This window comes from Pseudorca crassidens, chromosome 1, assembly GCF_039906515.1.
Source record: "Pseudorca crassidens isolate mPseCra1 chromosome 1, mPseCra1.hap1, whole genome shotgun sequence".
In the NCBI taxonomy this organism is placed as follows: Eukaryota; Metazoa; Chordata; class Mammalia; order Artiodactyla; family Delphinidae; genus Pseudorca; species Pseudorca crassidens.
Window position 1 is genome coordinate 123,571,001 of NC_090296.1, and position 56,805 is coordinate 123,627,805.

At 39.9% G+C, this 56,805-nt stretch overlaps 1 protein-coding gene and 1 long non-coding RNA gene across 4 annotated transcripts; both read right to left on the bottom strand.

The window, feature by feature from the left end:
• Positions 1-285: 285 nt before the first annotated feature.
• On the bottom strand, positions 286-3,832 carry LOC137232878 (uncharacterized). Of its 2 annotated transcripts, XR_010947239.1 has the most exons (4): positions 3,604-3,832; positions 2,766-3,005; positions 849-1,124; positions 286-500 (listed from the first exon to the last, which is right to left on the bottom strand). It is a non-coding gene; the product is annotated as an uncharacterized lncRNA (long non-coding RNA). The 2 variants fall into 2 exon arrangements; XR_010947238.1 differs by having other exon boundaries at positions 286-1,124.
• A 14,762-nt stretch (positions 3,833-18,594) lies between these two features.
• Positions 18,595-35,098, bottom strand: RCN2 (reticulocalbin 2). Of its 2 annotated transcripts, none has more exons than XM_067754816.1 (7): positions 34,757-35,098; positions 34,271-34,376; positions 31,515-31,711; positions 24,364-24,477; positions 20,956-21,052; positions 19,948-20,087; positions 18,595-19,427 (listed from the first exon to the last, which is right to left on the bottom strand). In XM_067754816.1, exons 1-7 carry the CDS (start codon positions 34,922-34,924, stop codon positions 19,275-19,277), a joined length of 975 nt encoding a protein of 324 aa, XP_067610917.1. In that variant the 5' UTR covers positions 34,925-35,098; the 3' UTR covers positions 18,595-19,274. The 2 variants fall into 2 exon arrangements, with proteins under 2 accessions (XP_067610917.1, XP_067610908.1); XM_067754807.1 differs by having other exon boundaries at positions 19,948-20,090; positions 34,757-35,097.
• Between the last annotated feature and the right edge of the window lie 21,707 nt (positions 35,099-56,805).

Consider the following 56,805-nt stretch of genomic DNA (forward strand, 5'->3'; position numbering starts at 1 on the left):
ATCTTTCTAAAGTACAGATGTGGTCAGGACTCTCCTCTGCTTAGAATCCATCAATGGTTCCTCCTCACTCTTAAGATAAAGTCCAAATTCCCTAGCTCAGCAGACAGTGCCCTACCAGATCCTACCTTGCCCAGCTCACCAAGCCACCTGCTGCTGCTCTCTCCCTAGCACCTCTCATGCCCCTCTCCACCGAGGAGGACAGGTCCATACTTCTGTAACCAAGCAAGAAGGGCTTGTGCATCCACAGCGCAGAAAGTCAAACTCCTGACAGTGTGTGTTAGCGGCAAAGTGAGGGTTTGTTGCAGGGCGCCAAGCAAGGGAGTGGGAGACACGCCTTAGATTCACTCCCACTCGGTCTTTGAGTTAGAGGGTTTTTTAAGGGGAAGAACAAAGAAGCTGGGGTTAATAACGTAATTGTAGTTTCAGGAGTCAGGATGTCTCTGGTTTACTATCTCTGGCCAGGTGGTCCATGGCTTGGGGGTCTGTTAGCTCATCTTGTCCTGGAGAAAAAACCTGAGTTTGTAGGTTAACGATGTTATCGACAACAGCAGTTTTAGTCATCTGACTCTGGTTGATTAGTGTTCAGTTAGCCCAGGATTGAGGTCAGAAGGAGCAAGAAAGGGAATAATTTTAGACAGAGAGGTTAATCAAACTCAGCAGGGGAACTCGGTTTTAGGGGTCTTGGTTTCACTACCCCTGACTTCATGCTGCTTACACATTCTCTATTGTCTGCTTAGAAGGCTTTTTGTTCTTCTTTTATTCACCTTCTTTTATTCAGCCTGTGTAAACCAGTTGGTATCAGTACATGGATGCCTGAACTGTGATTTTTCCCATGTTTATCCCCTCACCTCATGGTTCCTTCAGAGCTGGAGCTGACAATATGCCCAACGCCAAGCAGAAGCCCAGCAGCTCTATGTGTTTAGTAAATGTTTGTTGAGTGAATGAACAATTGTCTTTCCTTTCAAATAAACAAAATCAGCTTCAGGTCACAGTCATGCCTCTCATCAACCAGAGAAGAAGCTGCACTATAATGAAAGCTCCTTGGTGTTTTCTTTTTGTTATTCTTCTGAAGGAGAAAATTTCTGCCCATTAGGTGTTTATAAGAGAGGCCAAAGCTATCATCACTGTGGAAAAAAAAAAAAAAAAAAGGACATTATAATCCAGAAGCTCAAGTAGTCCAAGAATTTTATGACAAAAAATCTGGTTCTGTTGGAAAAAAACAGACTCAGAGCCAACAATGTTGGGCAGAGAAGGGAAGGCCCTGGCTGACAGCCCTCCCTACCACGGGTCCAGGGTCCGTCTCACATTTGGTCCCTTCAGAGTTCAGGAAGGCCCCCTCTTCACTTCTGAGACCCCCACCAGGGCAGGCCCAGACAGCATCTGGGCCACTTTCAAGGTGGGTCTCTCACAGCTTGGAAAACCCATTCCATTTAGGTCTACCTGTTGGCTCAGGCTTTAGTCTGCCTGCCTTTTTCCCTGTCTGCACTGAAGGTGGCTAAAGACAGGCGTGTCCTGCTCGGGGCCTCTGCCCTCGCATGCCACTAGGAATCAAGCCTCAGCATGCAAAGTCCTCACTGAGCACCATCCCTGGGGAGGGGCGTGTGAGGCGTGTGGCTGCATGCACTCTTAGGTTTTTCTCATCTTCTGTAACCATTGCTCTTTTGGTGACACACATCCAAGGAAGCTCGTGGGCAGCTCAAGAGAAGCCTGGGGAGAAGAGAGAGAAGTTCTGGTTTGAAAAGAGGTCAAAGAACCACAGAATCAGAGGAGCTCATATTGCAAGGGATTTTGGTACTCACCTAGGACGTTCCAAAGAGGATGTGTCCCAGGGATCACAAAAGAGGCCCCTGTTTAATCTGTTTTATAAATTTAAGTACCAAGGGGTACTATCTCACTTGAAGAAAGAGTTCTGATTTTTTTTAAATCTGCAAAATATTGACCCTTGTGCAGCTTCTTGCCTGATACAAGAATTTCCTTTATTATGGCGTCTCTGTTACAGGGTCACCTAGACTTACGTGCTCCCGGAGCCAGGGGGCTCCCTATCGCCCCTAAGATGCCATCCCATTGTCGGGCAGCTCTAATGATCAAAAGGATCCCCGCACACCTCTCCGTGGTTCTCTGCATTGGTCCTGTTCCTGGTCGACTTCCCCAGGTCCAAGCTGTGGCCTGTTGAAGGCGGAGCTCACCTCCTCCCCCCTCTCCCCACCTCACTTCTCCCTATTAAATGTCCTAGGGTCCTTGGTCTGCTCCTTTGATATTTAACAGATCATTACCTGCCCTAAAGGGATTCTCTCGTCAGAAGTAAAAATGTTTTATGGCTATCACTTCAATTTGCTGTGCTACTGATTCCAAATAGCAGCTGTGTGTCCCTTTAATGGGTTTTATTTTTTTTCCCAGTTGTTGAGTTCTCTCCCTTTTCAAAGGTGTGAAGATTCAAAGCAGACTCTGGCAGGTCTGAGATTTCCTCGCCAGGCGTTTGTTTCACAGCACTCGCCTCCCTCTCCCCCTCCTGTCATGGAGGCTGTGGCTGTCAGAGAGTAACCACAGCCCTTACAACGAGGCGAATTCAGATGCACAGAAACACAAAGCCGACTTTCTAAACTATTATTAGCAAAGCAATTTGAGGACCACACCAATAGAACAGCAGGCCAGATACATGGTTCTCACACTTGACCCCTAGAATTACCTGGAGGGCTTGTTAAAACACACTCCTGAGTTTCTGATTCAGAAGCCCTGGGTGGGGCCTGAGAGTGTGCATTTCTTACCTGTTCCCAGGTGATACTGATGCTGCTGGTCTCAGAACTACACTTTGAGAACCACTGGATTAAATGGAGAAATACCCCAAAGAAAGCAAGATTTCAAAAAATGGAAGTGTTTCTAAGTGCCCCGTAGGAAAGCGTGCAGCAGGATCCGCGTGCTCCACAGGTGCCTGAGTTCATCGAGGTTCCTTCCTCAGGTGCCTCACCTCCCCCAGCAGCATCAACTCCATGTGCAGTCTCGCAGGGCTGGAAGTGGAGCAACGGACACGTTAGCCTTGTTTGCTGACCATTTCATCTCAGAGCCCAAGGGAAACTGCTCTTGGGGACCCAGTTTTGGCCCTTAGGGAAAAATGGGCAAGAAAACAGCCATTTCCTCTTGGAGGCGGCAATAATCAAGAGAACGGCCCTCAAGCATTTCATCAACACTCCCGTGTATGCCTGAGGGCCCTGCAGATGTGTCCTAGGGACCTGAACAAGGAAATTTTCAAAATTCTGAGAAATCTGGTTCCCAGGAGATGTGGTTCCTAAGAGATGAGAAACACTTTAAAATAACAGTAACAGCGACCTGACTTTGCGATCCTAGAGGATGCTAGGAAGGAAGAGAAGCTGAGCAGGGAAACAAAGTAGGAGGCTGGGCCGTCATCAGGGCAAAGAGGTGTTAGAGTCTGGGGAATTTGTTTTGTTGGTTTTTAAAATATTTAACACCACCTGAGCATCAAAGACTGACAACAGACTGTGAAATCTCCTAGTCCCAAAGAGAGCGGGCAATTAAGTTTAAAGGGCAGAAGCTGTCAATTGGTGGCCAATATATATATAAAAGGAACCTTCCTCTCTGGCATCTCACCTTGCAGCCTTATCAAAGGTTTGCCCTTCTGTTGCTTCGAAAGTCACTTTATTGAGATTTTGAAATGCCAGGGTTTTCAAACCTGCAGCAGCAGCTATCCGAACTTAAAGGAGTTTAATCAGGTGTGTATTTCCTGTTTTAACTTCTGAGAGAAACTGCTACAGTACTCACTGAGGTCTGACAAGAACTGTTTCACAACAGCGGGTTCCAGAGCTTTCCTTCATGTCGTATTTTGGCCACGCTTGCTATATCTCTCTATTATTACCTAGCAAGGAAAGAATTTCCCTTTTTTTTTTTCTAGTCTAATCATTCCCCATGAGAAAAACAGTCTGCTTCTCTGTTGAATAATAGGCCCCAAAGCCTGTTAATAAAAATCAAAGTCTGTTTAGAAATTAACAGTAGGTAAGAATCACATCATTCATGTTAATCGTATTTTTGCTACCTGATAGAGCATAAAAAGTAGATTGTCTTTCTGAGTGTGCTTTGAAGGAGTTGGTTCTGTCTCCAAAATGTCTCTACCATCTGTTGCAACCACAGTTGTCTTCCCTAGGGCTCGTTATTGCTTCCTAGATGAGCCAACCCCCTCTTACATGATCTCCCCACTTCCACTGCCCTTCCCTTCTCATCTTGCTAATGATCATTCTCCACACACTCCCCCAAACACAGATCCTCTCCTAGGGCCCACAGATCAGCTCCACACACCTCTTGGGGGAGTGGAGGAAGTGCACCAGGGCAGCACCCTGAGCTACCTTCAAGGTGCGTTTCCTGTACCTGACCTGCCTTTCCAGCTCCACCTTGCCCATTCTCATAGTTCAGCTCTTGCCTCAGACTCATTGCTTATTAAGTCATGCAACCAGGAGCGCATTCACTCGTCAGCACACACTACACCCCGATTTTGATCTTGGGCAACAGGTTAATAATAACAATAAGAACAGCCAATATTTACTGAGGACTCTCTGTATGCCAGGCACTGTGCTAAGTCCTTTCAGGTAATAACTCATTTGATTCACACATGACTCTACTAGGTAAATACAGCAACTCATCAACTCCATTTAACAGTCATGAGACAGAGACTCAGAGAAGTTAAGCAACTTGCCCAAGTTCAGGTTTCACAGTTCATGGTTCATTCATTCATTCATTCATTCATTCAAATAGTTTTTGGAGCACCTATTATGTTCCAGGCATTGTCCTAGTTGCTTGGAAAACATGAGAGAAGAAAACAAAGAACTCTGCCCTCATGGAGCTTACATTCTGGTGGAGGGAAATGGACACGAGAACAGACGTTATAAGTAAATTATATAGTGTGTTTGAAGGTGATGAGTACTATGGGAACAAAAGAGGAGCAGAACTTAGGGAATGACGAGTCAGTATGTGGGCGGCAGGTTACGGTATTAAATAGGGTGGTCAGGGTGGCTGCATTAAGCAGGTGACTTCTTACCAAGACCTGAAGGAAATAAAAGGAGTTACCCTATGCTATCTGGGGCAGAGCATCCTTGCGAGAGGGAAGAGCAAGTGCAAAAGTCCTGAGACTGGAACGTGCCAAGTGCCTGCTGTGTTTAGGAATTGTAATGGTGTCCAATGTGGAGGGAGAGGAGTGAATAAAGGAAAAGAGCAGGGGATGAGGTCAGAAAGATATGTGAGAAGCCAGATCGTGTAGAATCCTCTAGCTATTTCGTTTTTACTCTGAGTAAAATGGTAAAGTGGTGGGGTGGGCAGGACCAAGTCTATTCTCTGGTCGCCTAGTAGGAAAGAGATTATGGAGAAGGGGAGTCAAAGATGGAAGCAAGGAATAAGAGGCAATTACATGAATCCAGGCAGTAGCAGTGGAAGGGTGAGAAGCGTCTGGATTGGACTCTAAAAGTTTTGGGCTTCGGAGAGTGATTTAGAGACCTAAGTGCCTAACCCCGCCTTCCTCCAATTCTACTCTGCCTCCTTGCAGGTAGTTACACAGGAGTCTCTTTAAATTATCACAGATTCATTTGAAATCACACACCCCAAAGAGGAAATAGTTCATTTAACTTCATTTAATACTAGCATTACAGTTTCTAAAAATAACTTTCACCTTTTAAATTTCCTACAGACACTTTTTGAAAGTTAAATCCATCATCTCCACTTTTAAATTCCTCTCATAAAAAGGCTGTGTTTCTTCCTGTCTGTTTAAATCATATTCCACACTGAAATTGGTTATGTAACTTAGGAATGAAAACAATGTCATGCCTTACTTTTCGTATGTCTCCTGGGAGATTGCTACAGGAGGTGGAGTGGGGAATCAGTAAAGTCATAACCATAAAGCAATTTAATCTACTTTTTCTTAATTAAATGGGAAATATAAAATTCTTTTCAGTAAATGTATTAAATATAAAACACACTCCATTTCCAACTGGTTGCTAGGTAAAGCAGCAAAGACAAAGCGTCAGAGCTGGAAGGAAATATAAAGATCGACTCCTCTGATCTCTTCCATAGCCCTCTGATGAGAAACCAGACCTGGGAATGAAGAGAGCTGCCTGGATTGCACTGAGGTTAAGTGGCTGAAGCTCAGGTCCACCTTCAGACACCAGCCTAGTGCTTTACCCAGACACAGTGATGCAGCTTCCTGTCAGAAAAGACACAGAAAACAAAATTATGGGCTTTCAAACCTAGACTCTTAAAGCAATATGCAGAGCAACTAGACCAATGTTTCTAAGTGGGGCGATTTTGCTCTTGGGGGACTTCTGGCAACGTCTGGAGACCTTTTTTTTATCTGTTACAACTGAAGTGAGGGTGCTACTGGCATCTCACAAGTAGAGGCCAAGGATGCTGCTAAACATCCTACTGTGTACAGCCCTTCCTTGTCCCCAACAAAGAATAATTCAGTCCCCAAAGTCAATAGTGCCAAGATGGAGAAACCCTGAACTAGAACCAGTTTGTCAACACTCAGCTGCATTTTAGAATCACCTGGGTGTCTGCAGACCAATGAATCAGAATCTCTAGGAGAGCGGGTCAAGCATCAGTGTTTTTGGAAAGCTCTCCAGGTGATCATAATGTACCCAAAGTTTGAAAATCACTGGTTCAACCCCTACAAATTGGAAAATGAATCACACCACCAACCGAAGAAGATATTTAGCCCTTACTATGTGTCCACCAGAAACTGGAGGAGATATAAAGCACTTCACAGCGCAGTCCTTGCCTTAGGGAGCTCACAGTCTGGATGAAGAACAGACCAGGAATCACTATCATTTGTTGTGGGTTATTTAGGTGACGAATGAAGATCCACTCCTTCGGGATCTTCATTCCCAAAGAATGAAGAAGAGGAAGGGCTTTAGCAGAGAGAAGGCAGCAAAGAGCCGTGAGAAATCAGAGGGCTCCTGAGTTGTCACCAAAGGTGGGTTTATTGGTGGGACTACTTCACTCATTTTGCATCTTTGTATAGGTTTACTTCTATGATCAGAAAAAGCCTTATTTTTTTCAGTCTGCTAGAATTGGGTTAACCTCTTAAGGTACGTTACTTTACCCTCCAAATTATAATTATACATGATTTAATAATATTAAATATAATGTATGTGCGTTACTAAGCCCAGAGAGACTGCTTTGTTGCTTTTTAAAAAAAATTATACATGCAATTCGGTGTAACTGATACATTAAGAATATAATTGTCCCCTTACAGTTATTGGGTTAATTAAACCCATCTTTCCCATTGGGAATTGTGTCCCTTAAGGATATCTTGTTCAGATTCTTTAACTTGCCTGTCATTTTTGTGGTTACAACTCCTTCACTTCACAGTATAGGACACAGTATTTAAGACATAGTCTTTTTCATTTTTAAACTAGTGTCTATTCAAAACCTGTTTCCCCTCCTCCCTAGAGGCACTGGTGGCTATAGGCAGTGGTTTTCAACTCTAAACAGACCCAATGCTCCTTGTAATAACAATTATGTGGTTAATAGCTGGTTTACTATGTTGAAATAGAATTCATATGTAGTATAACTTATCTACATATAAAATTTTTTTAAATCAATATATATTGATTGTCCCTTCTCCCCCATGTATTCTCCATGCTCCTATGGCCTGCTCTGGGCCCAGAGAGGTAACCTCCACAGACTGTATCCACCAGGGGTTCCTGTTGCATTAGGCCAATAGGAGGCACTGATACAAAGGCCACAGCAAAAGGAGAGAGGTGAGGGTATTTATTCCCTGCCCCACTGAGGTACCAACAGTTTTGACATATCTCTGTAGACATATAGTCACAGCTCATGTGTGTGTGGGGTAAACTAGCCTGCTAAGGCTGCCATAACCACAGGCTGTGTGGCTTCAACAACAGACATTTATTTTCTCACAGTTCTGGAGGCTGGAAGTCCAAGGTCAAGGTGCCTACAGGGTTGATCTTTGGTAAGGCCTTTCTCCTTGGCTTGAAGACAGCTACCTTCTCTGTGTCCTCACATGGCCTTTCCTCTGTCCCTGGTGTCTCCCTCTCTTCTTATATGGACACCAATCCTATTGGATTAGCGTCCCACCCTTTCATCTTTAAAGGTCCTGTCTCCAAATGCTGTCACATCCTGAGGTACTGGGGGTTTAGGACTTCAGAGTATGAATTTGGGAAGGGTATTATCTCAACATGTAAATACTTGGGAATGACTGTCCCCAGAAGACATCTTGAAGTACTGCTGTCAGCTCTTTGCACCATGAATGGGCTTGGGTACAAACGCAGATGGATACCGGGGTTTTTATCAGAGACTCAAATACCGCTAGTGGCCATGTCATTTGGGACCTGGTTTTCTGCAATGGTGAACAACTCCTGGAAAGTTCTAAATAAAAGGAAGCCCAACCTTCCTTTGATTTACATAGTAGTTGAATTTCTGGAAATGCAGTGTACATTAAAACCATGTAAAAACTACTTTGTTTAAAATGGAGTTTGCTTCTAGGCTCAGATGATCATATCCAGGTCTTTTATCTACATGAATGTCCACTGGGACATTCTAAAACCATGTGGGACAAAGGACACTTATTTCTTGTGCAGGACTGTCCCAAAAATGGCAGGGCACCTAGGACCCCTGACCCTGCCCTTCAAATGCTCCCAAAGTGCCCCCAGGGTGTGCCCCCCAAGCACAAAATTCCAGGGGATTGCAAGTGGGGTGGGGTAGTTGTGGCCTCTGCTGCCCTCTGCTCCTTTCTGGCGTTGGAGTCTGGGAGGAGAGGTGGGATGGCAGGGGGTGGGGAGAGATCACCGTCTGTAGTGAGGATTCTCTCCTCTCTCAGGTGGTTATCATGATTCTGTGGCTCGCAGTGACCGATTAGGCAAGTCTTCTGTGGAACTCATGTGAGTTTGATTTTTTCTTTTTTAAATTATCTTTTTGAGATATAATTCACATACCAGAAAATTAAAGTGTACAACTCAACAATTTTTAGAGAGTTCTGCAACTGTCACTGCAATCTAATTTTGGAACATTTTCATCACCCCCAAATAAATCAGGGACTCAATAGCAGTCGTTACTCATACTGTACCCCCAGCCCCAGGCAACCACTAATCTACTTTCTGTCTCTGAAGATTTTGGAATCATACAATATGTGGTCTTTTGTGACTGGCTTCTTTCACTTAGCAGATTATATACAGGTTCATCCATGTTGTAGTTTTTTATCAGTACTTCATTCCCTTCTATAGCCAGATAATATTCCATTATATGAATATACCACCTTTTATTTATCCATTCATCAGTTGATGCACATTTGGATTGATTCCATGCTTTTGACTATTATGAGTAATGCTGCTGTGAACATCTTATACAAGTTTTTGTGTGTATGTATGTTTTCATTTCCTCTGGGTATAGACCTAGGAGTGGAATTGCTGGGACATATATATTTCTATGTTTAACCTTTTAAGGAACTGCTAGACTGTTTTTCAAAGCAGCTCCATAATTCTACATTCCCACCAGCAGTGTATAAGGGTTTTAATTTCTCCACTTCTGCACAAATGCTTGTTATTATCTGCCTTTTTGATTATATACATACTGAGTAGGTGCGACGTGACATTTCACCATGGCTGTGATTTGCATTTCCCTAATGATTAGTGATGTTGAGCATCTTTTCAAGTGCTTTTTGTCCATTTGTATATATTCTCTGGATAAATGTTTATTCAGATAATTTCTTCATGTTTTAACTGGATAATTTATTTTTATAAGTAGTTTTATAAGTAGTTTTTATAAGTAGTTTTTTATAAGTAGTTTCTCAGGTATGATTCGCAAGTATTTTCTCTTATTCTGTGGGTTGTCTTTTCACTTTCTTAATGGTGTCTTTGAAGCACAAAAGTTTTAAATTTTGATGCAATTCAGTTTATCTATTTTTTCTTTTGTTACTTATGCTTTGGTGTCATATCTAAGAAGGCTTCACCCAAACCAAGGTCACAAAGATTTACTCATACAATTTCTTCTAAGAGTTTTATAGTTTCAGCTCTTACACTTAGGCCTATGATCCATTTTGAGTTAATTTTTGTATATGGCTTGAGGAAGGGGTCCAACTTCATTCTTTTGCATATGGCTATCCAGTTGTCCCAGCACCATTTGTTGAAGAGACTATTCTTTCCCCACTGAATTGTCTTGGCACCCTTGTCTATCAACATGGTTTTATTTCTGGACTCTCAATTCTACTCACTGATCTATAAGCCTATACTTATGTCAGTGCCACACTACTTGATTATACCCATATGGGTTCTAAAATGGACCTTCCAAGGGCCTCCCCCATTTCATACTTCCCCTGATATGGGAGATCCAGCTCCTTTTCAACCTCTCTCATTTGCTCCATTGCAAACACCACAGGGATTTACCCCATATCCTCTTACTGCTGGCCCACAAAGCAAACAGTCCTCACAGATGAGATAACGAGCCCATTTTCAAGGACTTCTCAACTCATGAAAAGCTCAAGTATTCATATATGCCAAAAGATGGATGTGCAGGCTCCTTCAACACTGAGATATGGATTTGGGAGTCTCAGAAAAGTTCTCCAAGTTGTGGGGGTAGTGGAAATAGTCTGGGCAAAGTGTGTAAAGAGAGAAAGCCATGGATAAACCCCAGGTGGTGGACGAAAAGCCAATAAAGGAGTCTGAGAAGTAGTGATCAAATAGGAAGGAGAAAAATTAGAAAAGCATGGCATCATGAAAACCAAAAGAAAAAAAGCATTTTTCAGGAGGCTGCAATCAGGAGACATATGCTCAAGAAACCTTATGTAAACTCCATATTTGAGCTTCTGTTTGCACTGTGTTGCCATAGGAATGCCAACCCAGGTGAGCAAGCAGGAAAGGGGATCCAGTTTCTCTAGTTGGAGCCAGCAATGGTTTGGATTCAAGGTTTCTGTCATCAAAACTAGATGTTTCCTCTCCTGTGATCCTGTTTGCCTAGGATACTATCCTATCCCTCTCATTGGTGAACTCTATTCTCTCACGCAGTTTTGAATAGAGTCACTGTACACCAGAGTGTTTCTGGTCCCTTTCTCTTCTGCCAACCTGTTCAGTTATAATGTAAACTTCATGTGATACAAATACAATTGAAAGAGAAAATACTTTTTCTGTTTTAAAAGCTCTCAAGAGGGTAGGGACAGAAACCAACAGGTAAGATAATATTGATGGGTATGGAAATTTACAAGGCAGGTTAGTAGTGGGAAGGAAGGGATTGAGAGCACAAGAGGTCATCAGAATACTGAGTATCTGGAGGAGGATGGGATGGGGGTTAAGACTCAGAAAGGCGGAGACGAACTCTGGTGGCCCTACACTTTTGCTACACGTGCCTATTCTAGATCATTTTATCGCCAGAACCAAAATGATCTTCTCAAAGTCAACCTGACAATCTCATACACTTGGTGGCATTACCCACTAAACTCTGAAATGACCCACCTGGTTTCCTGCCATTACCTCCTAATTAAATCCATCTGCAGAACCAACAGTTGCTGAATGGTGTACAATCAATTCTATTGTTAGAAGGTATTTTAGGGAGAGGGCTAATTCTTAAATTTTGATGTATTCTTGAAACTCTTCTTAAGTTTGAAATTATAACTTTGACTTAGATTCACCAACTGTTTATATTTTGCCCCATTTGCATCCTTATTCTCTCTTTCCCCTCCCTCCTCCTCTCTATGCATGAACACAGACCTTTTTTCTTTTCTGAACTATTTGAAAGTAAGTTGCAGACATCATACTCCTTTCTCTTCTAAAAATACTTTGCTAAGAACAAGGACATTCTCATAAATACCCACTGTTCAACTGTCAAAATAAGGACATTTATCATTGATACAATATTAACCACAGAACATTTTCAAATGTCAGGATTGCTCCATTCACAACATTGATACCTATTTTTCCTTTCTTCAGGATCCAGTCCAGGATCACATGCTGTATCTAGCTGTCATAGTTTTTTAGTCTCTTTTAAACTAGAAGAGCTCTTTGGCCTTTTTTGTCTTTCTTGACCTTGTCATTTTTGAAGAACATAGGTCAACTATTTTGTGGAATGTCCCTCACTTTGTTTCTGTGAGTTTCCTGTGGTTAGATTCAGACTATGTAGTGTTGACCCTTGAACAACGAGGGGGGTTAGGGGTGCCAACTCTCTGCACAGGGGAAAATCTGAGTATAATTTTCACACGGCCCTCTCTGTCAGCGGTTCCTCTGCACCTCCGGATTCAACCAACAGCGGATCATGTAGTACTGTAGTGTTCACTACTGGGAAAAAAGTCCATGTGTAAGTGGACCCCCGCAGTTCAAGTCCATGTTGTTCAAGGGTCAGCTGTATTTTTTCAGGAATACCATAAAAGTGATGGTGTGTCCTTCTCAATGACCATATCAGAAACACAATGTTGGTTTGTTCCAGTATTGGTGATGTTAACTTGGACTACTTGGTTAAGGTGGTGTCCACCAGGTTTCTCAGCTATAGTTACTATCTTTCTCTTTATAATGAAAAAGTAGGGCTTCCCTGGTGGCGTGGTGGTTGAGAGTCTGCCTGCTAATGCAGGGGACGAGGGTTCGAGCCCTGCTCTGGGAGGATCCCACATGCCGCGGAGCAACTGGGCCCGTGAGCCACAACTACTGAGCCTGCACGTCTGGAGCCTGTGCTCTGCAACAGGGCAGGCCACGGCAGTGAGAGGCCCGCACACAGTGATGAAGAGTGGCCCCCGCTTGCCAAAACTGGAGGAAGCCCTTGCACAGAAACGAAGACCCAACACAGCCAAAAATAAAAATAATTAAAAGAAGGCTCAACATTAAAAAAAAAAAAAAGTAATTTGTGTGAAGAGACTTTGAAACTGTAAATATAATGTTCCTCATCAAACTTTCACCTACTAGTTTTGGCATCCCTTGATGATTTTCTAACTCCAGCATTGTTTTACATTTATAAGTTGGCATTCTACTCTATGGAAGAGCGTTCCCTTCTCCCCCATTTATTTCTTAATTCATTACTTTATTTCACCATGGACTCATAGATTTTTATTTTATTCGAATGTTATAATCTATTATCATGATTTATTTTGATGCTTAAATTATACCATATTTGGCCAGTGGGAACCCCTACAAGCTGAGTCCAGCATCGTTTTGATATGTCCCCCTCATGCTTCTTTCAAGGAATTTTAAGAATTCCAGTTTAGTCATTTAGTTGACTCAACTGGCCTCTGGTTTGCTCAGACCTCATGGCTAAGTCTAAGAAACAAAATGCAAATGAGATCTAACTAGCAGTAGGACTTTTCTCACAATCTGCACATTGCATTTATTTTTAAAGCATTTAAGGTTGCATTATATACTTTGCATTATTTTATGCTACTAGCTTATAGTCACATTAAAAATCCAGCTCTTTCAGTATAAATTAACAGTAAAGCTTCTTAGTCATCATGGCGATTGAAATCCTGCTCCAAACAAACTTAAATGCTAGACAAAATACAATCCAAAACATTTAAGAATATAAATCAGAGTATAAGAGCAAGAAAGAGAAATCTCCAGGTACTAGAACAAAGAAGGAATAAAAACAAAGAAGGAATGAACAAGGGCACGATGGTTCACAGGAGAATCACATACGGCACCTGAATATGGGCCTTAACCACTGGGGCTGAGGTCTTAATGCCAAAGAAAAGGAAAGGAGATGACGCTTCTACACTGGGGAGCTGGCCAGGACCATGAAGGAGGCTCTCTTTGAAATGAAGACTAGAAAAACCCACTCACTGGTCTAAAAAGGAACAAGGAAGTACAGTATCTGTCAATCATGGGTAGATAAGGTCACTGATGAGAAATCAGACACCAAAACTGTGCCCATGCAGATATATGGAGTCCAAATTCACACTACTGTGAGGTACAGAAACTTCAGGCTAAGAAATTTAACACAGAAACCTGTCTAGAACTGATAAAACCCACAGGACCTAACAAATGACATTTCTACAACCTTGGACACACGAGACTCTATGCAAACACCTCTCACTAAATGTGAATTCAATCAAAACTTGCAAACCATAATGAGGGAGAGTCAGTGGACTGACAAATGGGAGTACACCTAGAACTAACAGAATAATCTCAAAGATACTTAAACAAATATATTTAAACATCCAAAGAATTTTTTTTAAAGAGAGACCACAAGGCAAGAACAGGCTGAGGCATTTAAAAAATTAGTCATTGAAACAAACTGATATTATGTCAGCTTTCTCTCATCTTGTGTCACTAGTAACTTCATTCAGTAAATATCTACTATGTGCTAATCACATACTGGGCACTGGAAACACAATGATAAAGATACAGCTGCAGTCCTCAAGAAACTTACATTCCATTCTTTTAACTTTAAGGGAGGATAACACATTGATTTCCAGATAAACTGTTATATTTTTTCTCTTTGTTATACAGGAAATTTTATAAATAAATGTTTATCATGTCCTTTAAATTGAGTAGGAAAGTGGCATTAATACAAATCACCCTCATCTCTTTTCTAAGCTCGCAGTATTTGCTGTTTTGCTTTGGTGGGTTGGTCGGGAGTTAGGAGCTTTGCTGCGGTGCTGGGGTTTAAAAAGTGGAAGGGCTGCGGGCTTCCCTGGTGGCGCAGTGGTTGAGTCCGCCTGCCGATGCAGGGGACGCGGGTTCGTGCCCCGGTCCGGGAAGATCCCACATGCCGCGGAACGGCTGGGCGCGTGCATGAGCCATGGCCGCTGAGCCTGCGCGTCCGGAGCCTGTGCTCCGCAACGGGAGAGACCACAACAGTGAGAGGCCCGCGTACCGCAAAAAAAAAAAAAAAAAAAAAAAAGGACGGGCTGAAGGAGCACAGGTGGAAGACTAATTGCTATACGCCGGTGAGGTGAAATACCTGTAAACAGCTTAGTCACAGCTCAGCCTCAGCTTAGCGCAGCTTCCCTTTCCTTACCACCACGAAGGCAAGTCTACAATTAAATATAATCAAGTTTTTTTATTACAGAGTACTCTTACAAAATCAATCACTTGTATGAGGTCATTTGTTGTTAGAACAACGAAACATCAATTCAGGCAGGCCAGCAGCTGGCACAAAAAAACACCTTTGTTCATGCTTTTAGTGTATCCTTGTAGTGAGATGGTCTCTTTACCCGTGTTACCAATCACTGCTAATGGTACTACACAGCAAAAGAATGATGCTTTACGTTCATTGGATCCTGGCCTCAGAAGAAAAGAAAAATATCTTTGTAGAACAAAACAGAACTAGGATGATTTTTTTCATCTAGGGTACATAAAACCAAGACTAAAGGCTATGTGATTTTTAAACAATCTCTTTAACCATTTTTAAAGTTTTATAAATTCAAGTGGTTTACTTTCGACAGCTCATGAACTAATTTTAGTTAATTTGAAATAAAGATATGGCGAACTCTAGGTATTTCACCATACTTGTTTTCCTTTGTACTTGAATTGTCTTTTTTTCCAAATCAAATTGAGACGTTTTAGTAGCTGTTCTGGTGGCTCTTAAGTAGTTGAGCTACTCACTGATATCAGTTGTAAAAAATTTCATAGCAGCCAGGAAATCTGGCCAAATATTAGACAAAAACTCAATGTTGAAATGAAGCACACTAGTTGTTATACTTGTTTCAAAAATTCGACTCTTACTGGCTTTCCCAAATCATTTTCCAAAGTTGAAAAGATCTTATGGAAGTTTAAGTAGAAATTTCTCACTTAAAAGGAAATATGGTAACACAAAAACCTAGAGCAACAATGGTGTACATTCAAAACTGCAAAGTAACCTTAAAAGGCTATATATTGTATAATTCCAACTATACGATGTTCTGGAAAAGGCAAAACTAAGGAGACAGTAAGTTTAGTGTTTGCCAGGGGTTTGGTGCAGGAGGAATGAATAAAGGCAGAGCACAGAGGATTTTAGGGCAGTGAAACTACTCTGTATAAAGGTGGATTTGTCATTATACATTTGTCCAAACCCACAGAATGTACAAGGCCAAGAGTGAATCCTAATGTAAACTGTGGCCTTTGGGTGATAATAATGTGTCAATGTAGGCTCATCAATTGTAACAAATATACCACTCCGGTGCAGGATTTTGATAGTGGAGGGGGCTGTGCATATGCAAAGAGCAGAGCGTATGAGAAATAACTACCTTTTTGCTCAATTTTGCTGTGAATCTAAGACTGCTCGAAAAATAAGGTCTGTTTTTTTTTTTTTTTTTCTTTTTCCCCTTTTGCGGTACGCGGGCCTCTCACTGCTGCGGCCTCTCCCGTTGCGGAGCACAGGCTCCGGACGCGCAGGCTCAGCGGCAATGGCTCACGGGCCCAGCCGCCCTGCGGCATGTGGGATCCTCCCGGACCGGGGCACGAATCCGCGTCCCCTGCATCGGCAGGCGGACTCTCAACCACTGCGCCACCAGGGAAGCCCTAAGGTCTGTTTTAAAAAAAACAAAACTGCAAAGGAAAGAACTAATAAGTAAGGCAAACATGACATCATGGCTTTTTACTATGAATGTCCTGGCTTCCTTTAAGTTCATACCACAAACTAGAAAGTCATTTTCTGTCCTGTATATTTGCCCAATCAGAACCACATATGAACTGATTTGTGCAAATACTGCCAACTTTTCCATTTTGAAGTAGTACCTGAAGTCAAACAATGGAAGTAATTAAGTCCTTCAGCCAGAATCAGCTTATTCAAAAAGCCTCATTCTATCTTTACTCTCATTCCATAAGAATAAATTCAAATTATCCTAATTCTATTAATTTTTTTTTTTTTTTTTTTTTTTTTTTTGCGCGGTACGCGGGCCTCTCACTGTTGTGGCCCCTCCCGTTGCGGAGCACAGGCTCCGGACGCGCAGGCTCAGCGGCCATGGCTCACGGGCCCAGCTGCTCCGCGGCATGTGAGATCTTCCCGGACCGGGGCACGAACCCGTGTCCCCTGCATCGGCAGGCGGACTCTCAAACACTGCGTCACCAGGGAAGCCCTAAAGTTTTATTTTTAAGGAGGCTTATTTAAAATTTAAATCCAAATAAAAGCCTTAAAAATAAACTTTTCTATTTTGAATTAGCAGAAGATATAGAAACTCCGTTCAAGTAGATGATGATTCTTCTCCATATGCTTATAAAAGCCAATTGTTTAATACTAAATCTTCACTCAGTAAGGACAGGCTGGGCTCTGCTGTAGTTTAAAAAACAAAAAACCAAAAAACACACCAAAATCTTAGTAGCTTAACATAATAAAAGTCTATTTTTTGATCATGCAAAGTCCACTGATGGTCCAACTGACCTCCATGTGATCACTCAGAAATCAAGACTATTTTGATCTTGTGGCTTCACCATTTCAAGTGAGGCATCCTCTACAATGCCATGGCAAAGGTTTGTCACTGGCCTGGTCTGGGAGTGACACATACTACTTCTACTCACATTTAACTGGTCAGAACTAGCCCTTGCTCACCCACCTGGGGGCTGGAAAGTGTAATTTTCTTTATGCCAGGAACTAAAGGAGTACAGATACTTGTGACCGCTAATAATGTCACCAAAATTCTTATATCTGCATGAAATCAAGACAATGTAGAATGCTAACTCTTAACTCATTAAGAAGATTAAAAATAAAAGCCATATCCAATGATCTAACAATTCTGGTATAGATTTTGGAGAATCTAGTGAGAAAAACAAATGGTTAGCATGCTAATCAAACTGGTTATTCCAAATATCCCAACTTCAATAAGTCTGACAAGTAGCAGATGAGTGATAATGGTATATCTTTAATTCTTAAAAGGCCAGACAGGTATTGTGTAAGTTAAAATGAAAACCATGTACTTTAGATACCAGGGTAAGCAAGCTATCACTAAAGTGTGAGAGGTTACAATTTGCATTCGCGACTCACATCAGCAGAGGTGGGAGCAGTAGAAAGGTAAGCTGATGCAGTTAATTCTATTAGAAAAGGGCTTCAGATTTTCTCTAGTAACTCATGAAGACTGGCTGAGCCCTCCAGTGCTGTGTGTGCTATAAAGGAGACAACTTTAGATTGGGAAAAGATTAATAGAATGCATAGACCTCGTCACCCACAAATAAAAGTAATTTAAGAAAACAGAAAGAAAAACTATCTGTGAGTCAAAGCTATGAAAAAATGAATTTCTCACCTTCTCACTTTTCTTACTCCCCACAAAGGTACTAAGTTGACTTCCTGAATAAGGTTAAAACTGACCATTTAGGTGTGGACAAATGCTTATCAAGTATGATTTTAATTTCATTATGACTGATCTTGAGCTCTACTGCTGATAACTAACCAGCTCTACTGGTGATTTCAACCTGTGTAGTTCTTATGATTATTTCTAGCCCCAAATAGCAAGACCACATTTGCCACAATAGCAACTGAAATGTGTCAGGTCCACATTCAATTATAATATGATTCTTTTATCTAGAAAAAAAAAAGGCAAAATAAGAATATGCAGCAAGAATATAATTTAACAGAGTTTTGAGAACATTCACTCCCCAAATAAAATACAGGAATGGATGAGGTGAAGTAATGTATAATACAACAAAACTTTTGCTAAATTCAAGGTTTACGTGAAAGATTAAAGAAAAACAAACACACATATAAAAAGACAGGACATTTCATTTTTAATCAGTCAAAAAAAAGAAAAGAGTTCTGGACAATGTCAAATTCCACTCACCATAATGCTATAGTTACACATTAAATATAATTACTATCTATACATATGCAAAAATATAAAGTTCTATTTCATACAATAAAACCTTTTATAGAAACCATTTTAAAATTAAGCAGAACTTCTCAACATTAACATGTGAGGCATAAGTCCTTCTAAGGTTCCTTTAAAGGTTTTAAAACAAAAATGCTAAAACTAAACACAATGTCCTTCTGTCAGTTCCCAAATTAAATCTACTTAAAACAAAAATTGATAGCTCAGTCATATACTACTTAAATAATATTGTTCAGCCATCTCTAGAATCCTCCATTTTTTCAAGTATGGAAACAGAACTCAAATATTCCATAATACAGTACTAAACAAATGGAATATTTAGGAAAGACTATGTTGTCATATGGCACAATATTGTTTCATTTCTTCAATATGTTTTGAAATAAATATCAGGTTTTTGTTTTACGTTTCTTCTAAAAGGCCAAAATTTTAATGTACATTAATCTTGACTGTGGTAAGATGTAAGAATGTAAAATATAACATCAACATTTTATCACAAAAGTAAAGCTGGTAACAAACTATAAAAGGAGCCAGTACTCTACTCAGATATACCCAGGGATTAAAGCTCATCGTGATAGAAATATTCATCCTGAAGCTGTCTGCCATAATCTGTGGCTTCGCTGGTAAGAAACAAGTCCTGGTTCTCCAGAATCTCTGCTTCAGACAGCTTTCTGTCACTATTCAAATCCACTTCATCAATTAGATGAAGAGCCTTTAAAATAAAACAAAACAAAAAGGTGTCAAGTGTAATAAGCATTTTCAGCAAGATGTTCACATTTTAATGTGATTTGATTTGTCAAAACCATTCAGGTATGCCAAGTACTCATTATTGTCTAAGTATCTAAAAATATTAACCATTGTGACCAGGTCTGTCTACGGAGTCTCTCATTACCTCCTTCCTTAATTTCTGCTGGGTTCTGCCTCCTCCCAACTCAAATCCAATTCAGGATATCTCAAAGTAAAGCAAAATTAATATAACTCATTTTGAGCCCCTATAGGTAAATACAAATTTTTATTATTCTATTGTGCTATCAGATTAATACATGATACAATCTTAACTTCTCTGTCTCCTTGAAAATCTAAAACAGATCATAGATTTAAATCAATAAATAGCAATGCATTATTCCTAAATAAATAACTCCACTACTTCTTTCTTTGGCTTAAGATTTTGAATTTCCTTTACTACCAGTACCACCAATTTGGGGATGAGAGAGTAATTCCGTAACACTTACCTCTTCTTGTGCAATGCCTTGATTGTTGGGTACTACCCAAGACAACAGCTCTTGGGGATCAAGCCTGCCGTCAGCATCTTTGTCATAATCATTCAGGAATCTATCTTTCTCAACGAGTATCCACTCTGGATCTTCATTTGCTGCTTAATATATTAAAAAAAACCCCAAGAACATAAACATGCATATGCAAGAATATCACATGTATCCAATAAGTTTGGTATACCCCTAGAATAAAGGAAATGAATTAAAGCTCACCAAATAAAGGAGGCCCAAAGAAACAGAGGTACTTAACTGAAAAGTCCTGAAATAAGTATAAACTCTATAGTAATTTTCAAAAGTGATACTCAGAGTTTTAAAATTGTTGCTTATTATCACAAACTAGTAATTTTGGTAACTGCTGCTGCTTGTTCGGATACAATTTTCCCAAGTTTGAGCTAGGTAATGTTTTTACGTACATCATGTGACTAAAGCTTCCTGCGTGCTCTTACAAAGCAATGCCATGTGTAATTTTAAAGTGACATTCACAATAAGTGATGCTTTTAAGCAACAATTCTGAAAAGACAGCTGCTTTCAGAAAAAGCTGCATTTAAAAACTCCTCAAATTTCAAACACTCAGTAAGCCACCTTCCAGTCTTACTCCAGTATTTATAGGATTCTATATTTTCTTCTCTTTCAAGATCTACATGCAAGGGTACAGAAGTCTATTTAAAAATATCAACCTTTACTTCCTCACCCATTTGGATTAATGATTACATTGTATTTGTTTGAAAAGGAATAAAAATGCTTGGATCTAGATGTGGAACTAAAAGTGAGTAAAAACAGCATTCTCAGATAAGCTTTAAGTTCCTTTGTTTCCCTTGTATTTTACTAAACTTGGCAGAACAAGAAGGAATCAGGCCTAGTTCTTCTTCCATTTTCCTCTGTCAAACAGAACTCTCAATGAGCAAGACTGTCTTTCAATTTCTTTCTTCTTCCCCACCCCCTTCCACACATCCCCAAGCTACTTACTTGGGTCCCGCCTGTAGTCACCAAGAAATTCTTCCAAACTAACAAATCCATCACCATTTTTGTCATGTTCTTCTAAAGCCTCTTGAATGACAAATTCCTATTGCATGTCCGTTCACACACACACACACACAAAAAAAAAGAATTAGTCACAAAAGTTTCAATCCCACCACCATCTGAATCAATGCTACTACAGAACTTATTTAGGAATAATTATTTTGGTTGTCCATACTTGCAAGACAACCTTTCTAAACATTGGAATTTAGAAGCAGGAATAAAACCCCAAATATTAAGTAGCTTAAAATTCAACATCCTTAAGTTTCTATTATTGAGCACTCCACTGCACCCTCCTGAACAACCTCGGCACTAAACTCACACTCCTATTTTCTGCACATTACCCTCCTTCTGAAGAATGACGTATCTTACTACCTTTGTGTTCTTTAATTCCACTTTCCCTCAAATCTATTAACAACCCCAAAAGAACCGTTGTCTCAGATGTCTTTGAATAGAGCTGCTGTTCTACCCCCAGACCTGAAATGGGGCAGTCCCCTATAAAACCTCAACTTCCCTGCTTCTTCTTCTACCTATCTACCCTATCCACACCAGATGCCCCCAAATCTGTTCCTCACGCTTACCAAGGCTTCTTACCAACCACTCCCCTCTGACCCAGAGACCACACCCTTTCTCGTTATACTTGACCCAAGATGACCCATTTAATGGCCAGCTGCTTCAGTACTTCCCTTATTATATTCCTATATCCCCTTGTACCCTCTTCGTATTATGCCAATCCCCATCTAGTACAACAGACTCACTTCACTTTCTCCTTTATTCCAGAATCAGAGAAAGATACAAAAATAGAAACTAGTCCTTGTAAATTAATTTGCCATTTTGGCGGGGTCTCACTGCAGCTTTGAAGTCTATCTCTGCCTCACTTTCCCTAACATACACTCTACAGCTGTTTTTTGAAACCTCCATTTTCCTTGGGCCTCACCCTAACTCTCTCCAATACACTCTTGACAAAGACCCTCCTGTTTTTCTAAACATGGTACAGGTCTTCTGAAATGCTTCCTTGTTTCCCAGCATTGCATCCTCACCTTTAATTACCTCTATATATGCCTTTTCCTCTCATCATTTTAGGCCTTTGATCTCAGCAGTTAAAGCTCTCTCCCCCTCTTCTCTAGGGTGAAGCCCTCAGCTGTCTTCCTAGATCCCATACTACCCCATTTCCTGAGTGCTTTCTTTCACTCTTAACTCCAGCCTCTCCCAAGGCTCCAATCTCTTTTCCACTAGCTCCTTCTTCTATGCCTTTAAAAACATTCAAGTCCCCAATGACTATGCTGCACTCTTTAGCCACCATCCTGGTTTTTCTTTTCCTCTCATAGGTTATACCTTACTGTTCTCGTTTCCTCATTACCTACTGCCACCCAAATACCTTTCAATCTGGATTCTAGCATCACAACTATAATGAAATGTATTCTCAAAAGTCTACCATTCTAGTCAAACCCAGGGGCTTTATCTACATCTGTATGAAATAACACTGAAATACAAGTTGTTGGCGTTTTTAAAAATCAAATATTACAGATTTTATATATAGAAACCAGGGCATCTTAACCTGGATATCCAAAGATTGGTTTTAGAGAGAGGACCTGAGAATCTCTTGAAATTATAATCCAATACTTCACGTGTATGAGCATGGACATACATAGGATTTTTCTGGGACACAGTATACAGTTTGCATCATATTTTTTAAGGAGTCTGTGACCCAGTAAAAGAATCACTGATCAAAATGCTTATTCCTCCATTCAAGTAATCCTCTTGGGAAACAATAGTTTGCATCATATTTTTTAAGAAGTCTGTGACCCAGTGAAAGAATCACTGATCGAAATGATTATTCCTCCATTCAAGTAATCCTCTTGGGAAACAATAGACATTACAATAATGTTGCCTTGGTTAAAATAATTTTTGGAACTACGTGAATGAAAATATCTTTAAATTTCAAATTTTAATCCAACGTAGAATCACTTAGTTGATCTTGTACTCCTGCCTTTTCCTATATCAAACATATCCTTAAAGGGAAAAAGGGATACGCAAAAGCAATTAAGGTAAATAGGAATTAATGAAGCCGCTCTGAATGAGACACCAATTTATGGTCACACACCTTATATGCTGCCATCAAGGCCAACTCAGCACAAAGAACATACTTCCCCATACTGACACACCCCATTCTGCAATGGGCTTTCATTGTTACGCCAGCCCCAAACCTCACAGTCATCTCTGACTCTTGCCCCCCTCCCTTCCCGTGCTTAGTCAGTCAACATTCCTGTCTATGCTTTCTTCAAAATGTTGGTCAAGTCTAATTCATTCCATTGCCACCTTGTATTCCGGGGCCATAACATATAATGCCTAAATTATTTCATTGCTTTCATTGGTCATTTCCCTCCTCAGTCTTCAACTGTTCCTTATTCCTCAATCAAGATCCAACATCCTCTGCCTACCATGCTAGGGGGCTCAATTTTTGGCCCTAATTGGCCCTAATTAAACAAATTGTGCCAATGTTCTTAAACTAGGTCATGAAAAACATATCTGCAGCCTGTCTAACAAGGTAGCAGCATCTGACCATGACCCATTAAACAAAAAGCTACATCTCCCCTCCCTGAAATGTCCAGGGAACTAAGCCACATGGCTGGAGGCTGATGCCAGGCAACAGACCTCAATATAAATGTTTAGCCTATTTTTTAAAAGCCATGTCTTATATTAATCTTTACCCTCCAATACGATAGTTTCTGTTCTCAAGAAGCTTATCAAGTCATAGGAGGGACTTAATCAGTGTTAAATTAAACCTAGAGTCCAACAAAATTTTGAAGAGCTGGTACTTCTTTTAAGCACTAAAGGGATGAGAGGACTCATTATGCCTAAAGTTGCAAAAACATCATTAGTCATTAGCAGCTGCACTCCCTACCCTACCCCCACACACCCTATGAAAGGGGATCCAAATGTGATACATTTTCCCAGACCAAAAGTTTTCACAAGTGATGCTGTAAACTAAATAGGAAGTTCTAGTGTTACTAATACTGAAACACCAGAGGAAAGTCGGAAAACTACAAAAAGACAAGGAAGGCACTGAAGATAATGTGGTTATGAAACAGAAACTAGCCAGGGAAAGACTGATGCTCATATATGTTACAGAGATTAAAGAAAACTCATTCCTTACCTTCTTCCTCCCAATAAGCACACCCCACCCCACCCCACCAGAAAACCTCCTTCTTCCCACTCCTTATCTTAAGCAGGGAAAACTAGATCTTCCTGTCTCTCAAAATTCTGTTTGCCATACAATTCATTTTAATTACTTTGTAAAAGCAAGTTTTAAAGTTCTGGTCATTCAATAGTCATCTTGAAATGTTTCTTCCTTACCGTCATGTAATCAACTTCTTCAGGATGCTCAAAAGCAATAAATTCTTCAAGATTCAAACCAGGACCTGAATCCTGGTTAGCTTTTTCAAATCTCTTCTTGTCTTTTAAATGAAGCTTTGAAAATTAAATATTGAACACGTTTAAAGGTCTCATCCATACCATAACATCATTAAAAATACTTTGAAAAATACAACTATGTGAAATCTAAAGTACATTTACACCCATTATCATATTTTATCTTCACATCATCCCTCTGAAGGTAAGTTGGGCAAATAACAAACATTTATTAGAAGCAGTACAGAGACACAGGCTCTAGAGTCAGAGAAACTCAGATCTGAATTCCAGCAATGCCACTCACTAGCTTATTACTTAGGGCAAATTGCTTAACCTCTCTGGTCTCCTCACCTATACAACTGGGATAATCTGACACCAAAAGCAAAAATAAACAAGTGGGACTACATCAAACTAAAAGGCTTCTTGCACAGCAAAAGAAACCATCAATAAAATGAAAGCTACTGAATGGGAGAAAATATTTGCCAATCATATATATGATAAGAGGCTGATATCCAAAATATATAAAAAACTTGTACAACTCAACAGAAAAAAACCCAAACAGTCCAACTAAAAAATGGGCAGATCTGAATAGACATTTTCCAAATACATACAGATGGCCAACAGGTAAATGAAAAGATGCTCAACATCATAAATCAGGGAAATGCAAATCAAAACCACAATGAGATACCACACCTGGCTGTTACAAAAAAGACAAGAAATAACAGGTGTTGGTAAGGATATGGAGAAAAGAGAACTCTTGTGCACTGTTGGTGGGAATGTAAATTGATGCAGCTACTACGGAAAACAGTATAGAGATTCCTCAAAAAATTAAAAATAGAACTACCATCTGATCCAGGAATTCCACTTCTGGGTACTCATCCAAAGAAGATGAAAACACTAACTCAAAAAGATATATGAGCCTCTATGTTCACTGCAGCATTATTTACAATAGCCAATATATAGTATGTCCAATCACGTAAGTTAGTTTACATGACGGGCATACACTGTCACATGCGTGCATCCTCTACAAGTGGTTGTGCTTTTGTGTACTTTATTGTACAATACTGTATACAGTACAGTAGTACAGTATCTTTATTTCAAGCCCAGGATGTCCGGAAGCAAGCGTAAAAGCAGTGGTAATGTAGCTGGTACTGCTAAGAAGCACCAAGCGATAACAATAGAAACAAAAGTGAAAATAATTGAGAGAGTGGAACGAGGCGAAAAGATGGAATTGGAGGCCCAGAGAAAGGATGAAGAGAAACAAAAAGAAGAAGTAACTAAAGAACTGAAGAGATTCACGATACAGGAAATGGCAAGGGGATTTTCTTTATTTGAGGAGGCACTGTTACTTTTCGAGGCACAGGACCCAAACGTAGAATGGTACACGAAGGTTGCAGTAGCCGTTCAGAATGCAACCCAGTGCTACCGTGTCATCTGTGACAAGAAAGAAAGAGCTACTACCCAGATATCACTGGATCGTTTTTTCAAGACGGTAGATAGAATTGAATCCAGAAAGCAACCAGAACCTGTGGCATCAGCGTCAGGCGTGAGTGAAATTGCAGCTTGCCCTCCATCTCCTATTGCTGACGATCCTTCAGCTCTACCATCTCCCACCTCCTCTCCCTCCTCCAGTAAGTAACTCTTCTTGCCTGTTCACTCGATGCCAGCTGTATGCCAGCTGTTGTACTGTACTACTGTACTTTTCAAGGTACTGTACTGTAAGATTAAAAATGTTCTCTTGTTTGTGTTTATCTATTATTTGTGTGAAAAGTATTATAAACCTATTACAGTACAGTACTATATAGCCGATTGTGTTAGTTGGGTACCCAGGCTAACTTTGTTGGACTTAACGAACAAAACAAATCGGACTTACGAATGGAACTCATTCGAATGCATGGGATTTATTATTCAGCCATAAAAAAGAATAAAATCTTGCCATCTGAGACAATATGGATGTACCTTGAGGGCATTATGCTAAGTGAAATAAGTCAGAGAAAGACAAATACTGTATGATCTCTTATATGTGGAATCTAAAAACAAACAAACAAAAAACTCCCCCCAAACCAAGCTCAAGATACAGAGAGCAGACTGGTGGTTGCCAGAGGTGGGGAGGTGACAGAAATGGGTGAACTGTTCTGTTTTTTTTTTTTAAATAAATTGAACAATTTATAATAAATAAGAAAAAAATCTCTGTTAAGCAACTGGGATGAGAATTCCTATCAAGCAATTAGAAACCTTAAGTATTAGGTATTAAACAAATGTTACATATTACTATTATTGATAGAAAAACTGAGATTAAAATGATTTGTTGAAAGGGATGTCAGGAAAACAGCTAAAATATGTTGAACTTGGATCCTCCCTGTTCTTTCTACAGTACTACACACTATCTTCTTTAACAATCTCAATAATTTTTTTAATGTCCCCAAAGCAATAAATTTAGACTATGTATTAATTCTTGGTATGTCTATTTCTAACTATTTCTGGTCTTCAAAATGACTTTTCAAAAACAGGTTAACAGGTTTCAAAAAATAGTCCTTTAATGAGAATACTTTTGATAAATGTACATAATATTTGGAAGTCTACTCTCTGTAGGCTCTTTACAGTGCTAATTCTGTATGTCCAGATAAAACACATCAAAAGCTGAAAAGGGCCTATCTTGAGGTCGAGGTTAAACAATCATACCCTTTTCTACTTTCTCACACCCATCTTCCTTTTTTTCCCCCAAGTACACTCTGATAGGAAATCAAGAAGTAGCAGCTATTAGGGACAAGGCTGCTTTTAATGAATTTCTCAAAGGTAATTCTGTGATTAAGAGCCTTGGAAGCCAATAGTGGCATATTGCTAATCCTGCATAAATTCTATTTTGAGAATTTCTGGGAATAACTTTCTATAAACTTAAGTGTATTAAACTGCACATTTTTGAAAAAGTACAATTTCAAATATTTTAGAAGCTTTTAACTTATGTGATTCACTGTTGAAAAGAAATACTCTTTTCGGTTTTTTGGAATACTAGAGGTTAGGTAGCAGTCATTTACTGAAACACTAGTTCTTTTACGATGATTGATTTACAGTGGAGAGGCTCATTTCTTTCCCCAAAGAATTTGTCTTTTAAACATCCAGATTCCACTAGCCAGTTATATCCACCCAATCACGACAGGGGGAAAACACTGTTTCCAAATAGCTGTTTTAACTTAACGTTTCATAATTTTAAATAATTAGACCAAATAATTTACATGTTATGTGCAGGTTTAACATGGGGAAAAGTAGAAAAATAAGAACTTGAGGTATTTTGTTGAGTCAATCAAGTTCTTTTTGAATAAATCACTATTCAAAATACTAAGTGCTTAGATTTCCTTATGAAAGAACCCTTCAATTCAGAGCAAGAGGTCCACGTTTCAGCAGAGGGAGCGGAATTTGGCCAAATTTGCCTATGGAAAGAAAGGATCTCTTTCAACAGCTAAGATTTCTTTTAAAAAAAAAAAAAAAAAAAGGTATTTTCTGGTTTACATTTCTCAGTTTTAAAAATAAAATAATGTGATTTTTTAAAGTTTTAGTCATTTGAGGAACACAATTTAAGAGACTCATATTAAAGAAGCCAATACACTGAAAGACGTTTTTCAAAGTGGCAAATTTCTAAAAGAGAACGACAAAAGACTATCAGTTTCATAAAACCTCAACACTTTTCTCTTCTGTATAAAGACCTTGTGTTTTAGTCGAGAGTAGGAAGTACTATACACAGTAGTAAAAAGATAGAAACTACCATACTCGTTTAGTTTATATTGTAATAGAAACTTGTGAAGAACAAAACTGCCATCTTTTGGTAGACTAAAAATTTTACATGAGGAAATATGTAACCTGTGATACCAGAAAAAAAGCCTAGGTCTTATTCTGATTAACCACATGCAAGATAATATCTTATATAAATAAATGTTGCTTATACATGCACATTCAGCAGCTGGCTTTAGAAGTTAGAGCAATTGAGCTTCTGCCAGGTTGGTCCTCAAACTTTAATTATCCTGCTTAAAAGTGCTGACTATACTTGTTCATCAGATCATAAAGAAATGCTTTTTCAGACATTTCACTGCCTGAGAGGGTCATTATTCCAGGCTATCTCTATTCTCTATATGAAACATCAAAAATAAGATAAAATTCAGGTATCAAGTTGATTTTTGTTTATTATTAGGCTTCCATATAGAAACATTTTATTTTATTTAGATATCCAATTACTTTTTATGATTATTTTATGGTATAATGTTTAGTCTGTTACTTCGATTAAGACCGATTCATTCTTCATCCTTGATTTTTTATTTTGAATAATAATGCAGCTGTGTCTGGGTTCATCTTTACACCCCACATCCACTTTTAGTGGGTTATATCTATATATATAAAAATCTAATAAAGTATTATAAATAGAACTTCATGCAGAGACATATTCCTGTGTTGTCAGAGAATAACCATTAGGACTCCCATTGAGAAGTGTTCATTTTAGGGATCCATAAATTCCTTTAGGCTATTAAGGTCCATCTAATTCATTCTTTAAAAGTAGAGTCTTATAATCAACATGTACTGAGTACCTGTGTGGGAACATAGCATTAGAACCAGACGTCTTTTAAAAGAAAAACTGTTCATAAATACTTTATATTAACAAGTCATGTACCTCTTCAAAGTGAAGATTTTCTCCTCAACATCATGTATTATTTCATCCCACACCCCTAACCCCCAAAAGAATACAGATTTTAAAAACCACACACGTTTCTTACTTTTGATGGGATGCTAATTGAATCTTTTGAGTGAAAAAAAAAAAAAGGACAGAATCTAATTCTAATAAGATTTTAAAATACTGTATTTAACTTCTGTATTATTCTCTGGAAGGGAAGTCATAATATCATACCATGGTCTGGTTTTAGAAAAGTCTTGGAATGCAAATGATGCTTTTAAGATGAGTTAATTCCTATAGTAAAGGAGAATAACTAGTAGACAAATCCCAGATCTCATTATTATCATTTGTTTTCTTTTTAGCACTAAGTAGTGAAAAGACTGATTTGCACTCTTTTCAGTCTGCTGTAAGATGAAGACCCAAATAAGGAGAAAAAAAGGAGCAAAGACATTTTTCCCCTATATATTAAATCCTAACTAATCTAAAGCTGATATAGTTAACAAATGCTTAAACAACTTTCAAAAGCTGATTGTATATAAATATTAAAGATAAACATGTGAATCACACCTGCTTTCTTCAACAGTATTCTTTCAAATCAACATAGAAGAGTTTACCAGTCCAAATGCTACTCTCAATATTTATTACTGTTTCTCCATACTATTATCATTCCCATTTTTAGATATGAGGAAACTGAGGCATAAGGAGGTCTGACTTAACCTAAAGCTGCACCACTGTTAAGTGGTCTGCCTGAATGTGAAGCCAAGCAGACTGGCTCCAAAGCTGGAGCTCTTAACCTCCAAACCAGTGGTATATGCATAGCATATGCATAATCATTAGCAGAGAAACAACCAATTTTGAGTTAGTGATGGCCTACAGAGTTCAAGTGGACAATATGATTCTATAATAAATAGCATATACACTGATAAAATATGGCCATGGTAAAAACTAAAAGGTAGATACTAATAATGGGATAGGTAAGTTAAGGAATAGAGGAGCCTCAAATGTTTTCCAAGCACCCTTGATTAATATTTTGGGACACAACATTTGCAACAAGGTGTTTGGTTTTATTTTTTCCACATACAAAAAACTCTTTTAAAAAAAGTCTTTACGGCTCCTCTGGTGGCGCAGTGGTTGAGAGTCCGCCTGCCTATGCAGGGAACACAGGTTCGTGCCCCGGTCCAGGAAGATCCCACATGTCGCGGAGCGGCTTGGCCCATGAGCCATGGCCACTGAGCCTGCGCGCCCGGAGCCTGTGCTCCGCAACAGGAGAGGCCACAACAGTGAGAGGCCCACGTACCGCAAAAAAAAAAAGTCTTTAAAATTACCTCTGAAGTACAACAGTATTTGAAATAGTAATTTCTCAAGCTTATAGTAATTTGTCTTAAAAAGTTCCTAGTAATTACTAAGTAAAAAGTCTTTAAAAGTTCCTAGTGATTCCTAAATATTGTTTTCCTCAACTCTGCTTAAGAAATATATTTCAACAAATTAAACAATGAGACACAACAGAACTCATAGTGATACTGAATCTTCAAAAATAAGTTATTTTAAATGGTACAGCCACTATAGAAGACAGTACTGTAGTTCCTCAGAAAATTAAAAATAGAATTACCATATGATCTAGCAATTCCACTTCTGGATATATACCCAAAAGAATTAAAGGCAGGGCCACGAAGACATATTTGTACACCCACGTTCACAGCAACATTACTCACAACAGCCAAAAAGCTGAAGCAACTCAACTGTCCATTGATTGATGAATGGATAAACAAAATGTGATATACAAATATTAATGGAATATTATCTTTAAAAGGAAATTCCAACACATACTACAACATGGACGAAACTTGAGAACGTTAAGTTAAATAAGCTAGTCACACACACACAAAAATGTTATGATTCCACTTATACGAGGTACCCTGAATAGTTGAATTCAGAGACAGAAAGTCGAGTGGTGGTTGCCTAACAATGTGAATGTACTAAACAATACTGAACTGCACACTTAAAAGTAGTTAAAATGTAAATTTTGTTATGTGTACCTTACCACAATTTTAAAAAATTTTAGTTATTTTATATAAAACTATGTGCTTAAAAATGGGAATAGGCCTCTACAGTCTTCTTAATATAATAATAAAACCAATTGTTCAATAACAAAAAAAAATAAAATATTGAGATACATATTCAAAATACACTAAAAAAGCAACCCTGGAAATGAGGACAAATGATGCAGCTGAGAAATACAGATGCAAGGATAACTGAAGTAGTCCAGAATAAGAGTCCTAAATCTGGCTAGAAAGGAAACCATCAAAATGACCACTGAAGTGAAACAGGTGATTGCCTAGAGAACAAAGCAATCAATCTATGACCTCAGGCCTCTTGTGCTCACTCATGCAGGAAGGTAAAGTGAACTGATATGATCAAAAGCTTGTGCACTTGTACTCACCTGCCTAAAAGACTCCTCTTCTGTATCATCCAGAGCAGTGTTCTCATCAAAGTCGATTACGCGATCATACATCTGAATATTGTATTCATCCCACGACACACTACCATCACTGTTTTTATCATATTCAACAAACTGTTGTTTCGCTTCTTGCATAGCATAATGTTTAAAAGACATTTGAATCCATGAACTGAGTTCACCTATGAGAATTTCCCAGAACACAATGAATGTGATAGTAATTCTGATACTTAAAACGAGTGAGAATTTCTAAACATTCTTTAAAAGAAGAAAAAAATCTTTAATGTATATAAATAGTGAGTGAGAACTGGCCTAGTTGTATTCATAGAATAGGAGTAGGAGGTGGGGAGAGCTGTTTGGAGTCTTAAGAATGTTATAATATGTGATCTACACAGAATGTAAGCTCTTTTGAGTACAGAGAGTTTTGGTATGTTTTGGTATGTTTTGGAGGTACTCCAAATGCCTAGAAAGCACCTGGCTCAACAAGTATTTATTAAATAAACTACCAATTGGCCAAAATAGCACTTGACTTTTAAAACATATTATCCAAAAAATTGTAGATAACTTTTGCTAATTATCACAGATATCTCAGGAAGCACAAATATTTGAATAACTGCCCATTTATTTTAATATGTATTGGAAAAAATAGTGTTCTTCATTTATGAAATATAAAGTTTTCCTTTAAAATACATTTTACATTAAGTTGAATCAAGACTATATTAAGGAAATAATAGATAAGTAAATAGGGCCTAAATTGTGAAAAATGTACTCAAGTGACTGAAGTTTGAGAAATATTGTTACAGTACATTCCCTTTAACTATGTCATAAAGCATCTGGAGGAAATTTTAAAAAGTTATGGGTAGCAATTATGATTTATGCCCTTCTTATAATAGCTGTCTGTCTTAACTGGCTACCTGAAGACATAGGGGAAAAGTTTCTAAATCGCAAATATCCACCTTCAGATGAACTTTTAAAAATCTATCATAGAAATATTTACTATACTGCATTATACAAAAAAGGGGGGGAAGAAAAACAAATATTTGCAAGGAAGCAAGAGTACTCATTTGGTTTAAAGATAATACACCATTTGGTTTAAAGAGTGGTACTCCTCTATTGGTTTGGGGGAGGTCAGGTGAATAGAAAAGTAAAGACACGTCTCTCCTGAAACTCTAAATCAGGGCAGAATAATTATGGCAACCATGTATTGAACAATTATTATATATCAGGTCCTCTATATACTTTGTCTCTAATCTTCAAAACAAGGCAATTATAATAATTGTTTTACAGTTCAGGAAATTGAGGTTAGGAATTGAGGACTCACGGCTAGTAAGTAGCAGAGTCTAGATTCAAACCCATGTTTGACTTCAAAGCCCAAACTGAACTTAGCTGTCTCTCAAGAACCTGAGTCCAGTCCTGGCCCTTAAAGTGCAAATAAGCAAAATTCCCTGAACAGTCCTCAAGTGGAATGATCATCATGGCTTAACAGAATACAGAACAAAACAAAGGTCAGAAACAGGGGTTCATACTTCAGCTCTGCCGTAAGGAATAAGTTTACCCTCTCTAGGTTTTGTTTTCTCATCTATAAAATGAAGATTTGGACTAAGTTCCCTTTAATTTTAACTTTTTAAAAAGCTTACTATTAAATATTTGAACACATGTAGGCCCTTACAGATAAACAGCACCAAGTCTTCCAAATCAACTTGTTTTATGTGCTCTCTAGTGTAACAAAAGATGGACCTATTCTTATTGGATAATTAGTCTAAAGGTTCTGTTGTTTAAGTACAAGGAACAAAACCTTTATATTCCTGAGGGCACCAATGTGAATACTTCATTGACAACACATCTTGAATTTACTAATCAGCTTATAATTCTCTCTCCAGCAACTTCATTCTTCAGATGCTGAACAGTATTTAAATAAGAGTTATAAGAAAATAGCTCCTGAATTTTTGTTGAGGATCAACTTGGAAAGTTGATCGGGTTCATCACATGAATTAAGCAATGAGGTGAGGCAGATGCACAGCAATTTATTTGGAATATTCTTTAAAGAATCTGTGCATTTCATTTCTGACTCTAGAATCTACCTAAGAGCACTCACTTTGTTTTTTGTTTCTTTGTTTTTTTAAGTGAAGGATATTAAAGACTGAATTAAGTGCAGGAGATATGGGTTCTAATCCTGGCTTTGCCACTCATTGGAGCAAGGCACTTAATGCCTCTGGGCTTCAGTTTCTTACAAAAAGAGGTGGACATAATGATTCTAAGGACTCTAACAGTTATAATAATTTGTGATAAACATAATTCACATGCAACAGGTCCTTTTCTACTTGCTTATAAAAAGAAGCAAGTTGTTAAGATTCTAATGAAGCATATATCAAAAGAGCTATAAACCACTTAATGCCTTAAGAAGGTTTTTAGCATGTTTCTCTAAAGTGTATCATGTTGATATTGATAAAAAGTCATGTGAGGAGCAGGGCGTTTGCTCTAGGTGTGACTTGCACACACCATGTAGGGTCAGTGATGTTTATATATTACTGGAGAAAGCACTAAGTGTTAGTTGGTATCCTATGTCTAAAGATTTCCAGGTATAAAACCTACTCACCATGTCCTTTTTTCCCTCTCACACAGTACCTGTAATTGATTGGAACACTAGCAATCTACACTCAACAGACACCCTGCTTAAATGTTTGTATTTCTGTCTCCTACAAAGGGATGTCTCCATTGTTAGTTGTGTAGGACGTCCTTACTTTCGGTGAGAAAGCCATCTGAGTCCAAGTCAATTTTCTTTATGATTGACTTCAGTCTTTTGTGTTGCTCTTCGGGGGTGAGTTTAACATATTCATCGACTTCTTCCTTTGGGGGGTAAGCGATATACAGGGGGTGGTCAAGCATTACTATCAGGAGGGCAAAATGGTGGAGAAAAATAGAGCTACCCTCGCCGAGGGCTTTTGGGGTGACCCACACCTGCTCTCCAAGGCCCCTGCCCCCTACACAACCTCAGTGATCCTGCCTCTTGTAGGGAGGGTAGAAGGGATCCGGCTCCTCGGCCGCGCTATTTTCTCAGCCTTACAGCCCCCGGGGTCCACGGGAGAGTGAGCTGCGCCCCGCCCGGCCCCCATTGTCAGGCTGCCCCGGCCAGGCCTTGCCCGGCCGCCCCCTTTGTCCCGGGACAAAGCCCGCGGCAGCCGCGCTGCGAGGCCCGGCCCTCCCAACCCCCGGCCTGGCCGCCTCACCTGGCTGCCCAGCAGCGCCTCGCGGTCGTAGTCGGCGCGGTGCTCTCCCCGTGGGTAGTGCAACTCCTCGGCCTCCCCGGCGCCGGCTGCCGCGGCGCACAGCAGGAGCAGCCCCAGCGTGGCGGGCCTCGGGCCCAGCCGCATCGCGCCGGCCAGCCGCGGACACATAGAGAGGTGAGGAGGGAGGCGGGAGGGGGCTCAGGTCGGCGGCGGCGCTCAGCGGGCGGCCGCAGAGAGGCGGCGCACGGTACGTGGGGAGGGTGGAACCGAACGCGAACAGGGCCGTGGCCTCCGCTCCTCGGGTGATCACTGGCTGAAGCCCGAGCGACAACTGCGGTGATGCAGCAAGCAAGGCCGAGGCCTATATAGCCCCGGCGGAGGGGCGGGGCGCCAGGCCGCGCCGATGATTGGACCGCACGGCGCTGGGGCCGGGCCGCGGCGATGTGGCGGTCTGCTGCGGGCCCAGAGGCTACAGGAGGCTGGCGGTCGGGGCCGGGAGGGGAGACCCCCGGAGGAGCCTTTCCTTGCGCCACGACGCCCTCTAAAAGACACGCCCCTCCTACCCCCGCTCTGTCTCTTTCCGTCAGCCTCGTTCCTACCAGAAGCCCCCTGTCCACTCCGTGTGTCCGACCCGGTTTCCATCAATAAGAAAGGCTGGAGATTTGGGTGAAAATAATACAGTACCTAGGAAAATCTTTGTTTTTGCCAGTCTTTAATGTATCACTACTTATTTATTTGACCAGAGAAGGACGAACGAACCCAAGCACTAAAGCCAGATGTTTGTATGTGATGCTCAATTTCGCGACTTACAAGTTCTGTGACCTTCGCCAAGTTACTTGGCCTTTTAAAACCTGTTTGCTCATTTATAAAATGATCATAGTAATAAGACTACCTTAAAGGGTTATTATGAAGATTAAATTAAAATAATATGCGTTTAGAACAGTACCTGGCACATATGGTAAAGTGTTCAAGAAATGTAAGCTTACATCATGCTGCTAGAAAAGCAAAAGATGGTTGCGCAAAAGGAATAGTTCAGTAAGTACCTAGGAAATCCTGTGCAGATAGAATGCATGTGCACGTGGTTTTTATTCCATGTCCACCTACAGTTCTATGTGATTTCTGCACCTCATCCCAAGCACACTAAACTCAAAGTAATTTGTAGGCTGCAGCTTGAGCCCTTTTCTTTCATTGATTGGTCCACTTAAGATCAGGCCTTTTCACACAGAAGAAAAGGCTTTCTGGGTCCTCTCACTTCTCACAGTCTCTGTTTGGATTTGGTGCAAGAATTCTGCTCCAGACTGAAAAACTGAATGGGCACAGATTGGACAAATTTCCTGGGTCAGGCTGGAATTTTATTTTTTTAATCAGAGACCATTGAAAAGTTTAGAGAACAAAGAGTAAGTTCAGTGGAATCTTTCCAGTGTTATAAAGATCAGCACAGAATAAAGTTTTAAGTTTCAGAGTGTAAATATAGGCAACACTTCAGGATTGATTTCTCTAAAACAAACAATTAAAAAACAAAAAAGAAAAGAAAAACTTTTATCATTTTTTTTTTTTTTTTTTTTGCGGTATGCGGGCCTCTCACTGTTGTGGCCTCTCCCGTTGTGGAGCACAGGCTCCGGACGCTCAGGCTCAGCAGCCATGGCTCACGGGCCCAGCCGCTCCGCGGCATGTGGTATCTTCCCGGACTGGGGCACGAACCCGCGTCCCCTGCATCGGCAGGCGGACTCTCAACCACTGCGCCACCAGGGAAGCCCAAGAAAAACTTTTAACACTTTTATCACATTTTAATTTTAACTTTAGTTCTGGGCTTTAGGGCAGTCTGTGAAAAAAGAAGGACTAATGTCACAACTCAGCTTTGCACGTATTGTTCTCCAATAAGCACAAGGTAAAATTTGACCAGCTCCTGATGTGATTCCAATTACAAAGGGTAGGATACAAGATATTATGGAAGTTCTTCTGAACTCAGGATCTCCCCAGATAGAGGCTTTGGGGCAAAGGAGATCTAATGATATCTAAAGAGGTGCTGTTGGAGTGAAGAGCATAAATGTCTGAATATCAGAATGTCTGGGTTCTGTCTTCCCTCAGCACCTAAACAGGCTCCTTTCCTTCCTTGGGCCTATTTTTTTTTCACCTGTAGGAAAATGATTGTATTAGTTCAGAGAATCTTAATTTGAAATCTTTGGCTGCTAGGTGGGTCCTAAGTGGTGTGATAATCTCAAAATCCCATGCAAAATTTTGTGCATAGTACATTTTTGGGGAGGAGGTCTATAGTTTCACGTTCATCAAAGTCTCAAAAAGACCCATGTGGCAACCCTTCTAGAAGCCTCTAAGCAGCTCTTCATCTCTTAAAATCCACAATTTTATTATCTTGACAGTTAGGATTGTTAGGAAGCAGATTATAGTAAAGACCTATGCTTAAGAGAGGCAAGACTGATCCACTGTCATTACTTGTAATTAATCCATTTTATTTAGAGAAAAATAAGTATCTACAACAAGCAGCCTGTCAATAAAAAAGGCATTATGAGAATACAGAGATCAACTTTCTTGACCTATAAAAGCCAAATCATGTAGCAAATACGTTTTCATGTAGATTTTTGAGGTGTAATTTACATACAATAAAGTGCACAAATCTTACATGTACAGCTCAACGAATTTATACATATATAAACCTGTGAAGACTGACCAGTACCCCAAAAGTCTCCCTCCTGCTCCCCAAATATCACCTCTGCCAAACATAGTTACTATTCTGACATCTTTCATCATAGCTAAGTTTTGCCTATTCTTGAACTTTATGTAGATGGTGTCATACAGGATTTAGAACTACTAATCAGGGGACTTCCCTGGTGGTGCAGTGATTAAGACTCCGCCTGCCAACGAGGGGGACATGGGTTCAACCCCTGGTCGAGGAAGATCCCACATGCCACGGAGCAACTAAGCCCGTGCACCACATCTACTGAGCCCGCGTGCCCTAGAACCCAGGTGCCGCAACTACTGAGCCCGAGTGCTGCAACTACTGAAGTCCGCATACCTAGAGCCCATGCTCTGCAACGAGAAGCCACCACAATGAGAAGCCCGTGCACTGCAACAAAGAGTAGCCCCCACTCGCTGCAACTAGAGAAAGCCCACGCACAGCAACAAAGACCCAACACAGCCAGAAAAAATAATAACAATAAAAAATAAATAAAATAAAAATTAAATAGAAACAAAACAAAACAAAAACCTACAAATCATATACCCTTCTGCCCTGCTGGGAAGCAGTATGGAAAGAGCATAGACAATTTTGGAATCAGACACACAGAACTTGAATCAGTCTCCATAGCTCACCCACTTTGTAACATTGAACAGATGACTTAATCTTTTAAAAATTCTATTAAAAATGTAATAATAAAAACCTGTCTGATAAGTCTTATGAGAGTAGTATATTAAATACTCTATGTAAGGTGTCTGGCTCATAGAAGGGGCTCAAATTTTTAAATTTTTCTTTCTTTCCCCCTAGAAAATTTCCACTCCACCTTCCAGACCCAGCACAAGTGTTTCCTAAAGGAGGCCTTTTCTAACTCCCTACCAAGCAAAATTGTTGGTCTCTCAAGTCTCTTTGTTCCATTATTGTGCTTTGTATGTTCCTCTGCTACAGCATTTAGTACAGTCTACTGTATCTATTTGTTGATATTACTACAAGAATTTGAGAGTCTTGAGGTCAGGAACTGTGTGTTTTCACCTGTATTTCATCAGTGCCCCTACTAATAAGAGGAACTCAATAAATTTTTGTGGAATGAATGAATTCTGCTCTATTGGCATTCTTTTAAAAGTATGTACTACAGATAGCAGAGTTAGCTTTGAAACTATTAAAAGAGGGAATTTGTAGATTTTGAGTTTTTTAAAACGTGCATTACAATGGATAGTGGCTTAAGAAACAAAGCAATACTTACTGAATATATTGGTATCGACACTGTGTTATAGGCCCATTTCCATGAGAATGAATGAGATTTGGCACAATACACAACTTATGTGGAAAGGCCAACAAACTGAATGAATTTGTAGCTTTTCCAAGGTCGGAAAACACAAGACAAAGGAATAGACTACAGGGCAGTGAATGAAGGAACAACTTAGACTGAATGATCACACAATTAGAGGGATTTTGTTGGTTGTTTAATCTTTTATAGTCTTTTGAGAAGAGAAGGAGATATGAAAATTCCAGGGTTATAGTGGGGTCTTAGAAAGTGACAGAAAATATGTAGGTGGGTGGGTGTGTCGTAATACCTAGAAAATATACCAAGGGGTATCCAATACTAAGGAGTATCCAAAAGTGTGTAGGGGGCTTCCCTGGTGGTGCAGTGTTTGAGAGTCCACCTGCCGATGCAGGGGATGCGGGTTTGTGCCCTGGTCTGGGAAGATCCCACATGCCGCGGAGTGGCTAGGCCCATGAGCCATGGCCCCTGAGCCTGCGCGTCCGGAGCCTGTGCTCCGCAACGGGAGAGGCCACAACAGTGAGAGGCCCGCGTACCGCAAAAACAAACAACAAAAAAAAGTGTGTAGGTAGTCATAAAATTGTAATAACCTATTAGAAATAATTCCAACAAATTCAGTTTAACTGTTTCTTACTGAATGAGATTTCCCTAAAGTAAACATGGATCTGTCCCAGTGATCAAATAATCAAATGTAATGATAGCTCCATCCTCAAATAGAAGCCATCCTCTACAACCGGCAATTCACATTTATGGCCCTGAGGCAGTTACACCCACCTCTGGCCCTAAAGGCAGCCCAAGTGGACAGATAATAGTCAGAGTACCTTCCCTGACTTGCTCCCTATACCCATTGGGTGACCATACATCTTGGTTGACCTGGAATAATTATTAATCATGTCCCCATTCACACTTGAAAGTATCCCAGAATGGGGTGATAAATTATAACATCACCTTACCTTTGGGCCTCACATGCAGACTGTCCAGCCCCCTCCCAGCCCCCCTCCCCAAGTCCCAGGCTTTATTAAGCTTCAGAACCCTTTCCCACACTCTTTTCCCCAGGTTCTCAACAATAGGTCCTTGAAGTCTTAGTCAAACACATTAGCAGTAAAAACAAAGTATACAAAGAAGGAAGGGATAAAATTTAGTTAAAGAAGGTAGTGAAAGAAGGAGTAAAAACTGGAGTAACATTGTGTACTAATAAAGAATTTCTTACAAATTATAATGAAATTGATTTTCTTTTGGCATTACTAAACTAGCTCTGAAGACAATTTTGTGAGAGGAAATCCAAAACTGATACGAGCAGAGTGACTTCTTTGAAAGACACCACTTCCTGAACCTATAAGTTTTGGAGTGTTTGTGGGAACCAGACGCAGGATTGCTTTATAGTCACACCAGGCCTTCAAGGCTTACATGTTGTTAGATCCAACTGACAAAGAGAAAACGTTCCTACGACTCCAGCTCCATCACAAGACAGTGTTCAGGAACTTGGTGCTTCGAGTTTTTTGATTCAGGATCAACCTCAGGTCTGTGGGCTTTTGAGGTTGGTCGCTGTTAAAAAAAAAAAAAAAGATTTGTCCTACAATGTAAGTGCAGAAACAAAGGAGTTACACGAGTAATGCATGCTTACTTATTTACTTTAGCAAAATGAGTATATAAGCAAATAAGCAAAAAGAAAAGAAATGATCATAAATCCCATTTTTATAAATGACTGCTATAAACATTGGTGTTGAACTTCACAGTTTTTCTGTATGCATTATGTACACTTTTAAAGGCAGATATGCCTTATGCAAAAAATAGGATTAAAAAGGAAGCTACTACTATCACTGAAATAGCTCAAGAAAGCAGAGGAGCATAGCCCAGAATGACCTACAAGATCTGGGGAGCCTTAAAACTCCTCAACAAGTATTCACATTCCATCTCAGGAGTTTCTTTGTGTCAATTCACTTTTGCCTGATTTGTTTTTCCTTGTCTTCTATCTCCCTGGTTGTGTGTCTCCATCTCCCACCACAAGTGTGCTTTACCAGATCCATCTCACCTCTGGGAACATGTAATCTATTTTGGAATTGAGAGTAACAAGCTAGACCTTTGGGTCTCCTCCAAAGTATGACTCCTGGTCTCTACGCGCACTTTTTTTTTTTTTTTTTTTTTTTTGCGGTACGCGGGCCTCTCACTGTTGTGGCCTCTCCCATTGCGGAGCACAGGCTCCGGATGCTCAGGCTCAGCGGCCATGGCTCACGAGCCCAGCCACTCCGCGGCATGTGGGATCTTCCCGGACTGGGGCACGAACCCGCGTCCCCTGCATCGGCAGGTGGACTCTCAACCACTGCGCCACCAGGGAAGCCCTACGCTCACTTTTTACTCATAATACCCAAATGAGATGTGTCTCACATGCCCTGGCTAAACAAACTCCCACCTGGCACTCAATAGGAGAGTGGAATTAGAACACAAATCTGCAGGGAGGAAAGATGGACATGACTGTAGCTGTTATTTATTCTATTAGAGAGGCTGGATCTCAGATTCCTGTTGCTCAGGAACTTCTGAAGAGTTCCCACCCATGTGCACTGGGGAAAAAAAATCTGTATTCTGAAGTCATTGATTGCAGTTTTCTATATATGTCAATTAGGTAACATCTGCTCATTGTGTGGTGTGAATCTTTTATATCTATACTGATATTTTGTCCACTTGTTTTATCAGTTACTGAGAGATATGTTTCATAATCTCCTACTATGGTTGTATATTTCTCTACTTTTGGTTTTCTCAATTTTTGTTATGCATATTTTGAGGCTATGTCATTAAGAACATACAAATTTATATTTTCCTGGTGGACTGATACTTTAACATTATGAAATGTTATCTTTACCTTTAATAAAGCCTTTCATCATAAGCCTTTCATCATAAGGTTGTTAGTATAACAACATCAGGGTTCTTTTGATTACTGGTTGCAAGTATACATTTTTCTATTCTATTCATTCACTTTCAGCCTCATTGTATTTTTATACTTAAGATGTATTTCTTGAAATCAGCCTATAGTTGAAGTTTTACATTAAGTCTTAAAATCTTTGCCTTCTAATAGGAGTATTTATTCTATTTACATTTGATAGAGTGACTGAGAGATTTGGGTTTAAACCAACTATCTTACTATTTGTTTTCTACCTGTCCAATACATTCTATGTTCCTTTTTCTCTCTTTTCTTGCCTTTTTAAAATAAAATTTAAAATTTTCTTTTTATTATTCTATTTTTTTTGTCTATTAACTTGCTAGTTGTACATTCTTTTACTGTCTTTTAGTGTTATAAAAGAGATTATAATATGCATCCTTGACTTAATGGAAATTTCTCTAATATAAATTAGGACTTTTCCCAATTCTTGAACAATGCAAGGATTTTAGAACCCTTTAATTACAATTTACTACTCACCACATACTGTACTGCAATTGTTGTCATGTATTATAATTCTTTCTATATGTTAAACTCTATAAGGTATTGTTATTATTTCATAAGTCAATATTTATTTAGAATTACATATTTAGCCTAGCAGTTCTAGTAGGAGAGTCATGGTGAAGACCGCTTGGGTTCTAGAGCAGAGTCATGACATCTGTAGCAGAGAATTTTATTGAAGCATAGAGTTAAACTCTATTTTAACCTTGAAAAGCATCTACAATTATGCTATTGTGCCTTGGTAAGAAATGAACATCTGACTATGATGACATTTTGTGAGGATGGGTCTCTATCCTTCTTTACCTTAAACCAGCAATCATTGTGTGGTACTGTGTCCCCAGTCAGTACAATACATGGGTCTGAGAATCAAAGAGTGGAAGTTGGAGTGACTCCACTCACCATCGCTCTCAGAAAACCGTTTGAAGAATTTGTTCTTCCTAGCCCCACAATTTTTAGGTCCTGTGGTTCTGTAGTTCCTAGTTTCCAGAAAAAGGACTCTTCCACCAGGGAAAAAAGAATCCTACTTAACTTAATACTCTGACTGCCACCTTGCCACTTTGGGGTCTTTGTGCCAGTGAAAAGGAGCTACCACCTTGTGGGGGAAAAGTGACTTTGATATCATGAGGAGGTGGGGCTACTGCTACGTAATGGAGCAGGCAGAAACATTTGGCACTTCGGTGATCCACTAAGGAGTCTCTTGATATTCCATGGCCAGTTTTAACTGTAAGTGGAAAAATTCAACAACCATGACCTATTAATGGCATGGTAATCAGGAGCTCAGCATCCCCAGAAATGAGGATCTAAGTCATCCACTAGACAAACCATATAGAACAGCACAAACACTACCTGAGGTTGAGGGAAATCTAGATTGGGCAGTACAGGTGAGAGATGATAAGTATCAATGATAGCCTAGGGTCTAACTGAAGCAACAGGGGCTAGAGCTCATCTCACAAACCCTCCTCTCTTATGTTTTGCCAGAAATTATAACTGACCAGAATCCTGGAGAAGCTGTGATAGAATGGAGTGAATCTAATGTCAAAAACACGTGGATCTGAATGGTGCAAGAGGTGGGCCTTGGCAGACATTGTTGATGCTCTACCCAGACCTTCTGAGATTCCTTTAACTACTTTAGTTTTTGTGTTCAGTGCCAGCTGCCATATACTTGGGGTAAAGGGTCATACCTGCAACGTTCTCTGGAAGATTTCCCTTGTATGTTTGAAGCCTCTGGGGCTGGAGATTCCTGGGAGTTATACCAACTGCCCATTTCTTGGACCATGACTAATATCTAGATGGGGTAGGGGTACAAAAATTCCACTCCCTTGCTTCAAGGTAAAAAGGGCTTTGCAGTACACTTTATACTCCATAGCTTCTTGTAGGATGAGACTGAAGATAGATTTCACCTGAAACTCCATTCTTGCATAGTTCCTTTCCCATGCTGCTTCCTTCCCTCCCTTACCTGTCTGTTCTGAATACATTCTCAATAAGTTACATGCAAACAAATATCCATCTCAGGTTGTTTCTAGGGAACCTTACCAAAGACTTCTCCCAAAGAAACTACCTGCACCCAATTTCTTCTCCAAAATAAGAAGGAAATCATTCATTCAATGAATTTTAATAGCTGAGAAGACCACATAACCCTAATAGGGGAACTTTAACTATTATAAAAATCATTAAAATGGAATGGCAGATTATCTTGGTATACATAACTATACTTTGTACTTTTAATGGATTTTAATAGACTTTGACCCACTTTCTGTATGGAAGATCAGGTGTGTTTGCAGAAATGCCATTAACAATGACATGAAAAACTTCAAGATGTGAAATTAGTTTCAATGGTGTAAATTTCAGTGAGAAGAAATTTCATTTAACACAAGGGAGAACTTGTAGCTATTAGGGCAGCCTCAGGTTGGGTTGAATTTCCTGTTATCTTAGATTTCCAAACACAAGCTGAACAATCACTTGGTGAAAACAAAACAAAGTGCTCTTCAGGCATCAGAAGCATTAAACTGGTAGCTAGTTGATGCAGGTGATTATAGTTATCATCTATATTCAGGAACTTAACTATGATATTTTGAACCCTCTTTTTGTTGGAGATTCAACTGAGAAATTATTATTTCCAATAATTTACTTTTTCTATTCTTTTTGTTTTGCTTTCTAGTAACCAGTATTAAGTTCATCATTTGTTCTATATACATTTCTCTTTAACCAAATCTCATTTTTATGGTAAAAACTGTTGTTCAAATATATAACCAACACTAGCCTATGGGATCCTTCAGTGAGTTGTGCTGGGCAGTGACCGTGACTGAAAACCATGGGCTTTCTATACCTGTAGATGGTTGAAAACCAAATTTAAATTCCATTTGTTGAATTTAGGCACTTTTTGAAATAATAGCCTTTCTCTTATGTGAAAATTAGGGCATTGATTGGAAAGTAGGATGCCTAGAATTGAAGTAGGATATATGGGAGTGTTTGGATGACTGCTCTCTGATGGCATCATTCAACATCCCTGCCCACCATGCCTCAGATCATACCACCATCCATAGCCTTAAATGTCTTATACACCATCATGGTATCCCATATAACATTGCTTCTGACTAAGAAAACTTCCTTTATGGTGAAAGAGTTAAGGCAATGAACTGATGTCTATGGAATTCACTGGTCTTATCATTTATTCCATCACCTGGAAATAGAAATATAGAGAAATATAGAGAGGTAGGATGGTCTACTGAAAACTCGGTTAAAATGCTAGTAGGGAGATTTTGCGAGGTTACTGTGCTATTCTACAAGATGTGCTATATGTTCTAAGTCAGCAACCAAGATATGGTCCTATTTTTTTTCCACTGCAAAAGTATAGTCTCCAAGATGGAAGTGGAAAGTGTACCTTTCACACGTAATGCAAACTGGGAAATGTTTTGTTTTCTACCCCTATGATTCTAGAGCGCTGGTGTAGAGGTGTTGGTAAGCATGAGAGGAATGCTTCTACCAGGGGACACACCATGTTTCCACTGATTGGAAATTAAGACTACCACCTGGATGCTTAAAGCTCTTCATGTCACCAGGAATACAGGCCAAAAAAGGTGCCAGCTGGGATGACTGATCCTCTCTATCAAGAGGAGATAGTGTCACCGATAAACACAGAGGCTTAAAGGACAATGGCTGGGACTCACAGATCTCCTGGGGTTGACTCTTAGTACTGCCATGTCTGCTGGTAAAGTTAATGGAGGACTCCAACAGTCTTATAAGACCATCAAGGGCTCAGATCCCTTGGGAATGAGGGTTCGGGTTCTTCAACCCAAGTAATGAAGCCTGACCAGTTGCAGCTGGTGGCTCTGGGCAGGAGAACATAAAATGTGTGGTAGGGGATGGAAGTTAGAAATATCAATTACAGCGCTGTGACTTCTTTTTTTAAATTTTTATTTTATTTTTATTGGAGTATAATTGTTTTACAATGTTGTGTTTGTTTCTGCTGTACAACAAAGTGAATCAGCTATATGTATACATATATCGCCTCCCTCTTGGACCTCCCGCCCATCACTGCCACCCCCCAGCCCACCATTCTGCTCATCTAGGTCATCACAGAGCACTGAGCTGAGCTCCCTGTGCTATACAGCAGGTTCCCACTAGCTATCTATTTTACAGGGTAGTGTATTTATGCCAAACCTAATCTCCCAATTCATCCCCCCACCCCCGTGTCCACACATCCATTCTCTACATCTGCGTCTCTATTCCTGCCCTTGAAATAGGTTTGTGAGTTCTTGCAGAAATAAAGATGATAGGATCTGCCTCATTGTTCTGCCATGCATATATTTCAACTAATTTTTCTTTTCTTTTCTATCCGTTTCTTCCAGGGCATGCTGACAGTGGTTAGCTTTATAATATTGTTCATGGGTTACAGAATTCTGAGACAGGATCATGATGGAACCAGAAGAGGACTGAACATCATACAGAGATTCTATATAAGCTGGATTCAGCCACCAGTAAGATTCCAAGTTATCATCCCTTTAGGGAGAAAGTGAGCACGTTTTGATTTTATAAGGAACAGCTGCATTATGTTAACTGGCAGTATTTTTTCTTCTGGAGGATTAAGTATGGGAAGAAGGGTTTATGTTAATATTTGGCATGGGTAGCAAAGAAGTGCACTCTAGTGAATGTTGTCACTTTTTTTCAATCGAGTGTTTGCTTTCCTTTGGATGATTGCAGAATTTCCCACCTTAAAGTCTGTCTCTCACTCTAGAAGCTGAAAATGGCATATACTCACTTTCTCACCTTCCTTAAAGTTAGTGTGTGGGTACATTATCTAGGATCCACCACTAACTGGATACAATCTCCCAAAACTACATCAGAAGTAAGCCACAGGAAGACTGCGAGGGACTCTTCGACAGCTACAACATTATAGAAAGATCAAGTTCTTTGAGCAGTAGTGGTGCTCTCACTGACAAATTCTGGGGTGTGAATTTTGGGTATTGTTCCTGGCTGGGTAGCACTGAGCCTGAGATATTTCTAGCCCTCCTGGCAATTCGACATCACTTTTTTGGTTTACAAAGTTTAATTTTTATATAATTTCATACTTAGCAACACAACATTGCAAGAATAGTTAAGGAATCATATACCCTTGAGAAAGGAAGAGAGGGATACAGAGAGGGAGAGAGGGGATGAGAGGAACTCGGGGGGGAGAATGGTAAAGCAAGTGAGGCAAAGTGTAAACAACTGATAAATTTAAATAAAGGGAATATGGGAGTTCCTTAACTATTCTTGCAACACACACACACATACACACACACACTTTTTTTTCTGAGTCATTTGAGAGTAAGTTGCAAATATCATAGTTCTGTATTCGCAAATACTTCAGTGTATATTTTGTAAGAACATGGATATTCTCTTACATAGCACCATACAATTATCTAAATCAGAAAATGTAACATTGATATAAAACTATTATCTAATCCATACTTCATATTCAAATTCCTATATCACTTAAACAAATTTATTTACTGCTTAAGTGAGTCAGTGTTAGCTTCTGTGGGCTCTAATTAATTTGCAATCTCAGAAATCACTTCCTCCAGCATATGTTCCTGGACTCCAACTTTGGGTTAGGCAACTCTCTTATGTACCCTGATAATACAGGGTACTTTACCTACCAGTGTATTTCTAACACTCTATCCCTGATTGTGTTGGCCTCTCCAACCTGAATCAAGCCACTTAAAAGGCAGGTATGTCTCTTTTTCACTGGTCTTTCTTCACTGACTAGAACTGTTTCTGACACATAGTAGATACTCATGAATATTTGTTGAACAACTAGATCTGCACACTTTAGCGGCAATTAAGATGAAATATGTTCTAAGTTGTATTTGTCATTTTCCCTCTTTCAGTTGACAGCTGTATCTGTCAAGGTTCAATGCAAAGTAGAAACCACTCTAGGTATTTTTTACAGGAAGAGATTTATTGCAGGAAATTGATGCATATAAGGTTTAGGAGAGAAAGATCTAGGCTGAACTACTAGAAATTATTCCCAGAAAAATACAGAATGGACCATCACCAACACTCCAAGGTCATCATTTGAATTATTCAAGACATACCCCCCCATAGTTTTGATCCAGGGGTCAGGAAACTGTAATCAAGAAGCTGCTGCTATTGCCACCGTGGATGATTGCACCGTCTCTCAGCACTCAGAAAGATGGAAAATGGCTACTAGAATCCCACTACAGAAAAAAATTCACATTTTCCCATTTTCTTGACAGTGTAAGGGGTAAAAAGATGGCTTTAGACTTTATCTCACTTCTGCCTTATATTTCATGAGGTCATCCCATTATCAGAAATCAATTCACATTCAGAAACCCTGTTGCAAAGGAGTCAGGAATATGTACTTTTCAGCTACCCAGTCTCTGTAATGCATCCTATGGAGACTGAGTTAATTCCCAGTATGTACCACACTGGCATCCCCATTCATGAGGTTGCTGAAGCTAGACACAGGTATGTAATCCTCAACTCCTCCCTGACACCAAGATTCTCCCCTTGGATGGAGGTGGTAGCACCTCTTCACCAGGAGATTAAATTTAGAGGGTTAAATTTAGTACTCCCAGGGAATGGAATGAAGTATGCCTTGGTTGACTGCTTCAGAATCACTTACCCTCTGAGCAGTTTTCTGCCTGAGAAAATGGCAGTCACGTGACCAACTTGGATGTTCCTCCCTTTGGAGGTGGCAGTAACATGCTAACTCATTTTCCAGGTACGCCTGTGACTTCTGGGGTCAATGTGGTGGAAGAAAAGTGGAGAAAACAAAGCCCAGAGAGATGAGGAGATGTGTGCAACATCATGGAAAGAGCATGAACTTTATTTTCACATGGCTTTAGATTTGAATCCAGATCGTGCCTCTTACTAAATGTAATACCTGGAGCAAGTTCCTTAGTCTCTCTATATCTTGGTTTCCTCATCTTTAAAATACCTATCTCATAGGATGGTCATGAGGATTAAATTAGATAACACATGTTAAGTGCAGGTACCTAAAAGTACACAAAGAAATGTTGGTTCTTGGGACTTCCCTGGTGGTCCAGTGGTAAAGAATCTGCCTTCCAATGCAGGGGACACAGGTTAGATCCCTGGTTGGGGAATTAAGATCCCACATACCACGGGGCAACTAAGCCCGCATGCCGCAACTACTGAGTTCACGCCTCAACGAGAGAGTCCGTGAGCCACAAACTACAGAGCCCACACACTCTGGAGCCTGCACACCACAACTAGAGAAGAGAAAACCTGAACGCCACAACTAGAGAGAAGCCCACCCACACCAACGAAGATCCCATGTGCCGCAACTAAGACCCGACACAGCCAAAAAAAAAAAAAAAGAAATCTATAAAAAGCAACTCTAATAAAAAAAGCAAGACTATATGATAACATGATATAATTATCATAATGATAATGCTAATTCAAAAAAAGAATATAAAATTAAAAAAAAAAGAAAGGGCTTCCCTGGTGGCGCAGTGGCTAAGAATCTGCCTGCCAGTGTAGGGGACATGGGTTCCAGCCCTGGTCTGGGAAGATCCCACACGCTGCGGAGACTAAGCCTGTGCACCACAACTACTGAAGCCTGTGTGCCTAGAGCCAGTGCTCCACAACAAGAGAAGCCATGGCAATGAGAAGCCCACTTGCTGCAAGTAGAGAAAGCCTGCGCGCAGCAAGGAAGACCCAACGCAGCCAAAAATAAATAAATAAATTTACTTTTTTAAAAAAGAAATGTTGGTTCTTTTACTAGTTTCCTATGGCTGCTTGTAATAAATTATGATAAACTTAGCGGCTTAAAGCAACAAATTTAATTTAAAATTAATCTCTTACAGTTCTGGACATCAGAAATCCAACATCAGTTTCACTGGGCCAAAATCAAGGCGTTGGCAGGGTTACACTCTTCCTGGAAGCTCTAGGGGAGAATCAGATTACTTGCCTTTTCCACCTTCTAGAGTTGCCTTCTTTGGCTGTTGGGCTCTTCCTCCACGTTTGAAGCCAGCAGTACAGTATCTTGCTCCAGTCCTCACATAGCTAGGTCAAATCACACTCTCCTCTTACTTGTGATTTACAGTTAAGGCCTACTTGCATAATCTAGGATAATCTCTAAATCTTAAAATCCTTAACTAATCACATCTGCAAATTCTGTTATCATATAAGGTAACACTCACAGACCCAGAGACCTGGATAACTTTGGGAGCTGTTATTCACCTGACCACAGTTCCTTTTATCACCAACCCTTACTATCTTTTTAAAGAACCCATTTGGTGTCTTGAACAGTGTGTCCAACAGAAATATAATGTGATGCATATGTGTAAAATTTTCTAATATCCACATTAAAAATGAGTAAAAAGAAACAGGTGAAATTAACTTTAATGAATTTTTAAACCAACATACCCCCCAATACTATCATTTCAACATGCAGTTAGTATAAAAATTATTAATGCAATATATTACCTCCTTTCTTAAAATACTTTAAAAATCCAGTATACAATTTACACTTACTGCAAATCTCATTCAGACTAACCACAAATCAATTGCTCTATGGCCACATGTGGCTAGTGGCTACTGTATTGGATAGTGCAGATCTGGAGGGCTGTAAAATTAAAAGGGCCCAGGGTGGGTTGGACCGTATACTCTTCACATCAAACCCATGTTTCAGCAGCTATAGCCTACACCTCATTCTGCTTATATCCACTACCAAGTTGATGACAACTGCCTCAAATCCTTGTCAGTGTGCCAAGGCTGCCACCAGTGTGTTATAAACACCCCATAGAACCAGACTGAGCATGGGATTAACCTCAGGTTATGTATCAGTTAGGATACAGTCAAGAAAACATAATCTACCCTACGTTTTAAAAGAAGAGGGATTTTTAATTTTGGAAATTATACCAGTTGATGGAAGAGCTGAGAAATTCAACAATAGATAGTGAGACAAACCACAGATTGGCAACATTACACAGCTGCTACCACTTCTAATGATGGAAGGAGAATAGAAGGAGGTGGTGTTGTCTGAAATTGGCACCACCCAAGAGTTAGACCATGGCAAGGATTTTGGACCATGAATGAAGGGACCGTTTGGTGAGAGCTGGAGATATGGAGAAAACATAGCTACTATTGGAGATGTTGCCTGAGGAGGGAGGAGTAAGAGAGGGAAATACCCTGATTCTCCCTTCCTTCCACTCTCCAGTGTTCTGCCAGGGCCTCCCATTGGCCTAATCTATCTGGAAGCCCTTTGTCGAGGGATGCTAGGAAATGTAGTTCTCTGAGAGTTAGAGTGGAGCAGGGGTAGATCAGGGAACAGACCAAGAGCAAACAGGCAAACAAAGTGTCACAGTCCACGCCTTTTGCTATTCATAATATTTACCACCTATGTTACAACTTCATGCTTCTTTCTAGCAGGATGCAACTACGGTTCACAAAAATGAAGATGCCCTCATCATCTCTTCAGTATGGGTGAGGCAAGTCATCATTGCTCTTTTTAAGTCCAAGATCTCTAGGGAATTCACAGTCTTCCCCAGTAAACCATGGCTTCTCATGGTCTGGTGACATATGAACCAATTGACAAAGTTAAATATCATTGACCTTTGTACAAAATAGCCTAGGAAAGGGAAAAAAAATAATCGGTAAATATTAATATATACATAACAAAAATATGCATAACTGTTAATCATCTCTATAACTGGTCATAGGGCAGAGTTGATATTTATTACTTCCTTCTGTCACTATTTATTCCATGCTTCCCTTGTCCTTAGTCAATGATTTGGCTGGTGGTGTCTCTTTGCCTGGGTAGTGAGCCAAACCTTCATTCCTGAAGGATCCAAATCCTCAGTGGTCTTGCCTTTATTGGGTTCTTCCTTTAATCGTTTCTACTAGAGATGGAAAAACAAGGGATTCCCCAATGATTCCTTCTGGGTACCAGAATCCTCTCTGCCCTCATTGTGTGGCAGCAATTTAAATCCCCCTTGTTAGTTGGGACTGACCACTCCAACCAGTATTGTAACCTCTCCTCTAGCTATTGGTTTAGTGGCATGAGGACCCCAAAATAGTCAGGTATCAGTTTCAATTTCTCACTCAATTGGACCATTATTGTGTCCCCTCATGAAAGCACGCCTCCCTTGGGGCTGTAGCACATGAGGTGGATGCCTCTGTCCATATCCCCTTGGTCCACCTGAGTCACATGCAGCTGCAATAGAGGCTCCCTGCACAATGACAGCTTCCCCCCTTCTCTAGTCTCTTCCTGTGAGGTTTTCTCACACTCTGCCAAAGGAAAACAGCCCAGAAATGCAAGGGAGTTAATGTCCTTTAATTGGAGTTGGTGGGTATATGCCTTGCCTTCCTGTCCTCCAAAAGGACAATTCTGAAGCTTGTTCCATACTGTTTTTCAGAGGGATTTTGGTGAGATTGAGCTTCAGTTGCCCACAGCAATCACCTGTTCATCATCACACACCTTACTGGCTTTTCTCCTTTCTCTGTCTCACTTTCCTCCCTTCACTACTTGTGCTTATTGGAATTATCTTCCAGGTAAACTGCATGCACCCAAGACCTTGTCTTAGGGCAAGAACCCAAACTAAGACAGGAACAAAGACCTCTAAACCAGAGGAATCTATGGCTGGGGAGAAGGGAAACTAAATTTTGTCAGAGGGTTATTAGGTGTAATAGCTTCTAGTACCTGGGTATTTTTGGCTCTAAGAGAAACAGCACCATCTGTTGGTCACTGGCTCAAAACATAAACTCCATCCTGTTAAGATAGCACTGGACCTCACAGGGTGTGTTCCACAAGTAGTGCTGTAATTATGACTTCAGTAGGTTATTCCATCAATCTACCAGATTAGATGTTCTCAGATGATGGGGTATGTGATAATATTAGTGAAATACAAGAGTCTGAGACAATTTCTCTTGTTTTCAGATGAGATCCTTTGTGAGAAGCAATCTTGTATGGGACATCATGATAATGAGTCATGGAATCAGGACATTCCATAAGTCCACAAATGGTGTTGCTGGCAGAACCATTTTGGATAGGGAAAGAAGAAAGAAGTATCTATTTCAGTGAGAGCAAATTTCTGCCCCACTATAATGGAAGAGGTCCAATATAATCGGCATGCCCCCAGTGCCCTGAGGAATGGTGCGATAGCAAGGGTTCAATATTGGCTTCTGCTCTTGTCAGTCTGAGCTTTCTGCCTTGGAGAGGGAAGTCCATGTTGTTGAGCCCTTATGCCTGCTGCCATGGCTACTAGTACACAAGCCCAGTGAACAAGGACTCAGTGGCTGAATAATGAAGCTGACCAACATCCACAGGATGGGTCATCTCCCTGATTATTAAGAGCTTTCTCTCTTTTCAAAAATTAATTAATTAATTAATTGAAGTATAGTTGATTTACAATATTGTGTTAGTTTCAGGTGTACAACAAAGTGATTCAGTTGCCTATATATATACATTTTTCAGGTTCTTTTGCATTATAGGTTATTACAAGATATTGTATATAGTTTCCTGTGCTATACAGTAAATCCTTGTTGTTTATGGTATATCTACAAAGTAGTTTGTATCTGTATATGGTAGTTTGTATCTGCTAATCTCAAGCTCCTAATTTATCCTGCACCCCTCCCTTTCCCCTTTGGTAACCATGTTTCATTTTCTATGTCTGTGGGTGTATTTCTGTTTTTTAAATAAATTCATTTGTATTATTTTTTATATTCCACATATAAGTGATATCATATGATATTTGTCTTTCTTTGCCTGACTTACTTCACTTAGCATGATAATATCTAGGTCCATCCATGTTGCTGCAAATGGCAATATTTCATTCTTTTTTATGGCTGAATAATATTCCATTGTATATACATACACCACATCTTCTTTATCCATTCATCTGTTGATGGACACTTAGGTTCCTTCCATGTCTTGGCTACTGTAAATAGTGCTGCTATGAACATTGGGGTGCCTGTATTTCGAATTATAGTTTTGTCTGGATGTATGCCCAGGAGTGGAAGTGCTGGCTCATACAGCAACTCTATTTTTAGCTTTTTTGAGGAGCCTCCTTACTGTTTTCCATAATGGCTACGCCAACTTACGTTCCCACCAACAGTGTAGGAGGGTTCCCTTCTCTACACACCCTCTCCAGCATTTGTTATTTGTAGACTTTTTAACCTGAACTTTTAAAAGTGAATTTTAAATAGATTCTTGACCTTGATCTTGACGTTTTGGGCTTGATAATTCTTGGTTGTGGGGAGGTGTCCTGTGCATTTCAAGTTGTTTAGCAGTGTACTTGGCCTCTACCCACTAGATGTCAGTAGCCACTAACTCCCCTACCTCCAGCTGTGACAACCAAAAACATCTCCAGATATTGCCTGCTAAATGTTCAGTAGGGGACAAAATTGCCTCTGGTTGAGAGCCACTGCTATACAGGGATATCGCAATACTCCCTTCATGGAATTTTTGTGTCTCTGGCATTCTTATGTCTTACTAAGAATATTTGCTACTTCCTGTTCACCAAGCTAATCAACACGATATTATCAATGTAGTGGATCAGAGTGATGTTTTATGGGATGTCCAGATGATCAAGGTCCTTGTGGACTATACTGTGACAGAATTTGAGAGCTGACATGGCCCTGAAGTAAAACTGTAACGGTCAGTCACTGTTCCTGACATATGAAAATTTGTTGCTTCTGATTTTCTTTGCTAATTGATTTGAGGGAAAAATGATTTGCCAGATCAACAACTGCATGCTACGTGGGCAGGATTATGTTGATTTGTCCCAGCAAAAATGCCATATCTGGATCAGAAGCTTCAAGTGAAGACACTGTCTCGTTTTTTTTTTTTTTTCATTTGACAAATATTTATTGAGGCACCTATCACACATTCAACACTGTTCTAGGTACTAAGAATATATTTGTGAACAATCATGTATTTATATTTATCTATTAACAAGGGTTAGAAATCTCCTGAGTAGAAGCTTGAATAATCCCAATCACTGTCTAGTTTTGCCACTGTCAAACACAGGAATTAAACAGAGGTGAGAAAAGAGTCATCACTTCTGCACCTATCAAATCTTAGATGGTGGCACCGATCCCTGCAGTTCCCACAGGTCTGTGGTATTGCTATTGGCTTACCATTTTGTTAGGGAAGGGCAGTTCCAGGGGCTACTTGGCTCTGCCTACCAAAATAGTCCTCTCTGCAAGTTTCAGGGAGCTAGTGCAGGAGATCTGCCAGTTGCCAAGTATGTCTCGTCTAAATATACATTTAGGACCTGGTGAAATTACCTCAGCATGGGTCTACAGAACCTGCTGAGCCCTCTGTGTGATGGACTTGGACATAAATTTAATTTATTATCTGATTACCCAAAGCCCTCAATCTATCCGGGGGCCCCCAAGGATTAGCATAAATTCAGATCAGTGTCTAATAATCCTTCAAAGTCTGGGTATGTCCCTTCCCTCAGTGCATGCTCATTCTCCTAATAGCCACAGGTCCTTTTGGGAAAGGCTTGGAGAAATATTTATGGTATACAGTTGTGACAATGTCGCAGTGTCCTTCCTCAAGAGAGCCCAGTTTCTCCTTCAATCACTGGGCCCTGGGTATGTGCCGTAACTGGGAGAGGCTATGACTTCCTTTTGTGGCTACTCAAGTTGGGTTTCTGTGTGCTAGAACTTTAGTTTTCCCAGTTGTGTCTATCAAGGAATACTTTAGTAGGTTACCCATCTATTTCATCCCTAGGGACCCTGTCATCAAGCTGGTACCCCCACAGACCCCTGAGGGCATTGCAGGGCTTTCAAGGATGCCCATGTTTCTCTCACTAATGTTTTCTCAGTGCGTTAGTGCCCTCTGTGCCCTTCCAGGAAGCATAGTCAGGAGGAGGGTGAGCAGGTTACACATAACACATTCACTCTAATATTCCCATCACCTTGACTCTTTCATATGTGACACTGTGGCTTGACCTTTTTGTACAAGACTCTTTACATTTCTTTCTCCCCATTATGTGAGTGAAGTTCTGGCATCTCAGCTTCATTGAATGTAGGCCACTACTGAATCTTAGTTTCAGTCAACCATATCAGGCAAGCTGTTAGAAAGGCTCAGTTTAGCACATTAAAAGACGAAGGATACCTGTGTTTAAATTTAACCTGACTCATCATTTTATTCTATCTTTTCTCATATAATACCCGTAGAATCTACTCGGGTATAGTTTTCCAGGTTATTGATAATGTAAATATAAAAGACACTGTAATTGTTTGAGTGTATGAGTTTATTTATTTATTTATTTTCTGGAATATACCTTACAATTCTCTCCTGGGTCCCTGGATTTAAGTTTATTTTTTATTTATTAATTTTTTTATTAAAGATTTTTTTTTAATGTGGACCATTTTTAAAGTCTTTATTGAATTTGTTACAATATTGCTTCTGTTTTGGGTTTTTGGCCGGGAGGCATGTGGGATCTTAGCTCCCTGACCAGGGATTGAACCCATACCCCCTGCATTGGAAGGTAAAGTCTTAACCACCGGACCACCAGGGAAGTCCCTGGATTTAACTTTAGAACTGGGTTTGGAGGTAATGGGGCGGTGGGCTAGGATTTAAGGGAGACTGGATATCTCTTTGCAAGGCAACTGCTGCATGTAGAATCTTTAAACAAGGAAAGGTCAGTTTCCTTATAAAGGAGAGGGGGCACAGGGATATTTAGGGGGCTAGTTGGAAGTCATCTCAAATGTCCCCATCCTAAGTCACAGGGCCCCGCTAATTTCCAACTGATGTCCTAACTTTAAGGCAGTGACTTAGAAAGGCTGTGAGTTCAATGTTATTATACTCTAGCAACTTGGACAAATACATTTGTTCTGATCCTCAGCCATGGTCTGTCCTTAAGTCATAAGAAATAAGAGATTCTCTACTACACTGTACAAGCTTTCTGGTTCTCTGATCACACCTTGAGCTGAGAGTTTAACGTCCTGAATTTAACATTTTTGTTCTCTAAGCTGCCTAATGCTTGTGTCTAATGCTTGTCAGCCTACTCTGTAGTCCTTGTAATTATCATTACAGTAGCTCCGAATTTTCTAATTTCCTTACCTTCATCTGGAACTTTATTTCAAGCAACCACAGATACTAATTCAAGCAATTACAGTTACAATTGTCTGCCATGGATTACTAGAATTTTATTTTCCACTCG

Bases quoted from the DNA above. Each gene is read 5' to 3' on its own strand.
- RCN2 (XM_067754807.1), bottom strand. From the start codon at position 34,924: ATGTGTCCGCGGCTGGCCGGCGCGATGCGGCTGGGCCCGAGGCCCGCC. The intron at 34,377-34,756 runs GTGAGGCGGCCA...TACCCCCCAAAG, and splicing joins AGGCGCTGCTGGGCAGCCAG to GAAGAAGTCGATGAATATGT. The intron at 31,712-34,270 runs GTAAGGACGTCC...AAATTCTCATAG, and splicing joins AGATGGCTTTCTCACCGAAA to GTGAACTCAGTTCATGGATT.